General features: G+C 39.1%; 1 protein-coding gene across 1 annotated transcript; it reads right to left on the bottom strand.

The window, feature by feature from the left end:
• Positions 1 to 15,620: 15,620 nt before the first annotated feature.
• On the bottom strand, positions 15,621 to 56,579 carry LOC125261065 (NLR family CARD domain-containing protein 3-like). The gene is made up of 8 exons (XM_048179617.1): positions 56,459 to 56,579; positions 48,560 to 48,838; positions 47,522 to 47,584; positions 41,447 to 43,247; positions 41,009 to 41,182; positions 31,654 to 31,827; positions 16,569 to 16,615; positions 15,621 to 16,293 (listed from the first exon to the last, which is right to left on the bottom strand). Exons 2-8 carry the CDS (start codon positions 48,816 to 48,818, stop codon positions 15,770 to 15,772), a joined length of 3,042 nt encoding a protein of 1,013 aa, XP_048035574.1. The 5' UTR covers positions 48,819 to 48,838; positions 56,459 to 56,579; the 3' UTR covers positions 15,621 to 15,769.
• Between the last annotated feature and the right edge of the window lie 15,510 nt (positions 56,580 to 72,089).

Below are 72,089 nucleotides of genomic sequence, written 5' to 3'. Positions count from 1 at the left end.
ACTAAAACCTTGTATAAATATGTATAATAATAAATTAATACATAATTAATTAGGATGAGTGTGTCAGATTTGTAATAGTTGAATGAGGTCTGATCAGGAGTGTTGTGGTTCCAATATACAGTTGTAATGAGGTGAAAAATATTCTAGGGAGATGTAGTCTATGACCAAATTTTTCCAATGCGTTATGTGAATAGTGTTTCGGGATTTCCAGTTCAAGAAGATAGTTTTCTTGGCGATGGCTAAGGCTACGAGGAGCATCCTTTTGTTTGTTATTTCCTGATTGAGAGTTGATAGATCACCCAGTAGACAGAGTAAGGGGGGATAATGGGATGCGGCAGCCCAGGAGGCAGGATAGGGATTCAGTGACGTCTTTCAAAAAGTGTTTAATGGGTGGGCAGTGCCATGTGGCATGGATATATGTGTCCGGACAGTTTTGTGAGCAATGTGAGCAAATTTCAGATGTAAAATCCCATTTTAGACAGCCATTCCCCAGTGTAGTGTGTTCTATGAAGAGTCTTGTACTGTATGAGCTGAAGGTTAGTGTTTTATAAGTCATGAAATAAATATTTTTACAAATTTGAGTCCAGAAGTCATTTTTTTTAACATTAATTTTAACATTCATGTAGACAATACAAATGATGCGTTAGGGGCTGCGTTTACAGATTTACTAAACTCCTTTGGGGTCAAACAAAACATCACTGGAAATTCTACCACAAAGTGATGATGTCACTGATCACTACCTTGTAACATGCGTACTGCATACTGCTGATATTTGTCAAATTGCGCCACGATATCGACTAGGCAGAACAATTCTCCCAACAACTATATATAAATTCACAAATAAACTGCCTGATCTGTCTCAACTGCTCATCGTACCTAAACACACAAATGATCTCGAGAAAATGTCTAGCAGCATGTGCACCATTTTCACTAGTGCATTAGATACTGTTGCACCGATGAGATTTAAAAAGGTTAGAGAGAAAAATACTGTTCCATGGTACAACAGTATTACTCGCGCTATGAAAAGAGAAACTCGTAATCTAGAACGCAAATGGAGACAAACTCGTTTAGAGGTCTTCAGAATCGCGTGGAAAGACAGCTCGTCCCGTTATAGAAAGACTCTAAAAGCAGCCAGGGCCGAGCATCTCCGCAAACTCATAGAAAATAACCAAAACAATCCAAGGTTCTTGTTTAGTACAGTGGCTAGATTAACAAATAAACAGACATCACCAGAACAAAACATTTCATTGCAAATTAGTAGCGATGAATTTCTTTACTGAAAAAATCTAAAGTATCAGAAATACAATTGTAAATGTACAACCTTTAACAGAGTTTTATGATTCAACCTCAATTATCACCCCTCAAGAACAGTTGCAGTGCTTTACAACTATAGGACAGGAAGAGCTAAATAAACTTATCATTGCGTTTAAACCAACAACATGTTTACTAGATCCAATACCCACTAAACTACTGAAAGAATTGTTACCTGTAGCAGAAGAGCCTCTTCTCAATATTATCAACTCATCTTTATCTCTAGGTCACGTCCTACGACTGTTCAAGCTAGCAGTTATTAAGCCTCTCATTAAAGGAACACTCCACTTTTTTTGAAAATAGGCTCATTTTCCAACTCCCCTAGAGTTAAACAGTTGAGTTTTACCGTTTTTGAATCCATTCAGCCGATCTCCGGGTCTGGCGGTAGCACTTTTAGCATAGCTTAGCATAGTTCATTGAATCTGATTAGACCTGTTAGCATCTCGCTTAAAAATGACCAAAGAGTTTTGATATTTTTCCTGTTTAAAACTTGACTCTTCTGTAGTTAAATCGTGTACTAAGACCGATGGAAAATGAAAAGTTGTGATTTTCTAGGCTGATATGGCTAGGAACTATACTCTCATTCTGGCGTAATAATCAAGGAACTTTGCTGCCGTATCATGGCTGCAGCAGTGCAATGATATTACGCAGCGCCTCTCACAAACGTCTCCATGGTTACAAGGCACGCTCCCTGTGCAAGCAGGGGGTCACAGGCGGTGCGTAATATCATTGCGCCTGCTGCACTCATGGTACGGCAGCAAAGTTCCTTGATTATTACGCCAGAATGAGAGTATAGTTCCTAGCCATATCAGCCTAGAAAATCACAACTTTTCATTTTCCATCGGTCTTAGTACACGATTTAACTACAGAAGAGTCAAGTTTTAAACAGGAAAAATATCAAAACTCTTTGGTCATTTTTAAGCGAGATGCTAACAGGTCTAATCAGATTCAATGAACTATGCTAAGCTATGCTAAAAGTGCTACCGCCAGACCCGGAGATCGGCTGAATGGATTCAAAAACGGTAAAACTCAACTGTTTAACTCTAGGGGAGTTGGAAAATGAGCCTATTTTCAAAAAAAGTGGAGTGTTCCTTTAAGAAACCACAATTAGATCCAAACGTATTAGCAAATTACAGACCCATCTCAAATCTTGCATTCACAGTGGGTACGGAAAGTATTCAGACCCCCTTAAATTTTTCACTCTTTGTTATATTGCAGCCATTTGCTAAAATCATTTAAGTTCGTTTTTTTTCCTCATTAATGTACACACAGCAGCCCATATTAACAGAAAAACACAGAATTGTTGACATTTTTGCAGATTTATTAAAAAAGAAAAACTGAAATATCACATGGTCCTAAGTATTCAGACCCTTTGCTCAGTATTTAGAAGAAGCACCCTTTTGATCTAATACAGCCATGAGTCTTTTTGGGAAAGTTGCAACAAGTTTTTCACACCTGGATTTGGGGATCCTCTGCCATTCCTCCTTGCAGATCCTCTCCAGTTCTGTCAGGTTGGATGGTAAACGTTGGTGGACAGCCATTTTTAGGTCTCTCCAGAGATGCTCAATTGGGTTTAAGTCAGGGCTCTGGCTGGGCCATTCAAGAACAGTCACGGAGTTGTTGTGAAGCCACTCCTTCGTTATTTTAGCTGTGTGCTTAGGGTCATTGTCTTGTTGGAAGGTAAACCTTCGGCCCAGTCTGAGGTCCTGAGCACTCTGGAGAAGGTTTTCGTCCAGGATATCCCTGTACTTGGCCGCATTCATCTTTCCCTCGATTGCAACCAGTCATCCTGTCCCTGCAGCTGAAAACACCCCCACAGCATGATGCTGCACCACCATGCTTCACTGTTGGGACTGTATTGGACAGGTGATGAGCAGTGCCTGGTTTTCTCCACACATACCGCTTAGAATTAAGGCCAAAAAGTTCTGTCTTGGTCTCATCAGACCAGAGAATCTTATTTCTCACCATCTCGGAGTCCTTCAGGTGTTTTTTAGCAAACTCCATGCGGGCTTTCATGTGTCTTGCACTGTGGAGAGGCTTCTGTCGGGTCACTCTGCCATAAAGCCCCGACTGGTGGAGGTCTGTAGTGATGGTTGACTTTCTACAACTTTCTCCCATCTCCCGACTGCATCTCTGGAGCTCACCCACAGTGATCTTTGGGTTCTTCTTTACCTCTCTCACCAAGACTCTTCTCCCCTGATAGCTCAGTTTGGCCGGACGGCCAGCTCTAGGAAGGGTTCTGGTCATCCCAAACTTCTTCCATTGAAGGATTATGGAGGCCACTGTGCTCTTAGGAACCTTAAGTGCAGCAGAATTTTTTTTTGTAACCTTGGCCAGATCTGTGCCTTGCCACAATTCTGTCTCTGAGCTCTTCAGGCAGTTCATTTGACCTCATGATTCTCATTTGCTCTGACATGCACTGTGAGTTGTAAGGTCTTATATAGACAGGTGTGTGGCTTTCCTAATCAAGTCCAATCAGTATAATCAAACACAGCTGGACTCAAATGAAGGTGTAGAACCATCTCAAGGATGATCAGAAGAATGGACAGCACCTGAGTTAAATATATGAGTGTCACAGCAAAGGGTCTAAATACTTAGGACCATGTGATATTTCAGTTTTTCTTTTTTAATAAATTTGCAAAAATGTCAACAATTCTGTGTTTTTCTCAATATGCAGTGCTGCGTGTACTTTCAGTACCCACTGTATGTCTAAAATACTAGAAAAACTGGTGTCGGCCCAATTGTGCTCCTTCTAGCAAAAAATGTTATCTATGAAAAATTTCAGTCAGGATTCAGATCTCATCATAGCACAGAAACTGCTCTCGTTAAAATTACAAACGACTTACTTCTAGCTTCTGACCAAGGCTGTATCTCAATACTAGTGTTACTTGATCTCAGTGCTGCGTTCGACACTATAGATCATAAAATACTCCTAGATCAACTACAAAATTACACTGGTATTCAGGGCCAGGCATTACAGTGGTTTAGGTCATACCTATCAAACCGTCACAATTTTGTTTATATAAACGAGAGTGCCGCAAGGATCTGTGTTAGGCCTCTGCTATTTTCAATATACATGCTGCCACTCGGCAATATTATAAGAAAACATGGAATTATTTTCCACTGCTATGCCGATGATACTCAGTTATATATTTCAACATAACCAGATGAAATCTCCAAATTATCCAATCTGACAGAGTGTGTTAAAGAAGTAAAACATTGGATGACTAGTAATTTTCTTCTATTAAATTCAGATAAGACTGAAGTATTACTTATCGGGCCAAAAGCCTGTACACAGAATCTCTCAGACTACAATCTGCATTTAGAAGGATGTACTGTTACTCCATCCTCGACAATCAAAGACCTGGGTGTTATATTAGACAGCAACTTGTCCTTTGAAAATCATATTTCATTTGTTACAAAAGCAGCCTTCTTCCACCTCAGAAACATTGCTAAGATACGGAATATGTTATCTATTTCTGATGCAGAAAAGTTAGTTCATGCATTCATGACGTCTTGACTAGATTACTGTAAAGCATTATAAGCTGGTTGTCCTGCTTCCTCAATAAACAAGCTACAATTAGTACAAAATGTAGCTGCTAGAGTTCTTACCAGGTCAAGAAAATATGATCATATAACACCAATTTTATCATCTCTACACTGGTTACCTATTAAGTTCCGTATCGATTATAAAGTATTGCTAATGACCTATAAGGCTCTCAGTGGTTTAGCTCCTGTGTACTTAACTGATCTTCTATCGCCCTACAATCCTTCACGCTCTTTAAGATCACAAAATTCTGGACTTCTGGTTGTACCTAGGATATCTAAGTCCACTAAAGGAGGGAGAGCGTTTTCACATTTGGCTCCGAAACTCTGGAATAGCCTTCCTAATAATGTTCGGGGCTCAGACTTGCTCACCCAGTTTAAATCTAGATTAAAGACGCATCTCTTTAGCCAAGCATTCATATAATGCATCTCATACCAGATCAATTGCACATGACTATCTTTGCTTAATGCTATGAACAGCAGCTACGCTAATTATTCTCCATTTGCTTTTCTGTTTTACCTCAGGACACTTGTCCCGAGGTGACTAGAGAGAGCATCAGCTTCAGTTTGGATCCAGCCCCTTAAGAAGACCTCAGATGACTAACACCTATGAAGAGACGGCGCCAACTCCTGTGAGGACTTCAGAAGACGCAATCATCTGGATCAACATGCACATTTCCCAATTTCTATATATCCTAATTATTGTTAATGTAATTCATTTTTCCAGGAGCTCATTGCTTCTACCTTCAGTTAAACTGCTAACAGTGATTGTAAATTGCCTACATTATTACATTATTTGCTAACTGCATTCTTTAAATTGTGATGTTACTAAGTAGGAACATGAAACAAAGTTGTTAGACTGAAAAATGTGATCAATATGTGTGATGCCCTTTTGTGCCCATTTTTTAAAATTGAGTGTTTTTTTTTTGTTGCTTGTGAAATCAGGGTTGTTCCGAGTGGGGTGAGTTTAGATGGGGCCTGATTGGAGTTTGTGATTTGATGATATTTCCACCAGGCTGTCAGAGCAGAGGTTATTGTCAATGCTTTGAAGCATGGATGATGTTTAATGGACTGACTGAGAAAATGGATGTCTGATATGTGCAAGTTTTCGCAGAGTGATTGTTCTGTCTAGCTATATAATGTCTGACTGAGTGGGGTGAATCCATTTATATATGTATTGAAGTTGGTTTGCTAGTGAGTAATGGTAAAAATGTGGTGCTTCTAATCCTCCTAAAGATTTGGGTTTTTGTAAAGTGCTTAATTTTATCCGTGGTGGTTTATTTTTCCAGTAGAATCAGGTAATGATGGTGTCTAAAGATTTGAACCAATTGAGAGAAGGTTGGGTTGGGATCATTGAGAATAAGTAGTTTATTTTTGGAAGTACTGTCATTTTGATTATAGCTATTCTGCTCTGGATGGAAAGTGGTAAGTTGTGCCAGCGGTGAAGGTCGTCTTCTATTGTTTTCAGTAAAGGAGTGAAGTTGAGTCCAGTCAGCTCTGATAGCCTGGAGGAAACCCTAACACCCAAATAAGTGATGTGGCCTGTGCATAGAGGAATGGGTGATACCTGGGCTACCACATCCCATTTGGTTTGATGTAGTGGAAGAATTGAGGATTTATTCCAATTTATTGCATAATCTGATATTGTAGAGTATAATTCAATGGTTGTAATTATTTCTTGCAGAGATGTTTGAGGATTGTGCAAAAAGTCATTAAAATGTCATCAGCATATAAACTAATATTATGTTGTGTTTGGGGTGTGTGGATTCCTCTGATGAGTGGGTTCTGGCGGATGGCTGCTGCTAAGGGTTCAATGAAGATGGTGAATAAAGAAGGAGAGAGTGGGCATCCTTGCCTAGTCCCCCTGTGCAGTGTGAAGCTTTGTGATGTTAGTCCATTGGTGGTGACTGTGGCAGAAGGTGCTGTGTCTAATTTAATTTAAACGACTCCCCAAAGCCAAAGATTGGTTTGTCCAGTGGCTGATTTGTTCTGTGTTAAGTTTTGGGAGTTGAATATTATTAAAAAAAATGAATTAATATCATCTTGTCTTGTGTTATTATTAGATGAATAAAGTTTAGCATAGAAGTTTAGAAATATTGTATTTATTTCTTGTGGAAAGTTGGTAGGATTCCCTGCTGAGTCCTTAATAGTTGCAATTGTTACTTTTTCTCTGTTTCTTTTAATCCGATTGGCCAAATATTTACTGGATTTGTTGCTACGATGGTAGGTTTCTTGACGGAGTCTATGAATTAGAAATTGAGTTTTTTTATTTATTATTTCATTTAGCAGGAATTTTTGTTTTCTTAATTCATTATATATTACTTCTGTTGGGTTATTTGCATGTAATAATAATGGACTGTTTTCTTGTTTTATGATCTTTTGCTGCCCGCCCTGACCCTTGCCTGTGTTTTTGGATTACCCTTTGCCTTGCCTTCTTGTATCTGTTTGCCGGTGTTCGACCTTCTGCCTGTTTGACTATGCTCTCCAGTTAATAAAGCTCGCATTTGGATCTCCCACTCCGTTGTCACGTCCCATATGTCACAGCTAACGCCACGTATGTTCCAGGTTATGAATTTGAGTTGCATGCTGAACTAATATTTCTATACTGACATATATATGTAAATGAATTATGCCGAACATTAAAAACAGAACAATAGGACATAACATTAGACAAACCTAAGCATTTACAGCAAAGCACATAATAACAACAACAACAACATTTATTTATAAAATGTAGATTGTTCCAAAGTGCTGTACAAAGTACAAAACAGATCTACACAAGAATAATTTACAAGTTTCCAAACGTTAAAGAATAAAAATATGAGGTCCCACTTTATATTAAGTGGCCTTAACTACTATGTACTTACATTTAAATTAATCATTTGATACAATGCACTTATTGTGTACATACATGTTTTTACATTGTACTTATATTTTAAAAACACCTGCATGTAATCTATAATTAACATCTATAATTAATTTCTGTAATTATATTCATAATTACACTGTTGACCCATCCCTTACACCTAACCCCTACCCTTAAACCTACCCATACCACCAAAGCTTTCCCTAATCTTACCTGTATCCCACCTCAAAAGCAGCAAAAGTATTTTGCAAGTATAAGTACATTGTACTTATTTTTTTATGTAAGTACATAGTAGTTAAGGCCACTTAATATAAAGTGGGACCAAATACAATTTAAGAAAAGATTTAAAAATGTCCAATGAAGGAGCAGACCTCACATGATAGGGGAGACCATTCCAAAGCTTGGGCCCAGCCACAAAAAAGGCCCGATCACCCTTTGATTTATAGCGACACCGAGGCACAGTTAAGAGCAAGTGAGTAGAGGATCTAAGTGCCCTAGCGGGACAGTATGGTACAAGAAGATCACTTATATATCTTGGTGCACGGCCAGACAACACCTTGTAAAGGATCTTAAAATCAACTCTAAATTTAATGGGAAGCCTGTGAAGGGATGCTAAAATGGGTGAGATGTGGTCCCTCTTTTTAGACCCAAAACAAAAAACAACACAGAGTTTGAAAAACAAAACATAGGTGACTGAGGTGCATACTTGTATAGTGCAGCGAGACATAGGTGCATTATATTATAGATACAAGAAAATGGTAGGGGGGTGGTGGGGGGAGATAATATATTATGGCTGGGATGATATTGTTGAGGGAAGGGTTCTAGTAGAGCCATGGGGTGATGTCCTTGTCTTTGAATAGCTGTCCATCAATGTACAATTTGTCCACTGTAAGTATTGCTCTTTGCCTTCTTTTATCATTTGCTTGCGAATGGGGATTAGCTGTTTACTGTTTATGGATGATTTCTTGTGGAAACTGGTCGTTAAGTGCGTAGTGAGTGCCCTTTAACTGTTTGCCCTGCCGATGAACCAATTCTTTTTGTTTAAAATGTTCGAATTTAATGATGATTGGGCGGGGTCGGGTGGTGTTACTGAGTTTTTTTCCTAGACGGTGAAAACGGTGAAAAGTGATGCTGTTGACAGTTTCTGTTGGGAGTTTGAGCTGTTTAACCATAAAATCCTTAACTGCTTTCTCGGGTTCGTCAGCGGGTGGTTCAGCGATGCCAGTGAAAATCAGGTTGTCCCTCATGCTGCGTGATTGTTTCTTTCATTGTTTTATTTTCGAAGGTGATGGAGGCGAACTGATTGGTAACATTAGACAGTTGCGTTATGAGAGTTGTGTGAGTGTGTCGATTTGTTGTTGGCTGTATTCCAGACTTTGGCAGAGTTGTTGAAATTCTTTGTGCAGTACTTCTATACTGTACTTCTATACTTTTACTGTAACCCAGACTTAATTTCAGGATTAATAATAATTGTATATAGTTTAAATAATTAAAAATGTTTAGCTACATGATTGTTTACTGACAAATAGTGTGCAAAGGGAAAAAATGAATAAATGTGAAATAGGAATAGTTTGAATAAGATGTATTAGAGAACTGACCAATGAGAGAAGACTAAAAAAACTCCGCCCTGTTTTTAGTCATCAGAAGCAGCGCGAGCTCACAAACTGATCAGAGCATTAAGCTATAGTAATTCTCTAAAAGAGAAAATACAGATGTAAATCGTTATTTTTGTTCAAAAAACATTTTGGATTTCGTGGAGAAGCGGTTGTACTGAGAATTTAGTTAACTTTGTGTTCGTGAGGATCTCAATATTGACGTATTACCATGTGGAAATACCGGATGTGGTGAGTTATTGTTTATTTGCTGTTTATTTTGAAATAAGCACAAGACAACTGTGAATTCAAATGTTTATTGAAACTGTGAGATGTATGTGTTATTTTTATGTGTTTTTACAATGTATAAGTTGAATTGTTGAGTTAATTAGTCTCACGCGGCGCTGTACATTAGTTCACGTGGCTTTGAAACGTGATGCTCGTGAGCCTGAAAAAAAGAGAGCGATTAATGTAAAATCATTGTTAACATCTTCATTATGTGGATGTTGATTGTAATATAAGGAAATTACTTACCTGAGAGATATTTAACATGCATAAATATATTATGTGTTGCGATCTCTGACTTTCAATAGGTCAGGTTTTTTTGAATCCACCGGACAATTCCATTGATGCCGAGCTACCCGGTCGAATACTATGAGAACATTTTCAAGAGGACAACAGAGACTGAGACCGAGTTTTTTTTCTTGTTTTTTCCTTGGATGGAACTGTGAATTAACAGATGCATCGCTGGACTCGAGATAAGTGATTGTGGAAAAAAATTTGATATCAGTGACTGTTTGCTGACTTCTAGCAGCAACACGTTGCCATGTTCAATCACGCACCGTCTCGTGAGAGTTTAGCGTTCACTGTGGACAAACAATTGCCACTTTAATTTACGGCCCGCAATGTCATACTTACCTTGTAACTACATGAAATAAGAGTGTAACAAGCACCACTTTTATTTACGGCCCAGAATGTCATAAATACCCTGTAACTATCTGAAATAAGAGTGTAACAAGCACCACTTTAATTTACAGCCCGTAATGTAATACTTACCCTGTAACTACAAGAAACAAAAGCATATTTCACCATGTATTAAAACAGATTGCAATAGTTCTTTCTACTTGCCTTGAAACAACTTAATCAGTGCATTTTCTCGCTAAATTGCTCTCAAATGTAAGATTGTTGTCTATCATTACAGTGTAAGTACCGCTTAGTTCTAAAATACTTACAGTATAAAAAATTTTTATTTTCCTGGTTGTTACCCCTTAGACTTTACATATTGTTCCCCTATACTTACACGTACTTACTGTATAGGTACATTATAATTATCGAAAGTTACACTGTAAATTTTTTTTAATTATGCAGTACTTTCCGGGCTGTATTCTAAAGTGTTACCATAGGATGTATCTGTAATGATGGGTCAACAACGTGAGGATCCATTTGCAGCGTCTTTATTAAGACAAGATAGCACAATGCAAACAGGGACAAGACAGTAACGTAATCAGGGACAGGCTTGGGTCGAGACAGGCGGCAATGAAACAAGGTCTTACAACAGGCAGGGATCGTGGCAGGCGGCAAGCAAACAGAGTCCAGGAAACAGGCAGAGATCAGGGTCGGCAGCAAAGGTTTACAGAGGTAAGGCAGTCCAATCGATAACAGGGTAACAGTCCACAAGAAAACGCTTAGAAATGATCACCAAGGCAAATCAAGACTTTGCGGTGCATGGATGCGTGTGTGAGTGTTTTATGGAGTGAGTGTGATGTGGTGCAGGTGTGTGTGCAATCAGTCCCAGGAATGAGGGCCCATGGGTAATGTAGTCCAGATAAGAGCAAGTCAATATTCCGGTGACGGCTCCCTCCGGCGGACGGGATGAAGAGCCGCGGGAGCCGTGTTCATGACAGTATCGGTAGTTTCACTTAGTGAAAATAGCATCTACAGGAGTGTCAAACTCATTTTAGGTTAAGGGCCGGATTGGAAAAAAAAATTACCTTTTTCTTATAATATCTTTAGTGCGCTGCATAGTTGCATTAATATTAACCATATAAACAACAAATTAATTTGCAAGAAAACTATTTTTTTACAGCAAAAAGACTATTAGATTTTTAAAATAATTCTTTATTTAATATTTTTTATAAGCATCTATTTTGATTTTTCATGGCCAATTTAAATTTTTATAAGAAGCTAATCGATTCAGATAATGGTTGCAGATTTTTTTAAAGCACATTTATTTGTTTATTTTTTCACAGGCCAAACTGGCCTTAAACAAAAAATATGTATAGTTCTTTGACATAAGAGGAAAACACTGCATTTTTATCATAATCTGAACAAAGATGTTATGCACATGAGCATGAGCAGTTTTTTTATTATTATTTAAATTATTGAATAATTTTAAGATTAACAGCAAAAACTAGGTCTAGTCTTACTTTAGCTTTGTGAAATTATGCTACATAAAACAAAATCAGCAGACAGACTGATTGAAAATGGAACAGCAGTGATACAGTGTTTCCATGGTTACTGCTATACACAAAGCAGCGCTTTTTGAAAAAAAAAAAAATATGCTAATACTACTACTTTATACAGACATAAGAGGAAAAGACAGTTTCAACTTTTCTGAAGACAGTTCCCTTCAGAGATACATTCATATCAATCCCACTGTAATATTTATATTATTCTTCCTATTTTTCGCAAACACTGAGCTTGTGCGTGGTGCAGTATTTGCTCTGATGGCGTGTCTGTTCTCTTTGTGTCCGTATTCAGCGTGTGCCTGTGTTAAAGTGTTTACAGACTTCGTAAATACACAGATGAAATTTTGAGAAATTATTACAAAGCAGTTTTTTTTGCAAGCCCAGAATAAAAACTGCTTAAAAAACGTTTTTGGACCCTGGACTAGTGCATCTCTATGTTTTATTATAGTTCAAATCAGATTGGACACCGGGCCGTAAGTTTGACACCCCTGATATACAGCTATTTGCACTGTAAATTGTTTTATTTACTTTGGGCTATGGGCTAATAAATTTAACCTCAATAAAGGTTGGCCTGGGATGAATGCAAATTCCAATGATAACCCTCTGGGATTTTGGAGCACCAACTTGTAACAGTAGGTCAACATAACCAGAGCCGTTATTGCGTTCTTTAATTGATTCCCTGTCTTATTCTGCCCTCCAGTGGCTAATATCGAAAGAGAATATGCTGCTAACCTTGCCCAATAAATACTTTTAATATTATTAAACACTCGTTAGGCAGGTTATTTCCACTTTTAGAACATTATTTTCATTTTTATTGAAAATAAATGCCTTTCTGATATGTGATGTGAAAATAGAGAAGAGCGAACTCAGCAAAAGGTGGATTCGAAAACCGCGGCGATCACAGTAAAAGTAGATATTGCGATCCAACATGTTACTGTTGCACCACTGAAGATGTTGAATAGTGTGCATCCTTTATCATACTTGATATACCATAATGAGTTATGTTGAAATAACGACTTAATATCTTGAAATAACTTAATATCTTGAAATAATGAGATGTCGTACTAATGACTTATGTTGAAATAACGACTAAATATATCTCGAAATAACGACTTAATATCTCAAAATAATGAGATATTATGTCATAATAATGACTTCTTATGTTGAAATAACGACTTAATATGTAGAAATAACGAGATAAGTTTTAGTTTTTTTTCCCCTCCCCACCAAGTTTTTTTTTAACCATGCAGTTCAGGGCTTCCGTAGATTGTGGCGTCGTATGTACCAAAGATTTTGTGTTTGTTTTTCACATTTTTTCTTTGGTTAGTAAGGTAAGAGGGTTTTGGGGACGTAGTTTATGAATTATTTTTTATTTCTTTAATTTGGCACCACCCTCGTTCGTTCCTTTTTCTCTTTAGTTTTGCTTGAAGAAAATATATCATTAAATTTGCTTGAATGCTCTCGGTGCATGGTCTTCTCTACTGCCTCCACTATCACTGCAATATTCACAACTAAATGTTATGTTCTAACACCTAGAACTTTAAAGTTTGTAACAACAATATTTAAAATTCATAATAATGGTGGTGAAAATGATTTAAAGGTGCCCTAGAATTAAAAATTGAATTTATATTGGCATAGTTAAATAACAAGAGTTCAGTACATGGAAAAGACATACAGTGAGTTTCAAACTCCATCGTTTCCTCCTTCTTATATAAATCTCATTTGTTTAAAAGACCTCTGAAGAACAGGCGAATCTCAACATAACACCGACTGTTACGTAACAGTCAGGATCATTAATATGTACGACCCCAATATTTGCATATGCCAGCCCACGATTGAGGCATTACACAAGGGCAGTTAGTATTACACAAGGGCAGAACGTCTGGATGTGCACTGCTGAATAATCAGACTAGGTAAGCAAGCAAGGACAACAGCGAAAAATGGCAGATGGAGCGATAATAACTGACATGATCCATGATAACATGATATTTTTAGTGATATTTGTAAACTGTCTTTCTAAATGTTTTGTTAGCATGTTGCTAATGTACTGTTAAATGTGGTTAAAGTTACCATCGTTTATTACTGTATTCACGGAGACAAGAGCCGTCGTTATTTTCATTATTAAACACTTGCAGTCTGTATAATGCATAAACACAACTTCATTCTTTATAAATCTCTCCAACAGTGAAGTGTTAGCCAGTTAGCCACAGAGCATAGCCTCAAACTCATTCAATATCAAATGTAAACACCCAAATAAATACAATACTCACACAATCCAACGCATGCATTCAGTATGCATGACGAACACTTTGTAAAGATCCATTTTGAGGGTTATATTAGCTGTGTAAACTTTGTTTATGCTGTGATAGAGTCGAGAGCTCAGGAGGGGGCGGAGAGCGCGCGATTTAAAGGGGCCGCAACCTAAAATCGGCTCGTTTCTAATTATGCCCCAAAAAAAGGAAGTTAAAAATTTAATTAAAAAAAATCTATGGGGTATTTTGAGCTGAAACTTTACAGACACATTCAGGGGACACCTTAGACTTATATTACATCTTGTAAAAAAAAGTTCTAGGGCACCTTTAATGAAAACAATCACAAGGTTTTAGATCTTTTTTATTAATTTGAAATACAACATAATTATTATAGTACAAATATAAACAGGTTTAGCTTGATCTTTGTAATATAATTAGTAAAGGATATAATATAAAGGTCATGTTTTACAGAATATTGAGTGACTTCTAAACCAAGAAAAAATAATGTTTGTTCTATAGTTATTATTATTATTAGAAAAAATATGGCTATTTGTGGCTATGGTTTTACTATTTTACTATGGTTTATTTGCACAAAAGCCACAGCAAAAAAAAAAAAAAAAAAGGTTTCTGCATAAAATCATTATCAAAGTTAGTTTAAGGAATGTTTAATTAAGGAATAATCATGATCCTTAAGGTTAATTCCTGTGAATGTTATAAACTGGACCAAATGTGAACCTAACATGCCCTGTTTGCTGGGTTCTTCAGTCTCATATTTCCTCTCTTCTCTGTTAGTATTATTGACTGTTTTTCTGGGTTTCTCTTGATCTTCACCATTTTTCCACCACTCATCCTTACACCTTCTCTGAATTTCTTTTTTTTCCCCTTCTTCTTCTTTTTTTTGTGTAGCGGGGTATATTATATAAATGTCAAGAGAGCTCATTGTTTACTCCACCAGTACCTCTAGCGCTTGACCGAACATGTTATTTCACTGACAGAAGTTCAGCTGTAGTATTAAAGTATTAGTCCACTTTTAAATAATCTTTTCCTGATAATTTACTCACCCCCATGTCATCCAAGATGTTCATGTCATTCTTTCGTCAGTCGAAAAGAAATTAAGGTTTTTGATGAAACATTCCAGGATTATTCTCCTTATAATGGACCTCAATGGCCTCCAGAAGGTTGAAGGTCAAAATTACAGTTTCATTGTGCAGCTTCAAAGGGATTTAAACAATGCCAGACGAGGAATAAGGGTCTTATCTAGCGAAACGATCAGTCATTTTTTTAAAAAATACAACTGTATATGCTTTATAAACGCAAAATATACAGCGTAAGCTTTTTGAAGAATGCGGAAACCAAAAGTACGTTCAAGGCGATATTTTGTGTTTATAAAGCATATACAGAATTTAGAATGACCAACCGTTTCGCTAGATAAGACCCTTAAACTGTAATTTTGACCTTCAACCATTTGGAGGCCATTGAAGTCCACTATAAGGAGAATAATCCTGGAATGTTTTCATTAAAAACCTTAATTTCTTTTCGACTGACGAAAGAAAGACATGAACATCTTGGATGACATGGGGGTGAGTAAATTATCAGGAAAAATTTATTTAAAAGTGGACTAATCCTTTAATGTAATGAAGAGAAAATAAGAGAGACTATAACATCTCACTGTTACTGATTTATCATAAGCTCAAAGCATTATGGGTAGAAGAACTATGGGTCTGTTCTGATTCATCAACACAGTTTCACTGATGATCCAGTATAATAAACCCCAAACCCAGGATAGAGCGGTTGAGTGAATGTGGTCTGGACTGTGTGGATGAGGATCATTGTGTCTCCAGAGACACTGTAGAAGGACAGAGTTCCTGCACTGTGATCCACATACACTCCTACTCTACTGTCGATGGACTTTACAGGGACTTCAGTCCATATGTTATTGTATCTGAATGAGTAACTGGAGGAAGAGCAGAACAAACTCCAGGACTGATCATTATAACCAAAAGAACACGCATTACCTCGTCCCTTCCTCCTGATGCTCTTATATGACACTGATATATACACACGTCCACTCCACTCAATCTCCCAGTAACAGCATTGATCACACACACTCTCTCTACACAACACCTGACACACATCAAATCTGTCTGGATGATCAGGATACGGCTGATCTGTGTCAGTGTCAGTAATCACTCTGTTCTCCTCAGACAGACGAAGGCGTTTATTCACTGTGTTCAGATCCAGAGTGAACTGATGGGAATCTGATGGAGATAAAACACATTACAATCAGGAATTATAAATCTGTCTGATACAGAAACTTTCTATTTTAAGTTCAGTTCTGACAAGTTAATTTTGGATTTTTCACAAATCTGAACTTGATTCAGGATTCTTATCCTATCTTACAGAATCTCATCTCATCTTGAGTTTGGTACTCAACTCTCAGGTCTGCTACCAAGCAACCAACAAACGTGTTTGTGTTTGTTTGTGTGTAAATGTGTGTGTGTGTGTACATGTGTGTACGTGTCTGTATACGTACGTTTGTGTAGTCCTGCTGTAATCCAGATCTGTCCGGCATGATCCACTCTACAAAACACACATTGACACAGTTAATCAGTAAACAACACACATGCACACACACAGGTTTGTTTTTGTGAATTGTGGGGACATTTCATAGGCATAAAGGTTTTTATACTGTACATATTTTCTGTCCCCCTACACTACCCCTACCCCTAAACCTACCCATCACAGGAAATGTCTCGGGTTACGTATGTAACCCTGGTTCCCTGAATATGGAACGAGACGCTACGTCAGAACGTGGTGGGAATGCCTCTGCGTGATTGCGTTGTGAAGCACAAACTGTCCAATAGCGTGACGGAACATCATAGGTGGGTGACGTCACAGACCAGGAAACTATAAAGCATACCCTGAACAAAGAATGCTAGCTTCTGAATGGCTGAAGCAAAGCACTCTCAGGCATGCTGGGAGTATGGCAGGGAGACACAGCGTCTCGTTCCCTATTCAGGGAACCAGGGTTACATACGTAACCCGAGACATTCCCTTTCATGGGAACTCCCGCTGCGTCAGAACGTGGTGGGAACGCTATAGCCACTACGCCATAGTCTCAAATGCTTGAGTGTATCAAGACAAGAGTACAGAAGACCCCGGAGTGGAGCCAAGATCTATGTTATAAAACCTAATAAAAGTATGAGGTGAAGGCCACCCTGCTGCATTACAAATATCTTGAGGGAGACTCCAGAAACCAAAGCTTTAAAAGCAGCCATACCCCTAGTAGAATGAGCCCGGAAAGCCAAAGGAAGGCCTCAACCACCCACTTGCTCATCCTCTGCACAGGGCAGCTCTGTGGACATATGCATCTAAAGCCCGAACTGGGCAGAGCAGATAAAGTTGTTCCTGATCTGGGTTAGTAAAAGGTGGAGGAAAGAAGGCCTGCAGCATGATGGGCCCTGCAATATTAGTAGGGACCTTAGGCACATAACTGGGTCTTGTGTGTAGAAAAGCTTTGACCATGCCTGGACAAAATTCCAGACATAATGGAGCAACTGAAAGAGCCTGTAAGTCTCCAATTCTTTTAAGAGACAAAATGGCTAGAACAGGGGTAGGCAAGTTCGGTCCTAGAGAGCCGCTGTCCTGCTGAGTTTAGCTCCAATCTTAATCAAACATACCTGAACAAGCTAATCAAGCTTTTCAGGATTAGTAAGGCTATAGGCAGCTGAAGGATTTTTTCAGGGTTGGCGCTAAACACTGCAGGACAGCGGCTCTCTAGGACCGAACTTGCCTACCCCTGGGCTAGAAGAAAGATAGTTTTGAGAGTGAGAAACTTTTCATGAACCTCTTCCAATGATTCAAAAGTATCCAGGGTCAAACCCTCTAGCACAATTGCTAGGTCCCAAGCCGGTGTTCTTGTGCGCTGAGCAGGCCTCAGCCTCTCTCTACCATGGACCGTGTGACCAAGGGATTTCTCCCCACCAAAATACCCTCAATGGGTAGATGATATGCAGAGATAGCTGCAACAAACTTTTAAAGTAGATGAGGATAATCCAGCATAGAAACGTACTTGCAAGAGCTCACGAATAGAACCCACAGCACAAACAGCTGGGTCTAAATTCCTTTCTTCACACCAAGAAGAAAAAATTCTCCACTTAATGGCATACAGTCTCCTTGTGGAAGGAGCTCTGGATTGGAGAATGGTCTCAACCACCTTGGTGGAGAGACCTGAATCTATGAGGTGAGCCCCCTCAGGGGCCATGCCAACAGGTTCCATAACTCCAGATGAGGGTGAAATATCATGCCTCCTACCTGTGACAGGAGGCCTTGTCTGACAGGAATCTCCATAGGGAGACCGTCTAGTAGTGACACTAGGTCTGAGAACCAAATTCTGGTTGGCCAGAATGGGGCTATGAGTAGAAGCCGAAGTTCTTCAGAACTCCTGGGAGCAGAGCGATTGGGGAAAATGCATACAGACACCGCCTCGGCCACGTCTGTATCATGGCATCCAGCCCCAGTGGAGCTAAATGAGTGAAGGAGAACCACAACTGACAATGAGTCGTCTCCTGAGATGCAAATAGGTCTACTTCTGCATGACTGAAGTTTTGCCAAAGGAGCTCCACTCCCCGGGCCTCCACCCCTGCCTTGACAGGATGTCTGCTCCCTGCTTCTGGGACCCAGAAATGTAAGCTGCCCTCAGAGAGAGCAGCTTCCCCTGGGCCCACAGGAGGATCCAATGGGCCAGCTTGCATAAAGGGCGTGACCTCAGACCCCCCTGATGGTTTATATAAAAGACCACCGACGTGTTGTCTGTACAGACCAACATGTGATGGCCCCTCAGGTCTGGGAGGAAGTGTTTGAGAGCTCGAAACACCACCATCATTTCCAGCCGATTTATGTGCCAGGAAAGTAGATGGTCCTCCTACAGACCCTGGGTTGAACGACCACACGATTGCTTCCCAACCCGTGAGGGAAGCATCCGTTGTTAGCATTACGCGACTCCCAACATGGGCCCTTGGGACAGGAACCAAGGCTTTTTTCACATGACCAAGGCACGAAGGCATCGCCGTGTGACCTTGATCATGCAAAAAGTATCTCCTCTCGGGGAGAACCCCTTGGTCCTGAGCCACCACTGCAAAGGTCTCATGTACAGTAGTCCAAAAGGTATCACATTGGACGCTGCTGTTATAAGACCTAACAGTCTCTGTGTTAAGGATGGATAGACACATGGAATTAAGCATCCTTCAGATCGATTGTCACAAACCAATCCTCGGACTAGATTTGCAAAACAATCTGTTTGAGTGTAAGCATCTTGAACTTTAATTTCTGCACTGTGTGATTCAAAACACATGGGACACAGCCCTCCATCCTTCTTTGGAACTATGAAGTACCGGCTGTAAAACCCTGACTGCTTGCTGGGCGGGGACACCCGTTCTATAGCCCCTTTTTGCAAGAGAGTCATAACTTCTTGTTCCATAACCAGAGACTGCTCTGGGTTGACTACCGTAGATAGCACCCCGTTGAAGCTGGGCGGCCTCAGCCTGAATTGAATTCTGAAACTCACTTCTACATATGCAGCAGACATTTCCATTCTGCCAGAAAATCTACTAAGGGAACCAGTCTCTCGAGACTGGCCTCTGGTGTTGTTTGTGTGATCAGACCAGTGCCCTGAAACGGCAAACCGGCAGGAAGCAACTGAACTAATCACTCCACGATCCTCTTTGGAGGATCGCTGGAGGCGTCTGCGCCCTGAAGCACACGAGTAATGTAATGAGATGAACTCCGTTTCTCCCCAGAGGGGACCACATTTCTATGCGCATCCTCGGCAAACGCGAGTTCCATGTATTCTTTATTGCAGACTTAATCCACGCGCTGCCTCGGGCAAACGCAAGATCCGAGCCTTGCGTTAGACTTTTATTCCCTCGAGAATAAAGCCAACAGGAGTGGAGCTAAAACTCCAGCTAGTGCATACTTCTCTTTACAATGCGGGACATTTTTATGAATGAACACTGTCAGCTTGTGAGCTGACGTGCATGCTCCACTCACAGCAAACAACACATAAATCAACACAGATCACAACCTCAGAAAGTAGCCATTATGTCTGTTTTTGAAGCAATTGATGGTAAAATTTTGGAAGAAATAGTACAGCACCTTAAAACATCAACCTGCGCCCTTGACACACTTCCCACATATTTTTTCAAAAGTGTGTTTAACTGTTTAAAAGCAGATCTCCTAGAAGTGGTAAATGCCTCTCTTCTCTCTGGGACTTTTCCAAAATCCCTGAAAACTGCAGTTGTTAAGCCCCTCCTGAAAAAAAGCAATCTGGATAACACCATATTGAGCAACTACAGGCCAATCTCAAATCTTCCTTTCATAGGCAAGATCATTGAAAAAGTTGTTTTCAATCAGCTGAACAAATTCTTAAGTTTGAATGGGTACTTTGACAACTTTCAATCTGGTTTCCGACCGCATCACAGCACAGAGACAGCACTCATAAAGATAATAAATGATATTCGCCTAAACACAGATGCAGGTAAATTATCAGTGCTGGTTCTACTCGACCTCAGTGCTGCGTTTGACACTGTCGATCACAACATTCTTCTTGACAGGCTGGAAAACTGGGTTGGGCTTTCTGGGATGGTTCTTAATTGGTTCAGGTCATACTTAGAAGGGAGAGCTTATTATGTGAGTATCGGTGACCATAAGTCTGAGTGGACATCCATGACATGCGGAGTCCCTCAAGGTTCAATACTTGCACCCCTCCTGTTCAACCTATATATGCTGCCACTGAGCCAAATAATGAGAAAGAACCAAATTGCATATCACCGCTATGCAGATGACACCCAGATTTACCTTGCGTTATCACCTAACGACTACAGCCCCATTGACTCCCTGTACCAATGCATTGATGAAATTAAAAATTGGATGTGCCAAAACTTCCTTCAGTTAAACAAAGACAAAACTGAAGTCATTGCGTTTGGAAACAAAGATGAAGTTCTCAAAGTGAACACATATCTTCATGCTAGGGGTCAAGCAACTAAAAATCAAGTCAGGAATCTTGGTGTGATTTTGGAGTCAGATATGAGTTTCAGTAGCCATGTAAAGACAATAACTAAATCAGCATATTATCATCTCAAAAATATTGCAAGAATTAGATGCTTTGTCTCCAGTCAAGACTTAGAGAAACTTGTTCATGCTTTCATCACCAGCAGGGTGGATTATTGTAATGGACTCCTCACTGGCCTTCCCAAAAAGACCATAAGACAGCTGCAGCTCATACAAAACGCTGCTGCCAGGATTCTGAGCAGAACCAGAAAATATGAACACATCACACCAGTCCTCAGGTCCTTGCACTGGCTTCTAGTTGCATTTAGAATTGATTTTAAAGTACTGTTACTTGTTTATAAATCACTCAATGGCCTAGGACCCCAATACATTACGGATATGCTCACAGAATATAAACCTAACAGATCACTCAGATCATCAGGATCATGTCACTTAGAAATACCCAGGGTTCACTCAAAGCAGGGAGAGTCTGCTTTTAGCTGTTACGCCAGTCGCAGCTGGAACCAGCTTCCAGAAGAGATCAGGTGTGCTCCAACAGTAGCCACATTCAAATCAAGACTCAAAACACATCTTTTTACCTATGCATTTGCAGATTGAGCACTGTGCTATGTCCGAACTGTTTGCATTTTATTTTATATGTATTATCTCTTTATTCTTTTAATAACTTTTCCTGTTTTTATTTCATTTTAATGTATTTTATCTTGTTATTTCTTTTATATATTTTTAATGCATTTTAAATATTGCTGTCTGTTTGAAAAAGTTGGGAGAATTAGGAAGAAAGGTTCAACAGGTTCCTGTGATTAGGTTCAAATTTGGTAAATTTGGACAAACCATGGGGAAATTTGAGCTGTGATGGATTTTTAAGATATCTCTGGATTACAGTCAGGACACTTTCCAAAGGGGAAATTTCCAAAGGGGAAATTTGAACTGTGTTGCATAGATAAGATATCTCCGGAAGGGGGATTAGGGCTGTGTGGCGCAGTTTGAGGTGTCTTGGCAAAAGAGGAGATTGAAACTTTGTTTATCAGTTTGAACTGCCTTAACAGGTCGCTAGAGAGCGGTCCTGTCGTGTGAGGTTTAGATCCACTCTGACGGACAACAACAACAACAACACAAAACTCCCTAAGACTTCCTAGCTCTTCCATCCAGATAGCAAAATTATCTGTTTTACTGTTATTCCTTATGTTTTATCTTTATTATTCTTCTTTATGTAAAGCACTTTGAATTACCATTGTGAATGAAATGTGCTATACAAATAAAATTGCCTAAAAATCGTGTGTATACCCACTTGCTTTGTAGTGTAGCACAGGGAGGAACGCGATTCAAACTGCTGTTCACTATATGTTAATATTTGTAAGTTTACAAAATCAGAAAGATATTTGATTTAATTTCTCAAAATTAAATTGAGCAAATAAACAATCAGAAAAGTATATCACGGTCTGAATATTCCTCAGATCGATATCACAATATCCACCTCCTCAGGGCTGGACATGCGAGTACCGGTGCCTCAACCCAGGGGGAAGAAACCACAGAGCATGCTTCCTCCTGAGAAAAGGCACTGGACCTGACAGGTGAGGGCAGGGAAAGGGCAGACCTAAACCATGAGGAACGCGAGCCGAAGCGCACTTTTTGAAGAGCACCCGGCGGGAGCGGAGAGCCTGGACATTGAACTTATCGCAATGCTCGCAAGCAACCCCCTCGAGGGCTGCCTGGGCATGCTCCACTCCCAAACAAACAACGCAAAGCTTGTGTATGTCCCCACTCGTAATGAAACGAGGGCAGCGAGAGGCACACGGCTTGAATTGTTTGCTCGCCATTTCAGTCATATGTAGATATAATGATTATATATATATATAATATATGTATATGTATATATATATATATGTATATGTGTGTGTATATATATATATATATATATATATATATATATATATATTGTGATTGGACAGACAACAATAAATATGACAGAGACAGATACACAGAGCGCTTGCTGAAGACACAGAAACTAGCGTTCTTTGTTCTGGGTATGCTTTATAGTTCCCTGGTCTGTGACATCACCCGCCTATGACGTTCCGTCATGCTATTGGACAGTTACATTTACATTTACATTTTTTCATTTGGCAGACGCTTTTATCCAAAGCGACTTACAAGTGAGGAATACAACAAGCGAGTCGTCATGACGAGGCAAATCGACAAGAAGTGCTCATAATACAAGTTATAGGCAGTGCTCAGATTATCCTAAACTACAATAGAGAGGGATTAGAGGAAGTGAAAGGATAGGAATAAGAAGTTTTTTTTTTTTTTTTTTTTTTTAAGATGAGGTTAAGTGCTCACGAAAGAGATGGGTTTTCAGCTGTCTTTTGAATATTGCCAGGGATTCCGCATTCCGGATGAAGGCAGGAAGATCATTCCACCAGCAAGGGACAGTGAATGAGAATGTTCTGGAAAGTGATTTCGTGCCTCTCTGTGATGATACCACAAGCCTTCGCTCCTTTAACACTCTCGGGTCGGCGGTCACGCCGGCGTGATCACCACGTATTTTTTCTAACCAGTGTGAAAGAGACTCAAAATACTGTCAATGTTGCACATCCAATTAAGAGTTATACACCATTTTAATCTGTGGAATATCTTCTTTTATTTGTGTACACTCAGAGTAACAACAAAATGTTGTGCTTTTTGTAAAATAAAGAAAACTAACATGATGCGTGATCTCTCGTCTCCCTGTATGAATGAACTGTAACTTAGTGAATACTAATGACAAAAAAAATAGACTTATATCTAAAAAAACGTAAAGATGTCAGGTTTTAAATCATGTAAGTCAAATCGAAAACAAACATTCTGTGTTTATGTAATCTGTATGAAAAGAGAGCCATGTCAGAAGTCCGTGATTCAGCTCATTATCCGCTAATGCGGCCACGCCCACGGAGCCAGCGCTATTCAGACGCAAATTCAGAGGCAATACATGCATTCATCGTCTCAATCGTGTATTTATTGTCTTGAAAAGTGTTTATCTGGATGTAAAAGTCATGGTTAGGGAGCTCTAGAAGACATGCAGTTAGTTCCTGTTTTCTTTTCTTCTATAGATGAATTTTAGATTCATCTATAGAGTTTAGAGTTTTTGTTTCTTTAGCGCCCTCCGGCTGCAGTATGAATTGGAAACTCCATTCATGGAATAGCCTCTTCTTCTTTTAGATGAATTTGTGGACTAAAGATACACAGAGAGCGCCCTCCGACTTCAAGTATGAATTGAAAACACCAGCGCTCATAGTAATGACAATGAATATTAAATAAATATAACTCCTCTGTATAGAAAATTGACATAAGCATATGAGAATCCAATATTTCTCCAAATGTGCATGCTTTTAAACTAAAAGCCTATATTCAGACTCTTTGCATCACAGAAATACATTATATTTTAAAGTATAATATAAAACCATTACTTTATATTGTAATAATATTTTTCTGTATGTTTCATATATCATGATGAGCTTGAGACATCACAGGTTTTTTTCACAGCCTACCTGACTGAAATGCCTCATTATTATGCAAGTAATTTCAGCTCATTACTATGCAATTCTTTTGTCTTCTCAGGTGAGAATGGCCCATTATTCAGTGGTGATTCACGCCTCCACGCATACTGTGTTTCTTGGCAAAAAGTGTCTTACAAAAACTAAATCAATATATTGTTTTATATGAAGGAGTAGGCAGCATGATTTTTACATAATTTTGAAGCAAAAACTCTAGTCTACAACCTCCAATACCCTAAAGTATTGTAAACACAGATTTACTATACTTTTTTTGGCCTTATTTCAGTGACTTAAGTTTTTTGTTTTTTCAATAACCACGCATAAATGTTATTTCTTCAAAAACACAAACATGTACATACATGTTCCTCACATATTATTGTAGCCTAGTTTGTGCTGAATACAGTGTAATGACACTTTTTCCATTAATATGTTTATGAACAACTGAAAAAAGCACAAATGTCAGGGCATGTCAAAACTTCTCCAGGCCCCAAATCAGCCTCAGACTCCAGAGGGTTAAAATAATGGTATTCTATTATATTCTTTAAAATATAATGTATTTCTGTGATGCAAGGAGTCTGAATATAGGTTTTTAGTTTAAAAGCATGCACATTTGGTGGATTCTCATATGTTTATGCTAAAAGCCTATATGAAATGCCATAGAGGTAACATAATTGTTCAGACACTTTGCATCACATAAATACATTATATTTTAAAGTAGAATACCATTATTTTAAATTGTAATAATATTTCACAAAATTGCTGTTTTTTTCTGTATGTTTGATATACACCATGATGAGCTTGAGACATGATCACAGAGGGTTTTTTTCACATAGCCCACCTGACTGAAAGAGCTCATTATTATGCAGGCAATTCAGCTCATTATGCAGATCTTTTGTCTTCTCAGGTGTGAATCACATCATTATTCATGAAGACTCACGCTTCCACGCATACTGTGTTTCTTGACAAAAACTGTCTTACAAAATTTAAATATATTGTTTTATATAAACGAGTAGGCAGGATAATTTTACATCATTTGAAGCAAAAACTCTAGTCTACAACCTCCAATACCCAGAAGTCTTGTGAACACAGATTTAATATTTTTTTTTTTGGCTTTATTTCATTGACTTAAGTTTTTTGTTTTTTCAATAACCACGCATAAACGTTATTCCTTCAAAAAAACAAACATGTACATACATGTTGCTCACATATTATGGTAGCCTAGTTTGTGCTGAATAGAGTGTAATGACACTTTTTACATTAATATGTTTATGAACAATTGAAAAAAACACAAATGTCAGGGCATGTCAAAATTTCTCCAGGGCCCCAAATCAGCCTCAGACTCCAGAGAGTTAATGCATTATAGTCCTTCACGTCTATTGCGATCTCAGAATTCAGGCCAGCTGATAATACCAAGCAGGGTTCTAAATTAACTCTAAATTTATTTTTAATAAATTTCTCGGTCATTTATCCCCCTGGCAGCACGTACTACATTTCCCATGAACACTGTGCCGTAATGCTACGCGATGACGTTTCATACACCCATTGGCTGCGCACAGTTTACAGTGAAACCAGCGCGAGGAACGAAAGGAGTGTCCATCATAAAACACAAGGAAGAAGAACGAACGGAGCCAGAAAGGGAAGGGAGTTAGTTTATAAAGGAAAAAGTTAAGATTAAACTAGATTTCTGGGGAGGGAATGAAGATATCGACAGGGAAATGAAGAAAAGAAAATTTAATGCCAAATGGCTTACGGGTCGTGAATGGCTTGTGTTTGATCAAATGTCGTCATGTTTTGTCAGGATTGCCGCATGTACTAGGGTGACCAGACTTCCCCGTTTACAGTCACGGTTTTTGGTGCTCCGTCCCTGACTGGAGCTGTCCCTGGAAATGTCCCCGTTTTATAGCTCGTTCAAAATAACCCACAAATACATTGCAAAAAAGCCCGACCAACACACAGCAGCCTGTTGGTTATCGGAGCAATCGTGTAGTGATTATGTTCTGGGGGCTGTGCAGCTACACTGCCGCCGCTACTTCATGAAGAGCTTAACCTGGACCAGAGCAGAGCGCCATTATCATCAATTATCAAAAGAAACATCGTTATTGGTTTCAACTTTTAAGGTAGTAACATACTAACTATTCATGTTAAATTAAAGTAATATGGTTATGTGTTTTATAACAGGGCCTCAACAGGGTGCGGGATTGTTTTGGACAATTTAAACGTCCTTGGTCACAAATCAGCAATTTCCACATAGCCTACGTCTTAACTTTATCACGTGGTGAAGGTACACTTAGATATGAATAAATAAAACAATTATAATAAAACAATAATACACTTACTCAGTGTTTAAAATGAGTCTAAAATGCAAAATAATAGTTAAAAGTTTAAAAATTTGTAATTTCTGTACAGTGGCCTATAAACAGCTCATGAAAATGAAAATATTAAATTCAATAATAAATGTCAAAAATATTTGTTAAATGCCATTTTATTATCTTATCTCATATTTATGTTGTTTTAATTTTTTAATGTGATTTTTCAAAATAGTGTAATACTTTTTTTTAGTTAGGCCTGGTTAATAGTGTAATTGTTTTTTGGTGAATTGTATTAAAACCAGTCAGTTTCCTCAAATCATTTGAGTAGTCTCAACTTACTAGGGTTTACAGTGAACAATAAAAAAAAAATTATTTATAAAAAAATATATATATATTAATAGTTAATAACAAATGAGATTTCGGTGATATTATGACCACTCAAATAGGAAATGTCCCCGGTTTCCATTTCAGAAATCTGGTCACCTTAGGATGTATGCGAAAGAAAAAAACAAAAACAAGCAATTTCGTGGTGGGAACTAATAATTTTAAAGTTGAGGCAGTAAAGGACCATGATGTGATTCAAATGATAGATAGATGAAATGTTTGTACTTTCTGTGCATACTTTGTTGTATGCATTGTACTTTATATGTGTTTTCCATGCCAACAATGTTAATAAATTGATCAAATGCATTCAATGGCACTCACATAATTTCTCTTATTTTCACCGGAAAAAAATTTGGCTAGTGGAAATTCTGATTGTTGTTGTTGTCCATGTTGGCTGCTGATCAAAAAAGTTAATTTAGAACCCTGATACCTAGAATATCAAAATCAACCACAGGCGGTAGATCCTTCTCCTATTTGGCACCTAAACTCTGGAACAATCGTCCTAGCTCTGTTCGGGAAGCAGACGCACTCTGCCAATTTAAATCTAGACTAAAAATGCATCTCTTTAACCTGGCATACACATAACAAATTATCAATTTATATTTTCAAATCCATTAAAGGATTATTAGGCTGCATAAATTAGTTCAGCCAGAACCGGGAACACTTCCTATAACACCAGATGTACTCGTTACATCAGAGGAAGAATGGCATCTATGCTAATATTAGTCTTTCTGTTTATCCCGAGATTTACCGTATTCAACCAGATCCGGTCCGTATCCAGGTGAGATTGAGGACCTGCGCCTAGACACGACCACAACGCAGCCCTGAAGTATCAGCATTGAGTCAGCTAGATCATCCATTGTGAAGGCCTCATCAACACGACAACCAGTGGCACAGCTCCTCAACAAACTCTCCATACCGGCGTGATTAATATGATCCCTAACTGGATTGAACTAGAATAAATACTTTGAATGTTGCGATCCTATCGGACTTATGATAGTTACCTGAATCGTAACAAAGCACTGTTCACCAGAGGAGAACTGGCCCTCCGACTAAGCCTGGTTTCTCCCAAGGTTTTTTTTTTTTTCTTCTCCATTTTAACACCTATTTTCTACCTGTTTGCCACCTGATGTCACCTGTTGGAGTTTGGGTTCCTTGCCGCTGTCACCTTTGGCTTGCTTAGTTGGGGACACTTGACATTTGATATTCAACAGTGCTTTGCATCTGCCTGCATTGACACCATTTTCTTTAAGAGCTGCTGTGCAGCCAAAATTATATACCAGTTATCACTGTAAAGCTGCTTTGACACAATCTGCATTGTAAAAAGCGCTATATAAATAAAGGTGACTAGAGGGCAGCAAATACCTTTTTTTTAAACATGGTTGAGAAAACAACAGTTTTTACAAAACTTTGTTTTTAAAGACTGTTTAAAGTACTTTGTTTGGATGCATATATTTAGACATTATCAAAGACTAATAGATTTTATTTTTTATGTAAAATGTTGAATCATCCGAAGCAACTTACTGATAAAACAGTGTCTCTCTCTCTCTCTCTCTCTCTCTCTCTCTCTCTCTCTGTGTTACAGCCTTGCAGGTTTAACCCCCTCGCTGTGTCCTTTTTGTTCATTATAGAATAGGAAATGTCGTAGACCTTCTCTTCTATAAATTTGTGTAATAAAATTAAGGCAAATAACCAGATCATTTGTAGTTCACTGACTATATAGTTTTATATAATTAGTTTAATAATTTTGTTAAAGTCCCCTGTAGTCAATTATTTTATCCCTTAAAACTCATCTTTGATCACCAAAATGACATATTTAAAAAAAAAAAAAATTCAAGTGAAAAAAAAACTTCATGCCTTAAAATAGCTTGAATGTAACTCTACAACCTTGCCTGATTTAATATACATGGATCAATGAATATGCAAATTAGCCCCACCTCCACTCACTCACACCAGCTCAGAGAGTCTAGTGTTGCTGCAGTGACGACGAGGCAAATTGTTGTTTGTTTTGTGGCTATATGAAATAAATGCACATCTTTGAATGAGCGCGGATTTCCAGTGTATTCAAACGTCACAAACAGTGTATTCCAGTGTATTCAACGTCACAAACACCAATGATTTTAAACCATGGGTTTTTGGTTTACTGTCTTAAAGCATATTAAAAACACTACATAGACATATAAACAACATTAAAAACTTGATTTTCACCACAGGGGGTCTTTAATAAAAGACCTTCTGAAATTCATCTGAAAACTTTTAATGGGTTAGAAAAATATAAAATCTTAAGACAAATACTGGACTTATATCAACACTGGACTTACATCAACACTAGACTTTGAAATGAGTGCAAATCTATCTTTTGCACCTCAAAATTTTCTAAGTTACCTGTGACATTCTATGACATGAAATTTTAAATGATCTCATGGATCTGGCTGTTGTGGTTTGTGATCATATGGGCACCAGCTCCTGCAGTAAATATGGTGTGAATTTGACATAGACCTTTTATGTTTAACTATTTTAAATGCCCATTGCCCGCCGTGCACAGTTGCCCTGAAGCCACCAGGGGGACGGTGCCACTGGGCTTGGGCCCATCATCACTGCTTGCAGCTATATTTAATTTTTTTTTTCTCCGTCATTCGGGGCTTTTTTCAAAGTTATAACGAAACCAACTGGTAGCAGGAAGTGTGTCTCTTTCAAAATGCTTTCACATTCTTTTTTTTTTTACCCGATTTGCTTCAAACTTCATCACAATAATGTCAAAACATGGCAGAAGTAGACCTCCACGCGGACGGGGTGTGCGAGCCTTTAACCAGCTGTAGTTTAGGCTACAGGTAGGCGCGGGTAACAAAACCTGGTAACGAGCCCAGTGGCTAAATTATTATACAAGCCTGCATTGTATAGATAAACTCTGACGTTATCAATTCTGTTTCTGTGCATTACTAGAGAATTTCTCTCCCTCTGAGTCTGCGTGTGAGAAGGAGAAACTCACACTCTGCAGCCGCGCCTTGTTGACACACAGCTTCGACTAAAGATGGCAGGGGAAAACAGACCGCTTTGAAAGAGCAATTAAGTTGTAGCCTACTAGAATTGATGCCGACCATGTTTATCATAAGTGCAACAAGTCATTTGCACGTGAAAGCAGAAAATGCAATTCAGATGAAACTTCTAGCTAAAACGTGCATATTAACTTTCCTTATTAAATGTGTCTGTGGGTCTGACACATAGCCTCCACAACATCATCGCTTGTGGCCAGTGCACTCTATGCAGTTATGAGCAGCAGGCTGTGAAAAATAGGTGAACTCTTATTTTTGTTATCACTTAGATTAATGCTATTTGACTTACAGTATAGATGCATGCTTCAGAATAACAGTATATAATTTGCTCTAGATTTTTTATAGAGGTTGTCTGAGAAAAAACACAGTTGGTGTTGCCACTGGGCTTGGACAGGTCAACGCTGCTTGTAGCTATATTAATTTTTTTTCCTTCAGTCATCCAGGGCTTTTTGGGGGCCTTAACATGCTCAAAAACTGTTGAAAATTTGCACACATTAGAATCTGTGGCCATTAGGACATTGCAGAGGCTAGTATCTGAGACCTGGAGCAGGCATCAAATTTGAAATGAGCTCATTTTGTGCATAAAATTGTAAAATTTCTCAATTTAAACATTTGTTATGTTATCTATGTTATATTGTAAATAAAATATTGGCTCATGTGATTTGAAGGTATTTTAGTTTTCATTTTATTCAAATTTAAAAAATGTCCCAGCATTTCCAGAATTCGGGTTGTACTTTTTGTGTGCAAAAACAAAACAAAAATAAAGACTTAATAACATTAAAGTTGAAACCCTGCAGTCACGTTAACTATTTTATCAGTGTCATTAATACCCTTCTGGACCTCAAAAGATGCAGTGACATTGCTGCCTATGTGTGGATCAGATACCCTTGGATTTCATCAAAAATATCTTAATTTGTGTTCTGAGGACAAAGAAGGTCTTACAGGTTTGGGACAACATGAGGGTGAGTACTTAACAGAAATTAAATTTTTGGGTTATCTAACCCTTGAAATCATTTTGCTAAGTGATACAGTACAGTAATGGTCAAAGGTCAAGACCTGCCTAGAACTACTTTAGCTGTGAGTTTCCTTTAAAATAATTGCACAATTTTAAACATTCAACAACCAATCAGATTCAAGCAACAGCCCCGTAGTATAACTAGTAAGTACTCAAAAATAACTTTTGTAAATGTATGAAAGAAATAAAGTGTAAGTGGTTTGTAATAAGTGAAGAATTTAATACTGTTTTGGAGTTGTTTAATCAAAACTGCTCTACATACTTGAGTTTATCCAGTCTGTAGTTTGGATCGTTGAATTTATCAGTGAGTAGATTGACTCCTGAATCTCCTGGGTGATTGTAGCTCAGATCCAGCTCTCTCAGGTGTGAGGGGTTTGAACTCAGTGCTGAAGACAAATAACCACAGCCTTCCTCTGTCACCATACAGCCAGACAATCTACAAAGACATACAGCAACAGTCCATATGACATTAGGCAATCAGACATTACAATCAAACACTGACCTGTGGCTGTTATTTGTAGCTGTTATTTCTGTAGATTCAGTCACAAAAGTAACAAAAATGTTTGTGGAAGTGTAAAAATATTACTTTTCTAAATGTAGTTAAGTCATCAGACACATCTATACTTATTTGAATTACAGAAATTATTTAAACATTTATATCTATTTTAACATTTCATTATGGTATTATTTATTTTAACTGTTTAAAAAATTTAAATGGGTGGTTCAGTGCGATTTCACTTTTTTAACTTTAGTTAGTGTGTAATGTTGCTGCTTGAGCATAAGCAGTATCTGCAAAGTTACTGCGCTGAAAGTTCAATGCAAACGGAGATATTGTCTTTTAAAGTTATGGCAGTTTAATGCCTACAAAACCGACCGGTTTGGACTACAAAAAGCTTCTTCCCGGGTTGGTGACATCATAAACCCTGCAAAACACGCCCCCGGGAACACACTACAAAGTGGGTGAGGGAAAGTGGAAGCGGAAGAGTTGTGTACACCGGACGCGAATGACGCGTCAAAATATTTGAAAGAAGTTTTTCATCCTATAAATTAAACAATACCTTTACAAAAATGCTACTACTCAGTCATGTATTTGGCTACAGTAAAGCTTTAATCAGGATAAAACTGTATATTGAAAGCTAACAAACAGCAGTGACAGCATCTAAACACTTTGACACAAATACTAAGTGAAATACCATTCATTAACGTCCTTTTAAAGCCGTGATTGCAGAGGTTCTGCTTTACCCTCTTCATCTGGGTCTGATTCGGTTCAATTTGATACAGCAATATAGATGCCATTATTTACATTTCCACCTAAGCGCGTAACAACGAATGGCGTTTCCGGATGTTTCAGCGAATCACGATAAACTGGGCCAGCTACCAACCTGCTAACCAATCTGAGCACATTGCGTATTTCGGAGGGAGTGGCTTCATAGAACCAGGAAGTCAAATGAGCCGTTCAAATGACAGTGGAAACAGATGCAAAGAATAAAGGTAAAATATATGAGAAATACAGCGTTTTCAAAAAAACTAAGCATTAAGACATGTTAAACTGTGCCCCAAAAACACAGTCAAGCCTAGAAAAAAACCATTGAACCACCCCTTTAAATAACTGGCAGTAATTTCAAGTGATTACTGTATTGTTTTGAATTTAACCCCTTAAGCCCTGAGGGTATTTTCAGAGTTTTTTTTCTTAGTGACACACAAAAAAGTAAAGACTTTTAACTCAGTTATAGCAACTATAACTATAGCAAGGAGAGCCAAAAGGTTGGTATCCTTTGAAAGAAAACTTTGTACATTTTTAAATAAAAAAATAATAAATTTGGACATTCTTATGCTGAGAAACTGCTGATAAGGACAAAAAATAATAGTTTGCTCAAGGGAAATTTTACATAGATTTCATATATGACATGCAATAACTCAGAGAGGAAATAAGGTAGGAAGACAATTTGGTGATGTTCCTCTATATATGAGCTGTATCTGTTTCAAATTTCATGGTGATCCATTACAAAAACAAAAAACAAAAGCTAGAGCATTTGGAACCAAGGTAGATTTTTGTTTATCCATTGGTGCCCCCTGATGGTCATTTTTAAAATTGTTCTTTCACTTGGAGTAACTCATGATCAGTTTATTTGAATATTTTGATCTTGGACTCATTTCATTTGGGAGAATCCACATAGATTCTACAATCTATGCATGTTTCCTGAAGTTATAATCTCAAATGCCAAGTGATAGCTACATTTTAGTTTTAGTTGGCATCTGTGCGCCTGTGGGGTTTTTTGTGTTGTAATTGCATGATCAATATCTCGTAATTGGCTTATTGGATTGGACTCATTTTAATTGTGAGAATCTGCTGTAAATAATGCTGTCCAAATTTCCATGTTTCTTGATGTTAAGAGCGAAAACATGGCATAACTGCTGCATCGGTTTATTATTTACATATGGGTCTATTGGGGCTTTGCATACAAAAACTCGCTCAAGTTTAGTCAAAGCCCAAAACAATTATACTCATATTGTACTCTGAGAGACAGTGTTGTAGTCGAGTCACTAACTGTCGAGTCCGAGTCGAGTCTCGAGTCCCAGTGTTCGAGTCCGAGTCCAAGTCCGAGTCACCAAGAAGAGTCAGAGTCGAGTCCAAGTCGAGTCACCATTACCAGAGTTCGAGTCCGAGTCGAGTCTCGAGTCCCCAATGTTCGAGTCCGAGTCGAGTCTCGAGTCCCGTATTCGAGTAAATGATTAGGAAATTTTCATTTTTGTGTGAACTAATCCTTTAACACTGTATTACAGAAATACACTCAGCGAAAAAAAGAAACGTGCATTTTACAGGGCACTGTATTTTAAAAATACTTAAAACGTAAAAATCAATACGATATGCCGAGAGAGAGAGAGAGAGAGAGCGAGAGAGAGAGAGAGAGAGAGCGTTTGTGAGTGAGTGACCGAGTGATTTAGCGTGAGTAGTGCGTTTGTATGTGTTCAAGTGAATGTGTGTGTGTGACGGCACGCGACTGGTCAGAAAGCAACATGTAACGTTAGTCTGACATGTTTCTTGTCCACGACACCACAGGATTTTAGGAGTCAAAATTGCGTCATCCATCTGACACAGTGACCATTGCAACAGACCAAAAAAATGTGTAATCTGAACCAGACATTAGACATCATCGACGTCTGATGCCAAATTGTCAAACATCGCCTAACCCTAGCTTCTTCTGTTTATTATCATATATGCATTAGTCAATAATAGTTTTTTTTTTAAAAGCTAACGTTAGCCAATGGAAAGCATTTTACTTACTTTTCTGGGTGCATCCGTGACAGGTGTCTGTTAAAGTTTGAAGTTGTCCCAGTCTTTTCCTTAATTGTGCGATTACACACACAACATTTAGCGCGGCTCTTTCCAGCATTAGATGCAAAATTTGTGTAGGCGAATTTCACGATCCGGGGCACATCTTTCTGCATTTTCCAAATTTGAACATTTAGCCCCCGAATCATGCACGAGCATAAAGTGAGTGACGTCAGTGAGTGTGTTGTCAAGAGAGCGAGCGGTAGCAGTGTCTGTGAGGGAAAAAAATAGATCCCGGCCGGTCTTGGGCACGAAACCTTATATAATATTTATTATTATATATAAACTTATATAATTTTTTATAACATATTTAGTCAAAAACAACGTGATGAATGCTCAAGTCCGATTTTATATATCCTCGAGTCCGAGTCCAAGTACGAGTCATCAGTCCGCGAGTCCAAGTCGAGTCACGAGTCCAGAGAATGGAGTCTCGAGTCGGACTCGAGTCCAAAGAATAGTGACTCGAGTCAGACTCGAGTCCGAGTCCAGGACTCGAATACTCCATCACTGCTGAGAGACCTTTTAAATGACATATAACGTTTCGGTTACAAAGGTAACCCTCGTTCCCTGAAGGAGGGAACGGAGATGTACGTCAGACAGACCGACGAATAGGAATCTCGTTAGAGAGGCCAATCTACTTCGAGTGTAACTAAAACAAGCCAATGCACATTGGCATGCAATCATATGCATCAGCTGCTCGCCTCGCAGCGCGGGTATATAATGAGCAGCAGGTGCGTTGCATCTTTAGGTTTTCGCTGAGGAGCCGAACCGAGCAGGCGGCAGCATCAGCAGGACAACAACTGTGGTGACGGGACGTACGTCTCCGTTCCCTCCTTCAGGGAATGAGGGTTACTTTTGTAACCGAGACGTTCCCATTCAGTCGGTCACGTTCGACGTACGCCGGACAGACCAACGAATAGGAATCCCTACCAAAGCGCCACAGGAGCTGCCCCCTTGAGGCGCTCTGTTGTAAGCCACCTGAACCCCTTTGCCTGAGGACGGTGGGACAGGGCTAACACAGAGAGTGTCGATCACTGCTGTTCCCTAAAACCCATTCAGTGAGACTATTGGATAACGCTGGGAAAGCGTAGCCTTCCGTTGGGAAAGGAAAGCTGCGGAAGCCACATCCTTCCCCGAAGGAGTTATGTGGAGAAGAACATATGGACTAACCCTGTAGGTTGTACTACATATGGAAGAACTGGGGTAACTCCAACCCGACGAGGGGTGTGTTCTCCCAGAGGGAAAGACACAGGCTTCGTTTAGGAGCAGCCGTGGAACCAGCCATATGGGATCCCCGTAGGGTCAGACATATGGAACCCAGCCCAAACCCGGTTCTCAAGGATACAACGGAGTATAGGCCTGGTGCCAGACGCTCCGCCACGTCGGCAGCCGAAGGGAGATCGGAGGACTCGACAGGGTCTGCCTTGTAAGGACTCTCTGGAGAAAAAAAGCACATGTAGCGCAGCAAGCCGACACTAAGGGCCTCTCCGGGGCCTCTCCGTGCCTCTGACTTGAGGCGAGAACACGGGAGGAGACCGGCTCGACACGAAGGCTATAGTATCTAGCAAACGTGTTAGGTGTCGCCCAGCCCGCAGCTCTACAAGCACGCCCTGAGCTTGGTAAGCAGGGTGATGGCATCCACTATCCAGTGGGCCATCCTCTGCTTGGAGACAACCTTTCCCTTCTGCTGGCCTCCGTAACAGACAAAAAGCTGGTCTGAGGACCTGAAGCTTTGAGTTTGGTCTATGTACAGTCACAGAGTGCAAACTGGACAGAGCAAAGCCAGGGCTGGGTCTGCCTGCTCCGAGGGCAGCGCTTGCAGGCTCACTACCTGGTCCCTGAAGGGAGTGGTAGGAACCTTGGGCACATAGCCAGGCCGGGGTCTCAGTACCACGTGGCTGTCACCCGGCCCGAACTCTAGGCATGATTCGTCACCGAAAATGACTGCAGGTCCGCTACCCTCTTGATGGAGGCCAATGCAACCAGCAGCAAAGTTTTCATAGACAGAATCTTTAAGTCTGCTGATTGCAAGGTCTCAAAGGGAGCAATCTGGAGTGCTCTTAGCACCAGAGCAAGGTCCCAAGAGGGTATGGAGGGGGGTCGAGGAGGATTTAACCATCTCGCCCCCCTAAGGAACCTGACGACCAGGTCGTGCTGACCAGCAGATTTGCCATCTATGTGGTCGTGGTAAGTGGAGATAGCAGCAGTATGGACTTTGAGGGTGGAGGGAGACAGCCTATGCTCCAACTCTTGCTGCAAGAAGGAAAGCACGATCCGATCGAGCATCTTCGGGGGTCTTCTCGGCGAGAAGAGCACCACTCGACAAACAGGTTCCACTTCGAGGCGTAAGCATGTCTCGTAGACGGTGCTGGTGTTAAGTACCTCGGGGGGTAAGTCACCTAGAACCTCTGCGTCCCATCCAGGGACCAGACATGGAGTTTCCAGAGGTCTGGACACAGGTGCCAAAGAGTGCCCCGTCTCTGAGAAAGAAGGTCCTTCCTCAGAGGAATGAGCCAGGGAGGGGCTGTCGCAAGGAGTGAGAGTTCTGGGAACCAGGTCCGGTTGGGCCAATAGGGCGCAACTAACAAGACCTAACAAGAACAAGGCCCTGGGGCCAGCTGTGTGCCAGTGTATCTGTCCCGAGTGTTCCCTCAGACAGGGAGTAAAACAACTGGCAGTGGGAGGATTCTGGTGAGGCAAACAGGTCTACCTGAGCCTTTCCAAACTCTCTCCAGATCACCCGGGGGTGGAGTCGCCACTCTCCTGGCAGCGCAGCTCATGATAGCTCGTCGGCCACATGGATGAGCACACCGGGGACATGAATGGCACGAAGCGACCTCAGATGCTTCTGACTCCAGAGGAGGAGATGGCGGGCGAGTTGCGACATGCGTAGACCACCTTGACGGTTGATGTACGGAACGGTCGCAGTGTTGTCCGTACGGACCAGTACATGCTTGTCCCATAGCGGCCCTTTGAGGCGGCTCAGAGCAAGGTGTACTGCTAGCAACTCAAGGCAGTTGATGTGCCAATGCAGATGGGGTCCTGTCCAAACCCCTGACACTGCATGCCCGTTGTACGTGGCAACCCAGCCGGTGGCAGAGGCATCTGTGAATACCACAGCATGCCGGGACACGTGTTCTAGGGGCACTCCTGCCCGGAGAAACGGATTGAAGGCTTGGCGGCACTCCTGAGTGATTGGCACCCGGAACGTGCCACGTTGCCACGCCCATCTCGGGACTCGGCCGTGAAGCCAGTGTTGAAGCGCTCTCATATGAAGCAGACCGAGCGGGGTTACTGCCGCTGCGGCTGCCATATGCCCCAGGAGCCTCTGAAAGAATTTCAGTGGGACCGCTGTCCTGCCGTTGAACGTATTCAGGCAGTTCAACACCGAATGAGCACGTTCCTCTGTGAGGCGTGCGATCTGTTCGACCGAATCCAACTCCATGCTGAGAAAAGAGATCCTCTGCACAGGGGAGAGTTTGCTCTTTTCCCAGTTGACCTGAAGACCCAACTGGTCAGCAAAACACAGGAATGGACTGTGTCGCGGAAGAATCGAGACATGAAAGTACGCGTCCTTCAGGTCGATCGCTGCAAACCTATCCTGGCGACGCATGCACTCGAAAATGCGTTTCTGCGTGAGCATTTTGAACGGTAGCTTGTGAAAGCTCCGATTCAAAACTTGCAGATCCAGGATAGGTCGTAACCCACCGCTCTTCTTGGGTACAATGAAGTAGGGACTGTAGAACCCTGACCTCATATCGGCTGGAGGGACCGGCTCTATCGCGTCCTTCGCCAGTAGGACTGCAATCTCTGCACGCAAGACAGGGGCATCGACCTCTTTCACTGTAGTGAAGTGGACGCCCCTGAACTTGGGGGGACGCTGGGCGAACTGAATCACATAGCCGAGCCTGATGGTCCGAATGAGCCAGCGAGATGGGCTGGGGAGCGCTAACCAGGCTCTCAGAGACTATACCAGCGGGATCAGAGGGACCACCAGCGTACCCGCAGTGGGGCAGCGAGGTGGAACACAGGGAGGTGGCTCAGGGGGCTCTCTTTACGAGGCGACCCGAAACGGCGTCACAGTGTGCAGTGCAACACTTACCTGGTTCCACAGATGGACAGAGGGAGCAGTCGAGGCTTTGGATGCCTGCTGGACGGGCTGGGCACCCCGACCGCGACCGGCTCCATGGTTCCGCTTAGATGGAGGCTGCTGCTGCTGGGGAGCGGTGGCGGCCGCAGGGGGGCGCCCTCAGCAACGAGCAGGCTGAGGTGCTGCGGGCGGTGGAGGTGCAGCAGCTGACCGCGTAGGCCTGATAAGCCTTGCCGGTAAATCCGGCGAGTACTTACAGGCCCTGGAAGGGAGAGACGGCTCCCCCCACTAGGTGGAGTTAGGGCACAGTTAGTAGCAACGGCCCGTTCCACAGGGGGTATGCGCGTATAACCCTTAGCCGCCCCGCCATCAAAGGTGGTGAGGGAGGAGGACCCACCGACACGGTTTCGGGCAGTAAAAGGTGCCGTCCACGTGCCAGTGAGTTCTTCATGCACTTCCGGGAAGAAGGGCACTGGGGTGGGGGGCTGAGAACCAGTCCTTGCCACCCCAAGATACCAATCATCCAACCTCGAGGGTTCAGGACACAGTGGAGGGTTCCACATGAGCCCGACCCTGTTGGCGGCCTGGGAAAGCATAGCCATCATTTCCGGGTCCGAATCGGGCACAGTTGTCACCCCCAAAGGAGGCAGCTGCGCCAAATCATCCTCCGATGTAGCGATCGACATCCGGTCGTCATGGGGAGCTCCGAAGGATACGAATGGTACACACCTCTGGGGTGGTCCACCGCTTTCCCCCGGCAGCTCTACTGGCTGTGGAGTGCAGGAGGATTGAGGGTTCCTAGGGGGTTGGTTCCCCGAAGGAAGCGTGCTCACTGTAATCCTCAGATCACCAGCGCCGCTGCCTGAAGCAACCCTCTGAGGAGGACTGGAATGAGGCAGCAGCACCGGGACTCCGCCCCTTTGCAGGAACTAGAGTCTAGATCGCAACTCCGCGATGGTCATCTTCCCACAATGGGTGCATGACTCATCCACAAACGCTGCCTCAGCGTGTTTTAAGCCTACACACGCGATACAGCGTTGGTGACCATCTCAAGGCGCCAGGTAACGACCACATCCAGAAACACACAAGTAGTACGACATCTTTAAAAAGACGCGAAACTACTTGTGCAAGCTCTTTTAGGGACTGAACTCTTTTAAGTGCCGAAGCACACAGGGGAATGGCCGCTGCAGCACACACAGGGGATAGTGCAGCCTGTCGTGTGCACTCTCTCTTTGAAGCCGCTCTCTTACCAGCTGTCAAAACAGCTTTTCAGCGCTCAACAGCGCTCCGTTTACCAGCCGTGAGAACGGCTTTTGAGCTGGAAACTCACGCGTTGCTCAATGAAAGGCAAACAAAACGAAACCAAAACAAAAAGAGAGAGATCGACCCCACTGCAGTGTTGTCCGCCTGCACCAAACAAAGAGCAGTCTTCCGAAAAGGGCTGACTCGTTGACGTCACACACTCGCTTGTAGACACAATGAAAGGTTTGGCTCCGAAGCGAAAAGCTGAAGTTAGTTAGTTACACTCGAAGTAGATTGGCCTCTCTAGCGAGATTCCTATTCGTCGGTCTGTCCGACATACGTCGGACGTGACCGACTGAATGGGAACTCATGATTATTTGAGCTGTATGATGCTTTTGACAGATTGGAGTACATAGTAAAAAAATATATTTCTTAAATTATTCAGCAAATAACTCAAGCAGTACTTATGAGTTAATCAAACTGTCTACTTTCATTGTAAAGTTCAGACTTTAAGCTTTTAAATGACACCTATTTTGTGATTACCTAGGCAGGAGTTTAAGAAATCAACCGATATGTCAACTGATTTGCTACATTGCACAACACTGCAAAATCATTTTGGAAATAGAAAGCTTGAAAACAGAGTGCAAACACAAATATGCATTTTACCATTTGCTAAATATGTTCCAAGTCAGATGGGGCCCCCTGATTCTCTGGGGCCCTAAGTGGCCACTTACCTCACTTATTGGTTAAAGGATTTGTTCACTTAGAAGCTTAGATGCGTCAGGATATTTATTAATATATTTCCAATTGTGTTCATCAGAAAGAAGAAAGTCATATACACCTACATGGCTTGTGGGTGAGTAAGCTTGGGGTAATTTTCATTTGAATGTGAACTAATCCTTTAAATCCGCCTCTGATTATAGCATGGTTAGTTATTTTTAAACCATTCACCTCATTATCTCCAGCTGACAGTTTAGACTCTTCAGTCCATCAGAAAGAAGCTTCACTCCAGAGTCCTGCAGGTCATTGTTACTCAGGTCCAGCTCTCTCAGGACAGAGTTTGAGGATTGTAAAACTGAAGACAAACTTTCACAGGACTGTGCGGTGAGATTACAGCACTGTAGCCTGTGTAGAGAACAAAACAAACAATCAGAAACAGTAATATATTATGAAGTGTTTCTAATCTGGAGCTTGGAGAAGCCTTTGATTGTAGTGATATAAGAAAAGCTAAAACAATTTTCTCTTCATAAAAAATTAAACCAGTATCTATATCGTCACACACATACATTTATTCATTTGAGTCTTGGTTAACATGTCACCCATGTAAAATGAAGGCTCAATTACAAATGGCTAACAGTGTATATAAATGAATGTAAAGGACACTCTTACAGTGCTCTTCTGGTGTTTTTGATCACTGGCAGCAGTCTCATCAGTGCTTCATCAGATTTTCTGTATTTCTGCAGTTCAAACGTCTCTTGAGTGTCTTCTGACATGAGGAGCACAAACACCAGACCAGACCACTGAGCAGAGGAGAGATTCTGTGCTGAAAGATTTCCTGAGCTCAGATTCTTCTGGATTTCCTCCACAAAGTTATCTTTCAGCTCATTTAGACAGTGGAAGAGATTGATAGCCCTCTCTACTGATTTCTCCTCCTCTATTTTCTGTTTGATATAGTCAACAGTGTTTTTAACACTCTCTGTTTTGAGTTCCAGTTTTGGCAGTAGTTCCATCAGGTCACTCTGATTGGACTCCAGTGAGAGACCCAGGAGGAACCGAAGGAAAAGATCCAGGTGTCCGCTCTTGCTTTGTAAAGCCTTCTTGACTGCAGCCTTATGAAACTGAAAGAGTGGCTTTTTGGACAGTTTCCATGTGAGTTTTTCTCTCCAAGATAGAAGAAAAAGGTCAGCTTTCTCATCTTTGCCAATCAAAAACACATAAAGAGCAGCAAGGAATTCCTGGACACTAAGATGTACAAAGCTGAAAACACTTCTTGCTGAAACAGCCTTTTCCTCCTGAAAGATCTGAGTGCATAACCCAGAGTACACCGACCCATCACTGACATCTAGACCACATTCCTCAAGATCTTTTTGGTAGAAAATCAGATTTCCTTTCTCCAGCTGTTGAAAGGCCAGTTTCCCGAGCTTCAGAATAATCTGATCAAAAGACCTTGCATTGCCTTTAGATTCAGGGTCATCACAATATTTTTTTTCCATCTTTTGCTGCTGAGAAATTAAGAAGCTTGTGTACATCCCTGTAAGAGTTGTGGGAGTTTTGTCATTGCTCTCTTGAGCCAGTAGAGGCTGAAGAACAGTGAGAGAGATCCAGCAGAAGACAGGGATATGGCACATGATGTACAGGCTCCTGAATTTCCTGATGTGACGGATAATGTTTTCAGAAACCTCAGGACTGTTTTTGATGAAGTATTGCTCTTTCTGCTCATCGTTAAATCCTCGCACCTCTGTCACTTGATCAATGTAGTCACGGGGTATCAGAGTGGCTGCTGCTGGTCTGGATGTGATCCAGATGAGAGCAGAGGGAAGCAGGTCTCTCTTGATCAGGCTAGTAACTATCTTACTCACTGTTGTTATTTTGTAAACATCTGTAATTTTGTCACCCTCTTTAAAGTTCAAAGGAAAGCGACATTCATCCAGTCCATCAAAGATAAACATGACTTTACCATCACCTTCAGGCTGAAAAAGTAGTTCTTTGGTACCACTAAAGACGTGTTCGTGAAGCAGTCCAATGAGATTGTTGTCCTTTGTGATCAAGTTTAGCTCACGGAATGGCAGAGGTAAAATTAAGTCTATGTCCTGATTTTCTTTTCCTTCAGCCCAGTCAAAGATGAATTTATTGACAGAAACTGTTTTTCCCACCCCTGCAATTCCCATCGTCAGCACTTTTCTGTTTTGTTGACCCTTTTGGACTTTGAAAATGTCATTGCACTGGATCGGTGTGTCTTTGACATCAAATGGTTTGAGATTCAATTCGAACTGTCTCACCTCGTGGTCATTCAATCTTCCTCCAGTCTCATTCTCCACCACATATAAATCAGTGTAGATATCATCCAGGTATTTCTGATGACCCGTCTTTGAATTACCAACCAATATCCGCTTGTAGTCCTGTTTTAATTTGTCCTTCAGTCTGAGGCTAATCTCATGAAGAGCAGCCTTATTGTGCTCTGCAGCCGAGCCTGTATGAAATAGGAAAAATGTAAGCAAAGAGAAAGAGATAAATTTAAACAAAATTATAATAAAATATTTAGATAAATTCTATCCTGGTCTTTCATTTCTTTTTACAAAAAAAAAAAAAAAACTGTACATTTGTGGTAACTTCCCTGCAAACAAGCCTGCGCTGGCCCTTTACGGGCCCACTTAGGGCTTGCATAAGGGCCCCCAGCAGGCTCCAGTGCACGGCCCCTGAGAATTTGTTCATTGGCAAAAGTTTGGCCCCTTAGTGCTGGCCCAGGCAGGCCTCACTGGGCCTACAAAGGGCCCGCACTATTAATCTACAACAATAAATCTGGCAGCACGGGGTGCCCCACATCTACCATTAACCCTTAAAAACCGAGACAGCCACCGGCGGCCAAAAAGAACTATCATTCTAAAATGTTTAATAACCGCTAATCCAATCTCTATGCTTGTATGCTTAGTACTAAAAAGTACCGTAAAGAGGAGATTTGCGGCTTTCCAGTGATATCGCATTTATCTCATTCTGACATTCAGAGACTCCGTAGTGAGACTGTTATGTCATCAAAATCTGCAGCATTGATTTGTTAAGGCAATGTATGTGGTTTGTTCCTCTAAGCCAAACAGGAACGATTGTTGATGCCTAGTCCCACCTCCTATGCCCAGATTGGTTCAAACCATCATCATCTCAGCCAATAAACAGTTGAACTACTTATTTGTCTCTCTCATTTTTTTTTTCAGTAAATTTCACATGATTATAAAAGGGGCTGTTTAAAATAAACTTGCATAAGTGAGCAGAAAAATCTAGACATGTACCTTACCATTACCTGAGACTAACATTAAAATTGTCTTTGCAGATTTTGTAATTTGGCTTTATTGATTTTTTTTTTTTTTTTTCATCTTATACCACACATATTGAGTTAAATGAAAGCATGCTTTTGGTGCATAAGATTGGTTCACAAGCAACAGCTCAAGGAGGTCAAAAAGCACATGAAGAGAAATGTTAGGATTATACGACATTAGCAATCACAGACATTCGCATTAAGGCTAGATTTCTCAGAGCGCTGTGGAGTTTGCACAAATAACAGTATATAATTTGCTCTTTTTATAGAGGTTGTCTGAGAAAAAACACAGACATGGATGATATTCTGCACTCATTTGAAATTGACTTATGACATTCTATGACATGAAAGTCATCTCAGTTTAAACAATCTCATGGATGTGGCTGTTGTAGTTTGTGATCATAGGAGCATCAGCTGCTGCAGTAAATGTGGTGTGAATTTGACAGTCCTTTTATGTTTAACTGTTTTAAATGTGCACATTTGCCATGAAGCCACCGGGCTTTGGCCCATCATCGCTGCTTGCAGCTATATTTAGGACCAAAGCCAAGGGCTGAAGGCCCTATTGTTTTCTTTAGGATTCTTTATTATTAATAGGGCCCAAGTAGTGCCAAAGCCAAAGGCTGAAGGCCCTATTGTTTTCTTTAGGATTTTTATTAGGGCCAAAGCCAAAGGCTGAAGGCCCTATTTTTTTCTTTAGGATTATTATTTTTTTTTTTTTTTCGACTATGAAGGCCCTATTGTTTTCTTTAGGATTATTAGGGCCCGAGCACCAAAGTGCGAGGACCCTATTGGATTTCATCCGTTTATTATTAATATTATTATTATTATTATTTTCCAAACATTATCAAATTTTTTAGGGCCTAAACATGCTTGAAAACTCACGAAACTTTGCACATGTGTCAGGACTGGACACTGAAAATTGACATCTGATATAGGTTTCAGAAATGGGTGGGGCAAAATGGCTCGATAGCGCCACCTATAAAACTTCAACAGTGTTTGCCACGGGCTACGTTTGACGTAGATGTACCAAATTCGGTACCTACGTGTACCGTCCCATTTTTTGTCCCCTACAAAAAAGTCTCTTGGAGCTAAGTCCTAAACGCAACAGGAAGTCCGTTATTTTGAATTTCCTGTGCAATTTTTGTGCAGAGTTTGCCATTTTCAGGCCTCGTACTTTAACTAACTCCTCCTACAGTTTTAATTCAATCATCTTCAAATTTGGTTGTGTAATCAAAAGGCTTGTGCGATGCTAAATTGCGAATATCTTGAGTTTTCATCAAAGGGCTGTAACCAAGGCAAACAATGTCCAATCTGCCCCAAACAAAGTCCTGTCCTGAATACATGTCCATGCCCATATTCAGTTATAGTCATAGCACCACCTGCTGGCAACAGGAAGTGACATGTTTAACACTGTTATGGACTCCTAACAGCATATTAAAATGTGCCAGCAAGTGCTAAACAGGCTAGCAACATGCTAGGAAAATGTTAGCAAAACACTTAGCAAAGTGCTAAAGCATGCTAATAATACAGTGAAAGAGGAAGTTGCTGTAGCTCAGGCATGCAATGTCTAATCTACTCCAAACTTAACACGTTTGACAGGAGTCCTTCCCTGAACACATCTACATGACAATATTCAGTTATAGTAATAGCGCCACTTACTGGCAACAGGAAGTGACGTTTTTAACACTGTGACGCACTAGTAGCAACATACTAAAATATGCAATTGAGTACTAAGCATGCTAGAAGCATTCTAAATCATGCTAGCAACACCTAGCTGACTGCTAAAGCATGCTATTATCGTCATGAGACAGGAAGTTGTTGTAACTCAGGCATACAGTGTCTGATCTGCCCCAAACTTCACATGTGTGATAAGTGTCCTGGCCTAAAGACATCTAAATGCCAATATTCAGTTAGTCATAGCGCCACCTGCTGGAAACAGGAAACAGGAAATGGAATGCTTTACATTGTAATTCACTTCCTGAAACACATTTTAATATGCCAAGAAGTACTAAACATACTAGAAACATGTTAAAACATGTAACACTTGGCTGTAGTAGAAAGGGTGTATGATGATGTAGTGTTTTAGTTGATAGCAGCCTACTTTTGACAAAGCTGATTTCTGAGAGACGCAAGAGAAACGCGGCTATTTGATTTACGAATGCGCTGCTCATTTAATAGTTTTCACCCATTTGTGTTTCATATTGTCTGTCATCTCGCAAGGTCTAAAACATTTAAATACATATCAAATAGTATAAAATGTTTATGATGCAGTATTTTATTGATGTATTAGAATAATTTTTACAAAGCTCTGATTTCTGAGAGACACAAACAGCACGGCTATTTGATTTGCGCTGAGCTCAGTTTACACTCATTCACTTCACACACACATTAGCCTATTGCGTAATAATTTTAGAGATGTAATTTTGTGCTATCCCTCGGCTTACCTGTTATTCATCAAACACAATGAGTGACTGACTACTTTCCCATACACTGGAGTGAGACCATGGACGTCTCTCGAGCTGTCGCGATCTTTCTTAATGCTCTGTGGAGTGACAGATCTTGCCTGGAAAATCCAGCCTCACCACTGTACCAGCGGATAAGTCTGGTCGCCATTGAATCAATTCGATTTCTAGGGCGGAGCAAATCCGGAGCAAACAGGATGCGGAGTAAACCAATCAGAGAAGGGCGGATATGACGTTGGCAAAGCGACAAGAGAGTCAACAGCGAAAAGTAAATAATTAATGTGTTTTTGGTCATTTAAAACTGAATTCACGGCTGAATAGAACAAACTCTTGGGTCTCAATCTTTGTTGATATTGAAGGGACTTTCGCTGCACTAGAGTGACACTGTTTGTGTCACTGAAATAAACTAACCTGATTGCACGGTACAGTTTGGAGTTGACTCGAGGCGCGACGGAGGGCGGACTGACCAGACTGATATATCTTGTAGAACATATATCATTCTGGACTTGCCAGGCAATGACACATCATATGAATTCGAACCTATTTGTGACCTCAACCCAGCAATCCCGTTGGACTGTTGATATCTGCGCAGTCAACGCGAGAAGTTGAATCAAGGAATGAAAATCATTTTAAAATAATGTTTTTATATTTAGCTTACAAATTAATTAATTTGAACCTTTTAATAATATAATTATGTACCACTTGTTGTTCCTGTTTACAGCATTAGTTGAGATATATATACCCTGTAAAAATTTATTTTTGTTACTTGAGCATTCATTCATGAAAAGTGTAAAAAGAATTGGTGAACTGACACAGCCTTGTGGGACATCTGCACTGATGTAGTTTTGTCGTGAAAGACAATTATTTAATAATAAGATAATAATAAGATCTGCCATTGTTGTGTTTGGTCCTGTATTTGCTGCTTACAGTTATATTTTATCTTGTTCTCATGTACAGTCAGTGATTGTTATTTACCCCGTATCTCTTTTGAATGAGCTCCAACAGTGGCAGGTGTCTTCATATTGCCTCCAGCCTGACCTGTGTGTGAGAGAGAGGATTATTCACTGGGAAACATAAATCACAAAATCACATCAGCAGAGCAAAGAGCAAAGATTAAAGGATTAGTTCACTTTTAAATAAACTTTTCCTGATAATTTACTCACCCCCATGTCATCCAAGATGTCCATGTCTTTCTTTCTTCAGTCGAAAAGAAATTAAAGTTTTTGATGAAAACATTCCAGGATTGTTTTCCATATAGTAGACTTCAATGGGCACCAAACAGTTGAAGGTCATAATTAGTTTCACTGCAGCTTCAAATTGTTCAACACGATCCCAGATGAGAAATAATAAGGGTCTTATCTAGTGAAACCATTGCTCATTTTCTGAAAAAAATTAAAAATTATGTAAGTTTTAACCATAAATGCTCATCTTGAACTAATTCTCTTCTTCTTCTTTATTAGAATTCTGGCAGTGTAGACACTGCTAAGCGTATTACTGCCCTCTACAGGTCAAAGTTTGAACAAATTGCTATATACTATTGAACTAGCATATTGCATATAAAAATTAGTTCAAAACTTTGACCTGTGGAGGGCAGACACTGCTGGAATTCTAATAGAGGAGAAGAAGAAGAGAGCTAGTTCAAGATAAGCATTTAAGGTTAAAACTTATATAATTTTCCATTTTTTTTCAGAAAATGAGTGATGGTTTCACAAGACCCTTGTTTCTCATCTGGGATTGTGTAGAACAATTTGAAGCTGCAGTGAAACTAATTTTGACCTTCAACTGTTTGGTACCCATTCAAGTCTACTATATGGAGAAAAATCCTGGAATGTTTTTCTCAAAAACTTTAATTTCTTTTCGACTGAAGGAAGAAAGACATGGACATCTTGGATGACATGGGGGTGAGTAAATTATCAGGAATAGTTTATTTAAAAGTGAACTAATTCTTTAAGTCAAACCATCACACTAATAAAACAGTCAATCACATTACAGTCACAGTGAATTAAACGTTACCTTGCTTGTGATTGTTCTCCAGCTGCTCAGCTAGATTATTCTGGTTCATCTTCCTCAGGATCTCCACCGTGATCTTCACAGCTTCTTCTAGTCCAAAACATGCCACCATCTTATCCACAGTTTTTAACCTATCTGCATTCTCCATTTCAGAATTTGATATACGCTCATGATCTTTCAATAAGTGCCACTGAAACGTCTTCAGTTCAGCCTCTAGCAGTTCATTCAGTGATTTTTCAAGCAGATCTTCAACAGACGCCATCTCCCTTCACAGATTCACCGCTGCAGGATAAGAAGAAAAAGATCTGAAGTAGTTTCACTCTGAGGTTGCTTTGACACCTGAGCATTTGTTCCAGAACCTGGTGCGATTTCTCCCTTGGCTCGGTTCGTTTAGGTTTATGTGAACATGGCAATCACGCTCGGACCTGCATCAAAACAATTGCTTCAAGACCTCCAGAACAAGGTGGTCTCGGGCTGATCACAAATTAACTCCTGAACTCGCTTGTGATGTGAAAGAAATCCGACCCCACCGACCAAACAATATCATATTTCATAACAGGAAATATGTTATATAAAATGCAGCAGTGTTTGTGAGCACATTAGTTACTGCACTTAAAACCCAAAGAGCACCTCATCATCTTAAAATGTTGTGTAATCACACTTCTCCGTGCAAGAACACTGTCCCGATGAAGCCTTGATTCCTGCTCTAGCTGCATTACAACATTCATATTTCCACGTGTCTCGACACCGTTAGCCTACTAGACAGTGATGGGAGATACAGAGAGATCGTGCTTGTTTAAAAAAAATAGCGGTTTCACCTTCTGAAAATGCTGGATCCGTCTGAACGAAACACCTATACGTTTCAACCCAGCAACCCCGTTGCACTGTTGATATCTGTTCAGTCGACGCGAGAAGTTGAATCAAGGAACGAAAATCATTTTAAAATAATGTTTTTATATTTAGCTTACAAATTGATTAATTTGGACCTTTTAATGATATAATGATGTACCAACACCTTCTGAAAATGCTGGATCCGTCTGAACGAAACCCCTATACCCCTATACCCCTATACCCCTATACGATACAAAATTTTTGCGTATACAGCTAAACTCATCTCTGTTTGGATGGGTCCTTCATCAAACTGTATGTAAAAACATTTGATTACATAGACTGATTAAATGAAAGCAAACTTTCATCATGATCAAAACATACTCTGAAAAGGCCATACTCTTCCCTTCTACATGATCTTTAAAAGAACAGGTCTTCTCTGTCATACCACATACCAGTGTCAGTTGAGGGGGTGTGCCTCAGCCTGTTGTTTTACAACAGTAATGTGATCTAAGATTGTGATCTAAGAAAGTTCTACACACACTTGCAGTCTTCACGCCCACTTGAACACTTGAGCCAAATACAGAGAATACATAATGTAAGTAGACAAGTGGTCAAGTGCAAAGACTGCAAGTGTGGGTATTTAGACAAGACAAAAGACTGTCTATATTGCATTGCTTTGTGGAAAAAAATAAGACGCTGAACAACTGAAACAAAATGAACGACAATGGGTGCTCGTCACAGTTTTTTTATTTGCTGAAAATATTTGTATTTTGGAAGAATACAATGCTGCCATATCCACTTTAGTGAATACATTTAGCGACTACAACGCAAATAGCAAAAAACACAAGGCTTGGACCACAATAACTGGAAAAGTTAACAACGTTAACCCGTCTGTCTCAGAAATGGTTTAGAAATATGGTTCAAGAGGCAAACAAGGAAACATTCAAGCGAAAACAAATCTGCAACAGGGGGAGGACCAACTCCTAAATTGAAAAGGACAACGGTAGTGCATTTTTGCATTAAAAAAAAAGTACAAAAAAGCGTTCCTGTCACTAATTTTGCTAATTTTGTTTGTTTTTTTAAAACTTGGACATGAACTATAGACCTTAACGACCATTGTCCAAGAACTAATCAAATAATTGTATTTAATAATTCCAGGTATTTAGCTTTGAATTTACTTCTTATGTAATGTTTACATACAGAATATATTTAAGAGTTTTTTTTTTTTTTTTAAGTATTTTAGTGAAAGTCGTAATTTGAAAGTTTAATGTTTATTCATTTATGATTTAATGCCATATCAGCAGCAATGGCTATATTCATGGCAATCAGCAGTATGGAAGTTGTAATGTAGTTGTATTTGAAGATTACATAGTATTCCAGCTGTTTTTACTGATACCATGCATCAAATATTGTGTATTGTGTTGATTAATAAATTCTAATATGTCCAGTTCATTTCAAAGTTATCAATTCTTTCATTTTTCTCAGACAAATGGAGAAAATGTATTCTACAATCATTTGTCGAATGTAACGCCCAGATCCATCTTTTATCTCCTGCCTCTGTGATCTCCAAAGTGGGTTCTTCTAAAATTTGGTCATCCTCCATGTTTGGTAGTGCAAAATGTGATATTTTACTCATGTAATTTAAAATCATTGGGGAATATGTAGCTAGGATTTTTAATTACAGTTAAAAACTTATTTATTACCTACCTTGCCATGTTGTGCAAAACAACACATGCACAGATTGTGTTGCAGACTCGTTCTGGTTTCATTTTGAGCTCTGCATGCAGACAGAGTTTGAGGCACACTGACTTGGTTCAAGAAGGGTGCGAGAAGCCAGGTTTTAGTGGATAACCAGAGTACACCCTGCAATTCTCCTCTCTCAAATGCATCATGAATTTGGGAATTCACTAAAATTCTTGAGTCATTGGTTGATCCTGGCCAACAAGCAACACAGTTTGGCATCACAAATTGCCTGCACACCCAGGTGAAAAAAAAAGTACACTTTTATAATGTACTTAAAATGCTCTATTTTCGTGCACTAATTTTGTACTTAATATACTAAAAAATCTTCTTTAGTACTTCTTAAGATAATCTTAAGGACATCTAAGTGTACTCAACTGTGCTATTTTGAGACACCATGGAATATGAACTAAAATGTGCTTTTAATATACCATTTCTGTAATTAAAAAATATATTTAGTTACCACTTGTAGTACACTATGGGTTCAAATGCACTATAAGTGGTATCTAAATAAATTTTTAAAATACAGAGATAGTATATTAAAAGCACATTTAAGTTCATATTTCATTGTGTCTCAAAATAGCACAGTTGAGTACACTTAGATGTCCTTAAGATTATCTTAATTAGTACTAAAGAATTTTTAGTATATTAAGTACAAAATTAGTGTGCAAAAATAGAGCACTTTCAGTATATTATAGAAAGTTTTTTTTTTTTTTTTTTCACCTGGGCATTAATACAGTGGTAGCCTTTTCCATTAACAAACAATGGCTCATTGGTGAAGGTGCTTGAATCCAAATGTATGTCCCATCAATGGCTCCCACTACATTTAGAAATACAGCAATGTTGAAAAAAATCTGCCTTCACCTTGTTCAAGATAGAGACATCAGTCGAATAAAGTGTAAGTCTGCCTGACAGTGCACGAGCAACCCAATGAATAATTATTGATGCTGTAGACTTATGTACCCCAATTAAGTCTGCAGCTGCGTTTATAAAACATCCTGTGGCCAAGAAACGTAGAGCTAGACATATTTGTAGCAGTGGAGGGATGCTAAAATTTCTTTAGTTAGTTTCTTTAATTTAGAAGTTTCAGGCCTCAGATGCTCTGCCAAGTCAATTGCTAGTTCTTGTATCGTATGTCTTGGAAATCTTAACTTCTCCAGCAGTTCCTTTTCACAAAGTACTTCCAATGGGTTTGAACAGTATATGAAAACTCTCTCTTCTTATTGCCCTTTCATAAAACCAAAGATTAAAATTTGCCATTCCGCAAGACAAAGTCAGGCCACTTTTGTGAATATTGAGCAGTTTACATTTTTTTTCGTTTCTATGGCAGCATGAATGTAAGAGAAAGTTAGCCAAGGGGGAACCAGTTTTTCTGTCTTAAAATAACCATCTGAAATTTTATGCAACTGACTTAAAAAGTAAATACCAGTCTAAAGAAAAAAAGATTACTAACTTTTAAGACTAGTTTTAAATAGATTTATACAACCAGCCCCTGATATTGAACGCATTTTGTGATTTGATATGTTTCTTTTGGCTGCATGATGACGATACAGGTTAAATATGCAACTTTGCTGGATAATGAATGCACAACAGTGAACAAATGGATGTAATAATTGTGACATTAAACAGTTGGATGTCACAGTTGGTTGCGCACAAAGATGAGGATGTAGGATCTAAGTGCAAGCAGTATTGTAATAAAGAAACTTAAAACTTTCCAAAACAGAATCTTCAGGATAGAACTGGAACATAACAACCGACATAACGCAACAGAGAACTGACAAAGAACAGACTGGAACACAGGGCTTAAAAACACTGAACAAACAAAGGAACTAATAAACTAGGCACACCTGAACATAACTAACTCAATAAGTAACCATAGCAACCAACAGGGAGAGAACGGAGGAATACAGGACTAAATAACTAAACACAGCTGAACTCAAACACTAATCAAAACAGAAACCATGGATACAAACAAGTGGCAGAAAAACTGAACAAAGAGAACGTGACCAATGAAAAACAAACTCTAGACATGAACAACTAAACAGAACAAAACTCAAACGTTACAGTATCCAGCCCTCCCGGCAGGCGCAACCTCGCGCTGTGTAACATCCATAAGAGTGGGAGTCTGACAAGGACATGGTTCAGTGGGATGGGAACCATCCTGGGCGGATTGGGCAGCTCAGGGGACCAAGGTGGTGCCGGTTGTTCAGGGGGCCATGGAGGCGCCGGTAATTCGGGGGGGCAGGGCGGTGCTGCCTCTGTGGCCTTCACCCCGGGGCTTAGCTTGGGAACTATGGCAGAGGACGTACTGCACCCCCCCAAAATTTTCTTGGGAGGGCCTATCGGGTTCATACCAGGGATAGGCTGTTGGGCTGGAGCGGTCTCTGGAACGGGCTTTTGGGCTCTGGATGGGAACTGGAGCCCTCTCTGGGCTTGGGACGGAGACAGGAGCCCCCTTTGGGCAGAACAAAACTCAAACGTTACATTGGGTCATATTTGCGTGTTTTTGTCACATTGTTTTAACCACTTGAGGTACTACTAATGTTAGCATCCAGCTCTTATCCTTGACAGCAAACATACTACTGTTCTCCACTAATGCAGCATCTAGTCAACAAACTAATGAGGCGACTTTATAACGATATGAATACATGTACTGTAGTGTACACTGTATAACATACCGTTTTGTTGTATGTTTTAAATCTGTTTTTGAAGTGTCCCGCTCTGTGCAGCACGCAGCCTCACATCACATGTCAAAACAAACTCTTCGAGGCATCAGTGATAGTTTTTATTTTGCCTCAAGGCTGCTCTCGTAGAGTATATTGACAGCGCACTCCTCTCAGCCGCTCCAGCAATGGATGCAAACCGGAAAATGAAATCAACCACGGTTGTGCAAGCACTTGTTTGCTTGCTTGCAGTCTGTTCTTCCAGAATTTATTTTGTAGTAAGTAACGAAAAAACTCAAGTAAAGTACAGATTCTCCTAAAAATACTCAAGTACTGTAATGAAGTATTATTACTTCATTACATTACACCACTGGACATAAACAAATTTAGGTATAATGGGGCACATTCCCTTCAAAAATAAAACTAATCCACTGCATCTTCAGATGTCAGGAGTACATGAAGTCTGTTATGTTCACTCTTACATCCAACAACAAAACACCCGAGTTGTTTACAAGACATTCTTGTCACTACAGCTGCTCCAGCCAGGAAAAAATGCCATACTGTGTACAGCTCATTTAGGTTGGGGTCTATGCTAATACGGCACAGTCCTTCAGCAGTCATGGGCGAGGCTTGTGCAAAGTGATGTCACTTTGCCCAGAATCTGCAAACAGCTTGTTCTGAGACACAGCAATTGGCCTGTTGTTTTTGTTGCATTGATCTCTTTTGTGATTAAAGGTGATAGAGAGGATTTTTTCGTCGACTGAGAATCCAGAGACTGTTACTGAGTTTTTGAAAGAACAGCCCCCCTCCTTCACAGCTCACTTCAAAGGAACGACTCCCAAAACTAGTGCAGGAGTATTGGAACACGAGTGTTTACCACCGGCATTCGCTGTGTCGTGTTTTTTGGATTCATTATGTCGGACTCACCGCAGGTTAACTCATAATCTGCAGTTGTTACTCCTGTCTCCTGACAAAAACATTGCATGTGGCGCCTGTGGAGTGTGGAAAGTTACTGGAGCGCGCAGCCGCGCTCGTCTCTCACAAGGAACGTCACGGCAGTGATTGACAAGCCAGAGGGCCAATCGTTTACGCGATGATCGCGTAAACGATGGCTGATGTTTTTAAGGCCCTACCTCGTGCACAGATGATGTATATTAATATTATTCCTTTCAGTGCACCTAATAAATAGTCTTTTATCAGTTAGTAAAGACAGTTTCAAGTAATATTGCAAAAATGTATAAAACAAAACATCCTCTTTAGCACCTTTAATCTTTGCAATTTAGCATCTAATATTGTGTTGTTGTTCTAGGTATACCATTGTATTGTTTATTTTTCTTCTCTCTGAAAAGTGTTTCTCCTGTTTATTTTTCTTTTCTTTTTTCAGAATTTTTTAGACTTCATTGTGAACCAGTTATTGATTTCATGTGTGTGTGTTTGTGTGTGGATGAGTTGTGGTAACTTAACTGCAGTTTTGCTTTCCAATCCTCTACAATGCAAGTAAAACACCCGCATATGCAACTAAACTCTGGGCAACTAAATATTGTCTATCATTAGCCATTGGCTAATAAATTCTTAGATTTTACTTGCCAATGTGTGTTGGAGGCAAAGTAAGTTTAGCAAGATATATTTTCACTCGCTGAACACTGATTGAGAGCTTGAGAGCTCTTTGTCAAGCGATCTGTACAATTTCAGTTAAGCTTAATGGCGCAGTGTACCTGTATTTGACGTACCGCAAATTCTAGTGTAAAGGCGCATGACTCGTCATTGCTTTACTGAGAGTGCTGTTTCTCATACACATAAAGAGAGAGAGCGAGAGTCTTACATGCCACACAGAATTGATGCGCTACATGTAAACTATATTCTTTGTTATATTTTCCTGTAAAAATCACAGTTCATTTTGAATTATTCAGCTTTTAAGAACAAGCAGAAGAGAGTGATAAGTTATTTAATAGTTATCAATAAAGCTGCTTTTGTTTTCCAGTTCTGTCTCATGTCCTGACAAAGCCGTATATGTGCCTTGTTGAACTATTCATCTTTGGAGTTTTTGTTCAGTGAAGAGTTCTGTTCGCTCTCGTGAAGCCTCTCATTTAAAAACAAAGACACGATGTAAGTAAGAGATTCATTATGCAGTGTCTTTAGACAACTTTATTGATTTTTATGGAATGTTGTGAGACCATGAACTGAGTTGAATGACAGCTTTTTAGTGATTATAAAGTGCACTGCCTTTCGAGGTTATATAGCTAAAATCCATTAAATGAAAGTATTTTTGACAATCACAGTACACAAGGTCCCAACCCATAATTACAAAGTAATTATATATCTTTTATTTTTTTATTTTTTTTTTCAAAATTTCTAGATAATTCTAGATAAATCACAGTATATTTGTATTGTGAATTCTTTTGGCAATCATAATTGTGTAATGAAAAATAATATATCATGACGGCCCCAATCTAAATGAGTTGACAAAGGTTGTGAGATTAATGTGGCTATTTATGAGGAGAAAACATAGATACAGTCTGAGTTGAGAGACATATAAAACCATCAAAAAGCTGTCTAAATCTGCCCAGAAAATAATTCAATGCTGTTTAAGTCTAGATCAATGTGAATAGATACATGAAACTTTTACATCTATATGTGTCAGTATTTTTATGAAGTAGTATTTACTAACCATGAATGATGACGATGTGGATGTTTCTTGTTCCTCCACTGAACTTGTGTCTTGAGCAGAAGTTATTCTGAAACTCCTTTCAATTCTGTGTTTTTATAAAGGACTGTGGAGGAGGAAGTTTTCTTCAGAACTTAAACCTGTTATACCAGAACTTTCTTGGAAAACTAATAGAACCAGTTTTCAAAAGGACATAAGAATGAAACTATGTGGACTATCACTGTCTGACGTCAAAAGACCCACACATGACACATCTGTGTCAGAGAAAGGAGGTATCAAAGTTGGCAGGCAGAGGTGAGGATCCAAATGCAGAGGTGTTTTAATGAAACAAACAAAAAAGAACATAAAGCAGGAACAAAATAACACTGGGAAATCAAGGAACATGAGGAATAGCAAACACATGCAAATAGATTTGCAACAGCGACTAACCGAGAACCAGAGAAACACAAGAGATATTTATACACAGGGGTAAACAAGCTTAACAAGATAAGGGATACACCCCTGGAGAAGACAAATCAACCTGGAAAACTACAAAACTACAACCATGGCCACAGGAATAGGACACAGGAATGAACATAGAAGCTATAGGAACTGAAAAAAACTTCAACATAAGAGTTCCACAGGGCACAAAATACTAATTTTGTGTAATAGAGACAGAAGTAATATATCAACTGAAACTATAGAATGTCTTCTTTTATTTGTGTACACTCAGAACACAAAACAAAATGTTGTGCTTTTTATAAAATAAAGAAAACTAACATGATGCGTGATCTCTCATCTCCCTCTGAACGAACTCCAATCTGATAGTGCTCAGAAAATGAGCTATAACTTAGTGAATACTAATGACAAAAAAATTAGACTTATGTCTAAAGAAACGTTGAAATGTCAGGTTTTAAATTGTTCAAGTCAAATCTAAAACAAATATTCTCTGTTTATGTAATCTGTCATCATTTTGATATGCGGTGAAGAATGATTCTAAAAGGATTTACCTCAGTGGAAGAGCTAGTTTTACTTTCATTTCGAGGATCAACTAGATCAAGCCAATGATTGTGAAAGGTACATTTTTTTTTAGTTCTTTATTCTAATTGAGAGTAATAATGTCTGTGAATATTAAAACGCAAAAGGACTGTTTAAATCCTGCAATTTTTGTGTGTCTTGGTGTTAATTGATGGGGCAGATTGACTTACATTAGCAAATTGCTATGGCTATTCCCAAACTATATTGCTATACTAAGATGAGTGAAATCGACTGAAATATGTTATAAATACTGAAATAAAATGTGTTCGAAATTTATTAAACTGCACATTAATGTTACACACAGAAGGGGACGGAGACACAGGTAATGATTAAGATGTGTTTATTTAACAACCAGAGGATGAATGGCAGCATGCAGGTGAGTAAAGGCAGGATAAGTTCGTGACTGATGCTGTGACTGGATCTGATTATGTTTCTTATCTTTTCCCAGGGAACGTGGGTGCAGGCAGACGTGGAGCAGACAGGACACGATGACACTCACTGGAGACACAGAGACACTAGGAGTCATGGAGAACACTTGTTAAATCATCAAAATCATCCACATGTATGTTAGACCCTATACCAACTAAGCTATTGAAAGAGATGCTTCCAGAGGTCATAGATCCTCTTCTTAATATTGTTAATTAATCTTTATCACTAGGATACATACCAAAAAACTTTTAAGCTGGCTATTATTAAACCTCTTATTAAAAAACACAACTTGATCCTAGAGAATTAGTCAATTACAGGCCGATCTCAAATCTTATTTTTCTGTTAAAAAAACTAGAAAAGGCAGTTTCATCACAACTATGTTCCTTTTTAGAAAGAAATAGTATCTGTGAGAATTTCCAGTCAGGATTTAAACCGTACCATAGTACTGAGACTGCTCTCATTAGAGTTACTAATGATTTGCTCTTATCATCAGATCGTGGTTGTATCTCTCTATTAGTGTTACTGGATCTTAGTGCTGCATTTGACACTATTGATCACAATATTCTTTTAAATAGACTCGAAAACTATGTTGGCATTAGTGGAATTGCATTGGCATGGTTCAAATCATACTTATCTGACCGTCATCAGTTTGTAGTAGTAAATGAAGAGAGGTCATATCGATCACAAGTTCAATATGGAGTACCGCAAGGCTCAGTACTAGGACCGTTGCTTTTCACTCTGTACATGCTACCCTTGGGAGATATCATTAGGAAGCATGGCGTTAGTTTTCATTGTTACGCTGATGATACTCAGCTCTATATTTCTTCACGCCCTGACGAAACTTACCAATTCCCAAAATTAACAGAATGTATAGCTGATATAAAAAACTGGATGACCAGTAATTTCCTTCTACTAAATCCAGAAAAAACAGAGATTCTAATTTTTGGACCGAAAACTTCTTCACGCAATAATCTAGAATACTGTCTAACACTTGATGGCTGCTCTGTTAAGTCTTCGTTGTCAGCTAGGAACCTGGGTGTGCTCTTTGATACCAATCTTTCATTTGAAGGCCATGTTACTAGCATCTGTAAAACCGCATTCTTCCATCTTAAAAATATATCTAAACTACGACATATGCTCTCAATGAAGAATGCAGAACAGTTAGTTCATGCGTTCATGACCTCAAGGTTAGATTACTGTAACGCTCTACTGGGTGGTTGTTCCTCCCGCTTGATAAATAAACTACAGCTCGTACAAAATGCAGCAGCTAGAGTTCTTACTAGAACTAGGAAGTATGACCATATTAGCCCAGTTCTGTCATCACTGCATTGGCTTCCTGTTAAACATCGAATAGATTTTAAAATCTTGTTAATTACTTACAAAGCACTAAATGGTTTAGGTCCCCAGTACCTGAGCGAGCTCTTAATGCATTATAGTCCTTCACGTTTATTGCGATCTCAGAATTCAGGCCAGCTGATAATACCTAGAATATCAAAATCAACCACAGGCGGTAGATCCTTCTCCTATTTGGCACCTAAACTCTGGAACAATCTTCCTAGCATTGTTCGGGAAGCAGACACACTCTGTCAGTTTAAATCTAGACTAAAAACGCATCTCTTTAACCTGGCATACACATAACACATTATCAATTTATATTTTCAAATCCGTTAAAGGATTATTAGGCTGCATAAATTAGGTCAGCGGGAACCGGGAACACTTCCTATAACACCAGATGTACTCGTTACACCAGAAAAAGAATGGCATCTACGCTAATATTAGTCTTTCTGTTTATCCCGAGGTTTACCGTAGTCAACCGGATCTGGGCCGTATCCAGCTGAGACCAAGGACCGGTGCCATGACACGACCACAATGCAGCCCTGAAGTATCAGCAGAGATCGAGTCAACTAGATCATCCACTGTGAAGGCCTCATCGACACGACAGCCAGTGCCACAGTTCCTCAACAAACCGTCCATACCGGCATGATGAATACGATCCTCAACTGGATGGAACTGAAATAAATACTTTGATTGCTGCGATCCTATCAGACTTATGATAGCAACCTGAATCGTAACAAAGCACTGTTCGCCAGAGGAGAACTGGCCCCCGACTAAGCCTGGTTTCTCCCAAGGTTTTTTTCTCCATTTAACACCTGCCACCTGCCACCATTTGCCACCTGTTTGCCACCTGATGTCACCTGTTGGAGTTTGGGTTCCTTGCCGCTGTCGCCTTTGGCTTGCTTAGTTTGGGACACTTGACATTTGACTTGACATTTGATATTCAACAGTATTCTTGACATTTATTCAACAGTGCTTTGATCTGCCTGCATTGACACTATTCTTTAGGAGCTGCTGTGCAGCCAAATTATATACCAGTTATCACTGTAAAGTTGCTTCGACACAATCTGCATTGTAAAAAGCGCTATATAAATAAAGGTGACTTGACTTGACAGTCATTTCAACAATCTGAAACAGTTTGTGTCTGTAGTGACAATGTTCAGTTACACATTTACTCAATTATTTATTTCACAGTTCTTTATACAGATGTGGCTGTTAAGAATGTGCATCACAGGGAAAGGGATCCCACAACCTGCTGTAGTGAAGTTCTCTGACACATGAAGTAGATGTGGTGGGCAGTCGTGGGGGCAGTAGGGGGCAGTTGTGTTTCATTCTCAGTTATAGCATGTACTGAAGCCAATAATATTCAGCAGATGTGTTAACCTCTCTCAGCACAACAGAGCTCATAAACATGTGAGAACCACATTTTTAACTATATTGTTTATGTACAGCTCAAATAGAAATAAAGTATTAATGATTCAGTTATTAATGGTTTTTACATGCTTGTCATGGGTGTTTGAACATCATTGTAGCACTTATATTGTGTTAAATTCATAGGATTATTTAAATTTTAGTCTGGTGAACACTACTAAGAACATAAAAATAACAATAACGTTTTTAGTGAACTTGTATGCAAATATCCTGTCCCATTTTAGCAACCTTAATTCACACATTGTGGAATTATTAAATGGCCTATAAAAGGTATTTTACATAAGTTTACACATTTTTGTCAATGTGTCCTTGCAAGTCTAACATAAAATTATATTGCATTGTAGCCTAATGTCTGTCTTTGCCACAGACATGACCTGTTCAGACATGCTAATTTAAAAGTACTTAAAATCCACTTAAAAGTACAACTGCATATATATATATATATATATATATATATATATATATATATATATATATATATATATATAAATAAATCGGACCCACTTTATATTAAGTGGCCTTAACTACTATGTACTTACATTTAAATTAATAATTTGATACAATGCACTTATTGTGTACAAACATGTTTTTACATTGTACTTATATTTTAAAAACACCTGCATGTAATTACATCTGTAATTAATTTCTGTAATTACATTTATAATTACACTGTTGACCCATCCCTTAACCCTTACCCCTACCCTTAAACCTACCCATACCACCAAACCTGTCCCTAACCTTACCCGTATCCACCTCAATAGCAGCAAAAGTGTTTTGCAATTCAATATGAACCCAATAAGTACATTGTACATATTTTTTGATGTAAGTACATAGTAGTTAAGGCCACTTAATATAAAGTGGGACCAATAAATCTACTATATATATAGTTTATATTTTATTTTATTACACAATTACTCAAATTACTATTATTACCAAATTACACAAATGTCTCATTAAAAATGTCTACAAATTTATAAAACTGATAAACACTAAACACTGGTTCACTGAGATCGGTCCCCAACAGCGAACTATTGAAATTTCAAAATATTTTAAAACAGCTGTGACATAACAAAGCCTTGTTTACTGAAATCACGTGACTTTGACAGTTTGATACGTGCTGCTGACCACTGAATCAAAACAAATGACTCGCAAAAGTTTCAAAGTTTCACAAAGCAGTGATTCGTAAGCGCCCATCACTAGAGTCAGGGCTGCCAACTCTCAGACATTCAGTGAAACTCACGCAATTGGCACTGTTCTCATGCCACACATCCATATTCTCGTTCAGTGAAAAATCGTGAAGCAAAGAGGACACTGACACCAACAGACAAGACAGAGCTGGTTACTATGATATGAAACAAAGTATCAGCTTTCAAATTCTGTCAGTTTTATTTCAAATTTATAAAATAAATACCATTTTGCCACTCCTAAATGTGATGTGATAGATCTGGCAGCACATGAACCAATCATCTCTTCTTTACTACTAGCTAAAGTCCCAGTGAACCGGAAGTTGCAAACGACTTCAGCGCTCCTCCTCTCCATCTCTTGCTCATAGCAGACGAAGGTTGGAGGGTTTAAGGTTTAAGCGTTTTCAACCCAAGCTGTCAAATGGACCTCATCAGAGAAGGAACCCCATTCCAGACCAGAAGTAACTTTTCAGATTTTGATTAAAGATTACTAATTTTAAGCTTTAATAATAATACCAGCTGACAGGATCAGATTTTTTCCTTGAGAAAAATTAACATGTAGGTACCGTACTTTATCCAAATTAAATCCAAATAAATACTTGATATTCACTTTCTTTCCAGATAATCATGGTATATATTTATTGTGAATTGTTTTGGCCATGACAATCGTGTAGTTAAAAATCATATATCATGACGGTGATAAATGAGTCAAATGAGTTGAACTAAACGTTATGACATGAATGTGGCTATTTATGAAGACAGAACAGAGAGACATGTCTTCTGAGCTGAGAGACATATGAGGAATCAAAAAGCTGCATTGTTTAAATCTGCCCAGCAAATAATTGCTTTGAGTTTTGATAACAATCAAAACAAGTAATAACATTGTGTCAATACTGTATGTTAAGTTTCGATCAATGTGAATAGATACATTATACTTTCAAATCTATATATGTTAGTGTTTTATGAAGTAGTATTTACTAACCATGAATAATGACAATGTAGATGTTTGTTGTTCCTCCACTGAGGAATGAACTCCTCATGAAACTCCTTTCAATTCTGTTTTTTCATAAAAGACTGTGCAGGGAGGAGTTTTATCCAGAACCTAAACATGTTATAACAGATCTTTCTCTCAAAAGGACTCGTGACATAAGAGTGAAACTACGTGGAGAATCACTGTCTTTTGTCAAAAAAACCCCCCACACATGACATATCTGATATTTTGTGCAACATTTTTACAATGGACATAAATCTGGCACCTCTGCCCTGAGGCGATATACCTGCACACTTCTCTGTGGTCAAAGCAAGCTCTCGTTTCCCCTTAAAGCACTTCCTGCTCACGTTAAGCAAGAAACTACAGAAAAATGTGTCGCACTTTGCTGTAAAGACATTAGACTGTATGACTTTGTTGCTGGGAAAGGCTTTGTTGACATAGTTCAGTACTCTGTTAACATAGCCGCTAAATATGGTACATTTAATGTGAGAGATGCTCTGCCACATCCAACCACTGTGTCTCTACATATTGAGGGAAAAGCACAAGCCCTGCAGTCATCTGTGGCAATGGAGATAAAGCCCATCATTGAGACCCATGAGTGTGCCATTACAACGGATATATATGAACTGAGGATTACCGTAAAACTTCATTCATATCCAGCACCATTCATTACACAAACAATGATTGTTGAGAATTCCATGTGGTCACATGACCTAGTCAGCCATGGGTGGAGCTAAGTCTCCTCAGGTGCACTGAATCATTATTTAGCTGTTGTTTGGTGTGTGTGAAGCAGGCAGCTGAACCTGACATTCCTTGTCCTTCTCCTCAAAGAGAGCCTCTAGTAGAGTTGATGCGTTTCTGACTATACACCATACAACTCTGTCTGAAACTTATGTTGCCATGGCTCAATTCCTATGCCTCCAAATGTCAAATAAAGATCATGGACTGAGTACTACCCTAGTGGAAAAAAAGTATACTTTATTGTATTTTAAATATATTCCCTTTTTCTATAGTACACTGCAAATATACTAACAAAAAATGTACTATCATTAAATATATAAAAAGTATATTAGTATCATATTTTCACAATGCAACTTTTAACACACTTTAAAATAATTGTACTTTAGTATATTTTCTAAAAAATATATTTTAGAGAAATATACTTGAAGTGTAAGTTCAGTTTATTTTTTAAAAGTGTATTTATTTGCACTTTATAAAAATATATTTGAGGTATATTTTAACTGTGTGCTGAAAATGATCATTGTAACAATGCACTGAAAGTATATTTAAAAAATACATTATTTAATTTCCTGAAGTTGTAGTGTATCTAATGTTAAATTTAAGTATATATTTTTTAAGTTCATTTCTTCATCTTTGGAATTCATTATATTACTTGTGCTATTTATTTCAGCATGAATGCATTACAAGCCCATTTAGTATATGCAGTGTAGCCTATACAATTTCCAAATATGTGTAAATGTTTATTAAGTTTACACTGGCAGAATCATTTTACAATCGTACACACAAATCTATATTAAACAACACACCAGCAGCACAAGTAATGCGAAAAAATATGTCGAGTGGTTAAACTTATCGGAATTTAAATGTCTCTTCAACTTGGTCTGTGACCAATCAGATTTTGTTGCTCACTGCTTTCAGCCAATCAGAGCTGCTGACGTCACGGTTGTCGTCTGAATCCCCTCGTTCAGTCACTCAGGTGAAGTATAATGTCGCAATGTATAATTTATTTAATAAAACACTGAAAGCGCAATACATCGCTCAATCTTGGGGATTCTGACCAGTTCAATCAAGTGACGTCGCAGCCTGACCGTGATGGCGACGACAACCGGTTAATCTAATGGCCTACGCGATCCTGAAAGAACCGGAGAAAAGTGCTGCTATTTGGAGGTAAGTTGTAGTCTACCAGTTAACAAACTTTATTTTATTTTCTTTAACAAACGGAGAGCGATATTTCGGCTTGATATCTCCTTTTTGAGTTTTTGTGTGGTGGTTTATGGCACATGTTTGTATGCAGCACCAAAACATACATATAATTGGTCAAATCGGCCCGTATTCTGTACGATATTAATTCATAAAGTGTTTTATGCTTGACTGTGTACCGAAAACAATATCGACATGCAGGGGCGTAGTTTATGGGGGGGATGGGGGGGGAGGTAACCCCCCCAATATTCAAATCCATCAATTACAACCCCCCCAATATTTCAACATGAAAATCACAGTAGATCAAATGAAAAATATGTAGAATTCATTTATTTTGTAACACTAATTTTGTTTCTAATCAAATATGAGTTTGTCATATTAAATTAGACAAAAAATATTCCCCCTCCATTGAACCGATTGGTAACGCCCAACCAATGAAGTCGCACTTTCACCAAAGCAACGCGAGTGTTTGAATGGGAGAGCACATGGGTAACGCCAAAAATGAAGAGAAGCGCTGCACAGCGGACTATATTTAACTGCTGGTCAGAGAGGGATGCAAAAAAACATAAAGCATGTACTGAGAATGAGGTATGAGAATATTGTGTAATAGCTAAGTACACACCACATATATTTTAGCTAGCTAATCCATTGCAATGTATTTAGCTAACTATCAGTATAACAAGTTGCCAAAACAAGCCGTCTGTTTTGCTAGTTCATTTTTCAATAGTCTCTGTAATTATCAATGAGTATTCACATCGGTGTTTGTTTTCTTCCTAAATTAATCTGACTTTTGAACGAATTGGATGAATGAACGATTTAAGTGGCTCACTCATTGAAACAGTGAATCGCTGCCGCCTATTGGCGGTTTCAATACTTAATTTCTTTCTTTTTATAATCTCTAACGTACTACTATGTTAAAATTTGATGAATGATTATACACATTTCATAACGTTATGAGGTGTATAAGCTCTTAACATGTTTTTATAACAGATTCGAGGTAAATGTAGCAGCAGGGTAGAAAAGTCAGCAGAGGGAGAGGAGGAGCAGGTGATCAGGTAAAGAAGATGCCATTCAATCAAGTAAAATAAAATAGGAAAAAGTATAGAAAAACAGCAGCTTTGTAAAGTTAGGCTATACATTAATGATTTTAATGTTTTAAAGGGATAGTTCACCCCAAAATGAAAATTTTATGTTTATCTAATCTGCTTACCCCCAGGGCATCCAAGATGTAGGTGACTTTGTTTCTTCAGTAGATCACAAATGATGATTTTTAACTGCAACCATTGCGGTCTGTCAGCGGTATAATGCTTGTGAATGGTAACACAATCTATAAGAGTCAAAAATATGCACAGACAAATCCAAATTAAACCCTGCGGCCCATGACAACACATTGATGTCTTAAGACACGAAACGATCGGTTTATGCGAGAAACCAAACAGTATTTATATCATTTTTTACCTCTAATACACCACTATGTCCAACTGCATTCAGCACTCGCTTAGTGATGCCTGATCGCGCTCTGACAGCAGCAGTGATGTCTAGCGCTCATTGAAGTACTGTATAAGCACGAGACATCACTGCCGTTGTCAGAGCGCGATCAGACCTCACTAAGCGAGTGCTGAACGCAGTTGGACATAGTGGTGTATTAGAGGTAAAAATTATATGAATACTGTTCGGTTTCTCGCACAAACCGATCGTTTCGTGTCTTAGGACATCAGTGTGCCGTCACAATCCGCAGGGTTTAATTTGGATTTGTCTGGGCATGTTTTTTGACTCTTATAAATTGTGTTACCATTGACACGCATTATAAGACTGACAGACGGCAACAGTTCGAGTTAAAAATCATCATTTGTGATCTACTGAAGAAACAAAGTCACCTACATCTTGGATGCCCCGGGGGTAAGCAGATAAACATCAAATTTAAATTTTTGGGTGAACTATCCCTTTAAAGACTCCAGTAAACAGCTTTATACTAAGTCAAGTTCCTATTAAGGCTGTCAAGAAACTGTTTTACATTCCGGCTTTTCTGTATCACAGTGAGAAACAGGGAGAAGACAACAGACAGGCTGCTCTTTCAGACAAACGGGTAAGAAAACAGGGAGGGGTACAGAAATGTTCAAGAATGTTTATCATCAGATTATTATACATCTTTAAAAGTATGCTGTGATTTTTATGAGTTTTATTTAACGAGGATTACTTGGTCAATTAAAAATAGTCAAATTAAATGTTACAAATAGTCAAATGTAATTTAGTTTTTGGTATTTTAGCTGTATGTCTTAGTGGTTTTGTTCTTATATCAGATCCAATGTGAAAGTAGCAGCAGATTAAACCAATCTAAAGAAGGACAGGAAGAACATCTGATCAGGTAATGACATACAAACACTAATGAAAAGTTCATTCAGTCAATAAATTCGGCTAAAACTGTAATATGTGTACATCACAGTGAGGGAAAGAGTGAGGGACAGGGTGAGGACAATAGTCAAACAGCAATTTCAGATGAGCAGGTAAGAATAAAACATTTCTGATAGGGAAGAATTTTTGATATGACAAACTAAATGTACAATTTTCTATACTGTACACAATATACTAGGGAACTATTTAGTGTGTAACAGTGTTGTAATGTCAGTTTCAGAAGGAACCTAATGTTAGAGACCAGCTGAGCACAGACAACAGGGACAGAGAAGATTCAGAAATCGTCACTTGCTTAAAGCCTGCACATCCTGATCCCAAGTTTATAGAAGTACAGACTAGAGCAAACTATGCGCTACACTTTCAGCAAAAATGGTTTCAGATGTTCCCATGGCTGCATTACAGTACCACATTAAAAGGGGTTTTATGCTTTTATTGTGCGAAAGTCCTCTCAAAGAAGACAATGCTTGCCTCTAAGATGGATCCTGCGTTTGTGAGTACTGGTTTTAGGAACTGGAAAAAGGCAGTTGAAAAGTTTACAGCCCATGCTAAAAGCCAATCCCACTGCCATGCAACAACTGTGTATGCTCAGGAAACAAACAGCATAGCATCACAACTTTCCTCAGTTGTTTCTAGACAACAGGAAGAAGCAAGAAATACATTGCTAAAGATTGTAGGAAGTATTCAGTATTTGGCTCGACAAGGTATTGCATTGAGAGGCCATGCTGAAGAGAGGGGGAATTTTTCCCAACTTCTAAAATGCATGGCAGCAGATGATCCAGCCCTTGACAAGTGGCTAGCACAAAAGCATAATTACACAAATCCTCAGATTCAGAATGAACTACTTGGCATAATGAGCAACGACATCATCAGAGGAATAGCTAATAACATTCGATCCCTTCCTGTTACTCAGTTTGCCTTAATTGTTGACGGAACACAAGATGTCTCAGGTACAGAGCAAGAGTCTATTTGTCTTCGTTATGTTGACCATGACTTGATTCCTCATGAGGAATTCATTGGTTTTTATGCAGTGACAGAAACTACAGGAGAGAGTCTTGCGAAAATGGCAATGGATGTACTCTCTCGATTACATTTGCCATTATCTGGATTGCGTGGCCAGACATATGATGGTGCAGCCAATATGTCTGGCAAATACTCAGGAGCACAGGCTGTAATCAAAAAGAAACAGCCTTTATCTTTATATGTGCACTGTGGAGCACATTGTGTAAACCTAGTTACCCAAAAGGCATGCACAGCTTCAAAACTGCTGCGAGATTCTCTTGACTGGGTGCATCAGCTAGGAAATCTGTATAGCCTGTCTGGTAAATTCAAAGAAAAGTTTAACCAGATTGCTAGGGCAGATCATGGTATCGCAAGCACTCTAAAGCCTCTTTGTCAAACACGATGGACAGTGCGACACCAAGCAGTAACATCTGTTCTCAAGCAGTATGATTCTGTGCTCACTTCCTTAGAGAAAATGTCAAACAGTAATGCTCCTAGTGCAGCCACCGCCAATGGCTTGCACCAACAATTTCTCAAAGGCCAGACCTTACTGGGTCTTGTGTTGGCAGGAGCTGTGATTGGAGAATTGGAGTGTCTGAATGCTTCTCTCCAAAGAAAGACACAGACTATCTCTGGCATGAAAGCTGCCATTTCTTGTGTTCAGTCTGTCTTGAAAGAAAAAAGAAATGAAGATGCCTTTCAAAGTCTTTTTGAGCAAGCAAATGTGATTGTGAATTCTCTAAATCTAGAGCCTATCAAAGTCCCAGAACCAAGGCGACTTCCTAAGCGTTTTAGTACAGACGCAAGCACATACAAGCCAAAAACTGCAACAGAGTATTACAGAGTTGAGTTTTATCAGGTGCTTGATGTTGTTGAGTCAGAGCTCAATGAACGTTTTCATCAAGAAGATCTGCTGACCTTGCAGAAACTAGAGGACACTCTGCTCACTGGACAAATTGATTCAGTGTGTTGTGAGTATCCTGAGATCAACAGCCAGTTGCTTGCAGTTCAGTTACCAATGTTTAGGCATAACTACCCATTTGGATCCAGTATGGAAGCAGCAAACATTCTTAAAGGTTTGTCAGTGGAAGTCCGTGGCCTTTTCAGTGAAGTGGAAACTCTGGTCAGGTTGCTTCTGGTTGTACCAGTGTCATCTTCTGAAGCAGAAAGGAGCTTTAGCGCCCTGAGAAGGTTAAAAACTTGGCTACGCTCAAGTATGTCACAAAAGAGACAGAATCATGTGGCAGTTTGTCATGTCCACCAAGACATGTTGGACCTCCTTAACAACAACTTGGTGTGCCAAGAATTTGTTGATGCTTGTGAGAGACGCAAGCAGATATTTGGAGCTTTCATTTAACCCTTGTGCGGTCTTCGTTTGGGAAGTACACTCAGGGTCTTCGGGGTCTCCAGAGACTCCAGGCAACAAAATGCTATTTTGTAACAAAATACTTGTTTTGTTTTGTTTTTTTAAACAAATGTAATTTTACTCTGTTTATTAATGTTTTTACTCCTTGTTTGTACAGTTTTTGGATGATTTATCATATTTTTTAAAAATTATATAAATAAATTAAAAAATATTTTTTAAATAGGTTTTTATACAAAAACAGCTTTATGTAAAATTCACTATATAAAAGACCCCACATTTCTAAATTTCATTCATGGGGATCACATGGATAATTTGACATGGTTTAGTGTGAGATTTTTGCCCATCTTTTGGAAAATGCAGTTATAAAAGTAAAAAAATATCACCTTTACCAGTAGATGCTGCAGAGCTCCACTATTTGCTGTTTGACTGACTGAAAGACTCTTTACACAAGTATTTTCAGTTGGATTCATATCTAAATATTATGAAATCACAATTATAACAATAAAGGCTACTTTTTGTCAAAGTTTTGTATTTTTTGTAATGAAAAAAATCAGTTTTTCAATATTGTTACATTATGATGAGAAATTGGACAAAATTCATCCTCAAAATCAACATTTTAGAAAAACTTTATTTTTATTATTTGTGATTTCATAACATTTAGATAAAAAAAAAAAAAACTTTAGAAAAGACATCTTTCAGTCAGTCAAATAGCAAATAGTGGAGCTCTGCAGCATCTACTGGATAAAGTGATATATATATTTTTTTACTTTTAAAACTGCATTTTCCAAAAGATGGGCAAAAATAACACTAAACCATGTCAAATTATCCATGTGATCCACATGAATGAAAGTTAGAAGTGTGGGTCTTTTATAAAGTGAATTTTACATAAAAAGCTGTTTTTGTATAAAAAAAAATTATATAAATTTAAAGAAATGATAAATCCTCCAAAAACTGCACAAATATGAAGTAAAAACATTAATAAACAGAGTAAAATTACATTTGTTTTATTAAAAAACAAAACAATTATTTTGTTACAAAATTACATTTTGCTGCCTGTGGTCTGTGGAGACCCCGAAGACCCTGAGTGTGACCTTTTTTTTTACACTAACATAAAAACAAGATATCACTCCAGTTTTTTTTTTTTCTTTGTAGATCTAGAAGGTGTTAACAACTGTACAAAGTTTCAAGTCACTTGGACAAAGAGAGTTTTATTTGAGTAAACGTCGTTGGTGGTGTATCTAAATTTCATGTTTACTGTTGTTCAAGAGCCGATGTGTTTCCCTTTCAAAAAAATTTAAATGCATTAAGGTGGAATGTAAAAATCTTAAAATAAATGTCTAAATGTTGTCTCTTTCATATTTGTATATGTTGAATTTGTAATCAGTTAAAGCATGTGTTCATTTCAACTCATTTTTAATCAAACGATATATAAATGGAGATAGATAGATAGATACATAGATAGATACATAGATAGATAGAAATTATTCAATAACAATAGACATAAAAAAAAAAAACAGGCAGCATACCAACGTTCAACCCCCCCAATGTTCAAACCAAATCTACGCCCTTTTCGACATGCCATTCTGATACAGTTCCTGCTGCTAATCCTCATTTACTGTTCAGAAATAGTATTGGTTCAATGTAGGATTTAGACAGACTATTGTAAACGTGAATAAAGAGTTGAACATGCTGTCTTATATCTTTGGTATATTCTGTCAACAGATGCTGTTCTTCACGAGTCTCTGCGGTCATCATTGTGCCATCAGACACAATGAGAAGCTCATCAGAAAATGGAATATAATGTGTCATTTGTATTTGTGTATAGAGGGTCACCATTGGTCCAATATTTTTTTTTCTTTAATGAAAAACATGGTAAGTTTTGCTGAATCTACGTTAAGTTTAAATAAAAACTATTGGATTTGTCAATGAAATATGTCTCTTCATTAGTGATGTTGTTACATTTTATTTATTTTAATGGCCTTGAAAACAAATGCATTCAACTTTGGGAAAATGTGTTAAACTGTATTTAAATAGTAGCACAACTGTATTGTGTGAGATTATGTAATTCAAAGTACAGTAGTCAACATTTGAAGTGGATCAAAAAACTTAGGACAACTTTGATTAAAGCTTCAAATGTTGACTATATTATACAAAGTATAAGTAATAACAAAGTGTATTGTTATTGACTGCAAAGTGTGTAATGTTTAATATTTGGAATAAGCCAAAGGTACTGAAAATACAGTATATACTATAATATATTCAGTGTATATTGCTTGTGTTTTCTGAAGACACTCGTAATTATTTTGTAATGTACTTAAATCACAAATAAAGTGTACTTATAACACAAAGTGTACTCATAACAGAAATAAAGTATACTTATAACACAAATAAAAGTATACTTTTTAACACAAATAAAGTATACTTATAACACAAATTAAGTACACTTTAATATCACTAATCAAGCATGTAATTAGTCCCTACACAGACATATACTTAAAGTGTACTAAGTATACTTGAAGTTGTTCCAAT

This window comes from Megalobrama amblycephala, unplaced genomic scaffold (assembly GCF_018812025.1).
Source record: "Megalobrama amblycephala isolate DHTTF-2021 unplaced genomic scaffold, ASM1881202v1 scaffold253, whole genome shotgun sequence".
Taxonomy (NCBI): Eukaryota; Metazoa; Chordata; class Actinopteri; order Cypriniformes; family Xenocyprididae; genus Megalobrama; species Megalobrama amblycephala.
This window is presented reverse-complemented; position numbering and strand designations above follow the sequence as displayed.

What these genes read in the sequence shown, in the direction of transcription:
- LOC125261065 (XM_048179617.1), bottom strand. Translation starts at nt 48,818, where the DNA reads ATGGCGTCTGTTGAAGATCTGCTTGAAAAATCACTGAATGAACTGCTA. An exon ending in TCATTCAAAAGAGATACGGG is followed by an intron (nt 43,248 to 47,521) that starts GTAAATAACAAT and finishes TATTTCATACAG; the next exon opens with GCTCGGCTGCAGAGCACAAT. An exon ending in TACAGACTGGATAAACTCAA is followed by an intron (nt 16,616 to 31,653) that starts GTATGTAGAGCA and finishes TGTGTTTTGTAG; the next exon opens with AGTGGATCATGCCGGACAGA.